We start from the raw sequence: 72,089 nt of genomic DNA on the forward strand, positions 1-72,089 counted from the left end.
CGGCACCTCGCTATGCCGTCCCTAGCCGTCACTACTTCTCCCGGTGTGCCGTCCCCGCCTTGCACCAGCACGTGTCACTCAACATCAGGCGGGCCCTTAGTTCCGCGCTTTGCACAAAGGTCCACTTGACCACCGACGCGTGGACAAGTGCATGCGGACAGGGACGCTACATTTCACTGACGGCACACTGGGTGAATGTAGTTGAGGCTGGGACTGCTTCCCAAACTGGCCCGGTGTACCTCGTCTCCCCGCCTAACATTCCTGGCAGGGACACGAGAAGAACACCCCCCTCCTCCTCCTCCTCTACCGCCTCCTCCTCCGCCACCGTCTCCTCCTCCGCCACCGCCTCCTCCTCCGCTGTTAGATTGACCCCAGCTACGAGTTGGAAACGTTGCAGCACTGGCGTTGGTAGACGTCAGCAGGCTGTGCTGAAGCTGATCAGCTTGGGGGACAGACAGCACACTGCCTCCGAGGTGAGGGATGCCCTCCTCGATGAGACGGCAATATGGTTTGAGCCGCTGCACCTGGGCCCAGGCATGGTCGTTTGTGATAACGGCCGGAACCTGGTAGCAGCTCTGGAGCTTGCCGGACTCCAACATGTTCCATGCCTGGCCCACGTCTTCAACCTAGTGGTGCAACGTTTCCTAAAGAGCTACCCCAATGTTCCAGAGCTACTGGTGAAAGTGCGGCGCATGTGCGCCCACTTTCGCAAGTCGACAGTAGCCGCTGCTAGCTTAAAATCTCTCCAGCAACGCCTGCATGTGCCACAACACCGGCTTTTGTGCGACGTCCCCACACGCTGGAACTCAACGTTTCAGATGTTGAATAGAGTGGTTGAGCAGCAGAGACCTTTGATGGAATACCAGCTACAAAACCCTAGGGTGCCACAAAGTCAGCTGCCTCAGTTTCACATCCATGAGTGGCCATGGATGAGAGACCTTTGTGACATCCTACGGGTCTTTGAGGAGTCCACAAGGAGGGTGAGCTCTGAGGATGCGATGGTGAGCCTTACAATCCCGCTCTTGTGTGTTCTGAGAGAATCCCTGATTGACATCAGGGATAACTCAGATCACACAGAGGAGTTAGGGATAGCATCCGATCCGTCACAGCTGGAGAGTAGGTCCACACATCTGTCCGCTTCACTGCGTTTAATGGAGGAGGAGGAGGAGGAGGAGGAGGAGGAAGAAGAGTTGTCCGATGATGTGATGGTGATACAGGAGGCTTCCGGGCAACTTCGAATCGTCCCATTGTTGCAGCGCGGATGGGTAGACATGGAGGATGAGGAGGAAATGGAGATTGAACTTTCCGGTGGGGCCAGAGGAGTCATGCCAACTAACACTGTGGCAGACATGGCTGAGTTCATGTTGGGGTGCTTTACAACCGACAAGCGTATTGTCAAAATAATGGAGGACAACCAGTACTGGATCTTTGCTATCCTTGACCCCCGGTATAAAAACAACATCTCGTCTTTTATTCCGGTAGAGGGGAGGGCCAATCGCATCAATGCTTGCCACAGGCAATTGGTGCAGAATATGATGGAGATGTTTCCAGCATGTGACGTTGGCGGCAGGGAGGGCAGTTCCTCCAGTAGGCAACCAAGTTCTCACCGGTCCACACAAACGAGGGGCACACTGTCTAAGGTCTGGGACACCTTGATGGCACCCCCTCGCCAAAGTGCCGCCACGGAGGGTCCTAGTGTCACCAGGCGTGAGAAGTATAGGCGCATGTTGCGGGAATACCTTTCCGACCACAGCCCTGTCCTCTCCGACCCCTCTGCGCCCTACACGTATTGGGTGTCGAAGTTGGACCTGTGGCTTGAACTTGCCCTATATGCCTTGGAGGTGCTGTCCTGTCCTGCCGCCAGCGTCCTATCTGAGAGGGTGTTCAGTGCAGCCGGTGGCATCATCACTGACAAGCGCACCCGTCTGTCAGCTGAGAGTGCCGACCGGCTCACTTTGATAAAAATGAACCACCACTGGATAGAGCCTTCATTTTTGTGCCCACCTGTGTAAAGCACCCCAACATGAAACTCCATGTCTGTACTCAACCTCTCCAATTCCTCCGCATCCTCATACTCATCCACCATAAGCGTTGCACAATTCTGCTAATACTAGGCTCCCTCCAACATGATTTCCCCCAACTCTGCTGGTTAGAGGCTCCCTCCACCCTGATTTCCACCAACTCTGCTGGTTAGAGGCTCCCTCCACCCTGCTTTCCCACAACTCTGCTGGTTAGAGGCTCCTTCCACCATGAATTTGCCCAAACTGGGCTGTTTAGAGGCTCCCTCCACCATGAATTGGTCCAAACTGGGCTGGTTAGAGGCTCCCTCCACCATTAATTGGTCCAAACTGGGTTTTTTAGAGGCTCCCTCCACCATGAATTGGTCCAAACTGGGCTGGTTAGAGGCTCCCTCCACCATGAATTGGTCCAAACTGGGGTGGTTAGAGGCTCCCTCCACCATTAATTAGTCCAAACTGGGCTGGTTAGAGGCTCCCTCCACCATTAATTGGTCCAAACTGGGCTGGTTAGAGGCTCCCTCCACCATTAATTGGTCCAAACTGGGCTGTTTAGAGGCTCCCTCCACCATGAATTTGCCCAAACTGGGCTGGTTAGAGGCTCCCTCCACCATGAATTGGTCCAAACTGGGGTTTTTAGAGGCTCCCTCCACCATGAATTGGTCCAAACTTGGCTGTTTAGAGGCTCCCTCCACCATGAATTGGTCCAAACTGGGGTGGTTAGAGGCTCCCTCCACCATTAATTGGTCCAAACTGGGCTGGTTAGAGGCTCCCTCCACCATTAATTGGTCCAAACTGGGCTGGTTAGAGGCTCCCTCCACCATGAATTGGTCCAAACTGGGTTTTTTAGAGGCTCCCTCCACCATGAATTTGCCCAAACTGGGCTGTTTAGAGGCTCCCTCCACCATGAATTGGTCCAAACTGGGCTGGTTAGAGGCTCCCTCCACCATGAATTTCCCAAAACTTGGCTGTTTAGAGGCTCCCTCCACCATTAATTGGTCCAAACTGGGCTGGTTAGAGGCTCCCTCCACCATGAATTTGCCCAAACTGGGCTGTTTAGAGGCTCCCTCCACCATGAATTTGCCCAAACTGGGCTGGTTAGAGGCTCCCTCCACCATGAATTTGCCCAAACTGGGCTGTTTAGAGGCTCCCTCCACCATGAATTGGTCCAAACTGGGCTGGTTAGAGGCTCCCTCCACCATGAATTTCCCAAAACTTGGCTGTTTAGAGGCTCCCTCCACCATTAATTGGTCCAAACTGGGCTGGTTAGAGGCTCCCTCCACCATGAATTGGTCCAAACTGGGGTTTTTAGAGGCTCCCTCCACCATGAATTGGTCCAAACTTGGCTGTTTAGAGGCTCCCTCCACCATGAATTGGTCCAAACTGGGGTGGTTAGAGGCTCCCTCCACCATTAATTGGTCCAAACTGGGCTGGTTAGAGGCTCCCTCCACCATTAATTGGTCCAAACTGGGCTGGTTAGAGGCTCCCTCCACCATGAATTTGCCCAAACTGGGCTGTTTAGAGGCTCCCTCCACCATGAATTTGCCCAAACTGGGCTGGTTAGAGGCTCCCTCCACCATGAATTGGTCCAAACGGGTTTTTAGAGGCTCCCTTCACCATGAATTGGTCCAAACTTGGCTGTTTAGAGGCTCCCTCCACCATGAATTGGTCCAAACTGGGGTGGTTAGAGGCTCCCTCCACCATTAATTGGTCCAAACTGGGCTGGTTAGAGGCTCCCTCCACCATTAATTGGTCCAAACTGGGCTGGTTAGAGGCTCCCTCCACCATGAATTGGTCCAAACTGGGGTTTTTAGAGGCTCCCTCCACCATGAATTGGTCCAAACTTGGCTGTTTAGAGGCTCCCTCCACCATTAATTGGTCCAAACTGGGCTGGTTAGAGGCTCCCTCCACCATGAATTGGTCCAAACTGGGTTTTTTAGAGGCTCCCTCCACCATGAATTTGCCCAAACTGGGCTGTTTAGAGGCTCCCTCCACCATGAATTGGTCCAAACTGGGCTGTTTAGAGGCTCCCTCCACCATTAATTGGTCCAAACTGGGCTGGTTAGAGGCTCCCTCCACCATGAATTGGTCCAAACTGGGGTGGTTAGAGGCTCCCTCCACCATTAATTGGTCCAAACTGGGCTGGTTAGAGGCTCCCTCCACCATTAATTGGTCCAAACTGGGCTGGTTAGAGGCTCCCTCCACCATTAATTGGTCCAAACTGGGCTGGTTAGAGGCTCCCTCCACCATTAATTGGTCCAAACTGGGCTGGTTAGAGGCTCCCTCCACCATTAATTGGTCCAAACTGGGCTGGTTAGAGGCTCCCTCCACCATGAATTTGCCCAAACTGGGCTGTTTAGAGGCTCCCTCCACCATGAATTTGCCCAAACTGGGCTGGTTAGAGGCTCCCTCCACCATGAATTGGTCCAAACTGGGGTTTTTAGAGGCTCCCTCCACCATGAATTGGTCCAAACTTGGCTGTTTAGAGGCTCCCTCCACCATTAATTGGTCCAAACTGGGCTGGTTAGAGGCTCCCTCCACCATGAATTGGTCCAAACTGGGTTTTTTAGAGGCTCCCTCCACCATGAATTTGCCCAAACTGGGCTGTTTAGAGGCTCCCTCCACCATGAATTTGCCCAAACTGGGCTGGTTAGAGGCTCCCTCCACCATGAATTGGTCCAAACTGGGGTTTTTAGAGGCTCCCTCCACCATGAATTGGTCCAAACTTGGCTGTTTAGAGGCTCCCTCCACCATGAATTGGTCCAAACTGGGGTGGTTAGAGGCTCCCTCCACCATTAATTGGTCCAAACTGGGCTGGTTAGAGGCTCCCTCCACCATTAATTGGTCCAAACTGGGCTGGTTAGAGGCTCCCTCCACCATGAATTGGTCCAAACTGGGTTTTTTAGAGGCTCCCTCCACCATGAATTTGCCCAAACTGGGCTGTTTAGAGGCTCCCTCCACCATGAATTGGACCAAACTGGGCTGGTTAGAGGCTCCCTCCACCATGAATTTCCCAAAACTTGGCTGTTTAGAGGCTCCCTCCACCATTAATTGGTCCAAACTGGGCTGGTTAGAGGCTCCCTCCACCATGAATTGGTCCAAACTGGGGTTTTTAGAGGCTCCCTCCACCATGAATTGGTCCAAACTTGGCTGTTTAGAGGCTCCCTCCACCATGAATTGGTCCAAACTGGGGTGGTTAGAGGCTCCCTCCACCATTAATTGGTCCAAACTGGGCTGGTTAGAGGCTCCCTCCACCATTAATTGGTCCAAACTGGGCTGGTTAGAGGCTCCCTCCACCATGAATTTGCCCAAACTGGGCTGTTTAGAGGCTCCCTCCACCATGAATTTGCCCAAACTGGGCTGGTTAGAGGCTCCCTCCACCATGAATTGGTCCAAACGGGTTTTTAGAGGCTCCCTTCACCATGAATTGGTCCAAACTTGGCTGTTTAGAGGCTCCCTCCACCATGAATTGGTCCAAACTGGGTTTTTTAGAGGCTCCCTCCACCATGAATTTGCCCAAACTGGGCTGTTTAGAGGCTCCCTCCACCATGAATTTGCCCAAACTGGGCTGGTTAGAGGCTCCCTCCACCATGAATTGGTCCAAACTGGGGTTTTTAGAGGCTCCCTCCACCATGAATTGGTCCAAACTTGGCTGTTTAGAGGCTCCCTCCACCATGAATTGGTCCAAACTGGGGTGGTTAGAGGCTCCCTCCACCATTAATTGGTCCAAACTGGGCTGGTTAGAGGCTCCCTCCACCATTAATTGGTCCAAACTGGGCTGGTTAGAGGCTCCCTCCACCATGAATTGGTCCAAACTGGGTTTTTTAGAGGCTCCCTCCACCATGAATTTGCCCAAACTGGGCTGTTTAGAGGCTCCCTCCACCATGAATTGGTCCAAACTGGGCTGGTTAGAGGCTCCCTCCACCATGAATTTCCCAAAACTTGGCTGTTTAGAGGCTCCCTCCACCATTAATTGGTCCAAACTGGGCTGGTTAGAGGCTCCCTCCACCATGAATTGGTCCAAACTGGGGTTTTTAGAGGCTCCCTCCACCATGAATTGGTCCAAACTTGGCTGTTTAGAGGCTCCCTCCACCATGAATTGGTCCAAACTGGGGTGGTTAGAGGCTCCCTCCACCATTAATTGGTCCAAACTGGGCTGGTTAGAGGCTCCCTCCACCATTAATTGGTCCAAACTGGGCTGGTTAGAGGCTCCCTCCACCATGAATTTGCCCAAACTGGGCTGTTTAGAGGCTCCCTCCACCATGAATTTGCCCAAACTGGGCTGGTTAGAGGCTCCCTCCACCATGAATTGGTCCAAACGGGTTTTTAGAGGCTCCCTTCACCATGAATTGGTCCAAACTTGGCTGTTTAGAGGCTCCCTCCACCATGAATTGGTCCAAACTGGGGTGGTTAGAGGCTCCCTCCACCATTAATTGGTCCAAACTGGGCTGGTTAGAGGCTCCCTCCACCATTAATTGGTCCAAACTGGGCTGGTTAGAGGCTCCCTCCACCATGAATTGGTCCAAACTGGGCTGGTTAGAGGCTCCCTCCACCATTAATTGGTCCAAACTGGGCTGGTTAGAGGCTCCCTCCACCATGAATTTGCCCAAACTGGGCTGTTTAGAGGCTCCCTCCACCATGAATTTGCCCAAACTGGGCTGTTTAGAGGCTCCCTCCACCATGAATTGGTCCAAACTGGGTTTTTCAGAGGCTCCCTCCACCATGAATTGGTCCAAACTGGGCTGGTTAGAGGCTCCCTCCACCATGAATTGGTCCAAACTGGGGTGGTTAGAGGCTCCCTCCACCATTAATTGGTCCAAACTGGGCTGGTTAGAGGCTCCCTCCACCATGAATTGGTCCAAACTGGGCTGGTTAGAGGCTCCCTCCACCATTAATTGGTCCAAACTGGGCTGGTTAGAGGCTCCCTCCACCATTAATTGGTCCAAACTGGGCTGGTTAGAGGCTCCCTCCACCATGAATTGGTCCAAACTGGGTTTTTTAGAGGCTCCCTCCACCATGAATTTGCCCAAACTGGGCTGTTTAGAGGCTCCCTCCACCATGAATTGGTCCAAACTGGGCTGGTTAGAGGCTCCCTCCACCATGAATTTCCCAAAACTTGGCTGTTTAGAGGCTCCCTCCACCATTAATTGGTCCAAACTGGGCTGGTTAGAGGCTCCCTCCACCATGAATTTGCCCAAACTGGGCTGTTTAGAGGCTCCCTCCACCATGAATTTGCCCAAACTGGGCTGGTTAGAGGCTCCCTCCACCATGAATTTGCCCAAACTGGGCTGTTTAGAGGCTCCCTCCACCATGAATTGGTCCAAACTGGGCTGGTTAGAGGCTCCCTCCACCATGAATTTCCCAAAACTTGGCTGTTTAGAGGCTCCCTCCACCATTAATTGGTCCAAACTGGGCTGGTTAGAGGCTCCCTCCACCATGAATTGGTCCAAACTGGGGTTTTTAGAGGCTCCCTCCACCATGAATTGGTCCAAACTTGGCTGTTTAGAGGCTCCCTCCACCATGAATTGGTCCAAACTGGGGTGGTTAGAGGCTCCCTCCACCATTAATTGGTCCAAACTGGGCTGGTTAGAGGCTCCCTCCACCATTAATTGGTCCAAACTGGGCTGGTTAGAGGCTCCCTCCACCATGAATTTGCCCAAACTGGGCTGTTTAGAGGCTCCCTCCACCATGAATTTGCCCAAACTGGGCTGGTTAGAGGCTCCCTCCACCATGAATTGGTCCAAACGGGTTTTTAGAGGCTCCCTTCACCATGAATTGGTCCAAACTTGGCTGTTTAGAGGCTCCCTCCACCATGAATTGGTCCAAACTGGGGTGGTTAGAGGCTCCCTCCACCATTAATTGGTCCAAACTGGGCTGGTTAGAGGCTCCCTCCACCATTAATTGGTCCAAACTGGGCTGGTTAGAGGCTCCCTCCACCATGAATTGGTCCAAACTGGGGTTTTTAGAGGCTCCCTCCACCATGAATTGGTCCAAACTTGGCTGTTTAGAGGCTCCCTCCACCATTAATTGGTCCAAACTGGGCTGGTTAGAGGCTCCCTCCACCATGAATTGGTCCAAACTGGGTTTTTTAGAGGCTCCCTCCACCATGAATTTGCCCAAACTGGGCTGTTTAGAGGCTCCCTCCACCATGAATTGGTCCAAACTGGGTTTTTTAGAGGCTCCCTCCACCATGAATTGGTCCAAACTGGGCTGGTTAGAGGCTCCCTCCACCATGAATTGGTCCAAACTGGGGTGGTTAGAGGCTCCCTCCACCATTAATTGGTCCAAACTGGGCTGGTTAGAGGCTCCCTCCACCATTAATTGGTCCAAACTGGGCTGGTTAGAGGCTCCCTCCACCATTAATTGGTCCAAACTGGGCTGGTTAGAGGCTCCCTCCACCATTAATTGGTCCAAACTGGGCTGGTTAGAGGCTCCCTCCACCATGAATTTGCCCAAACTGGGCTGTTTAGAGGCTCCCTCCACCATGAATTTGCCCAAACTGGGCTGGTTAGAGGCTCCCTCCACCATGAATTGGTCCAAACTGGGGTTTTTAGAGGCTCCCTCCACCATGAATTGGTCCAAACTTGGCTGTTTAGAGGCTCCCTCCACCATGAATTGGTCCAAACTGGGGTGGTTAGAGGCTCCCTCCACCATTAATTGGTCCAAACTGGGCTGGTTAGAGGCTCCCTCCACCATTAATTGGTCCAAACTGGGCTGGTTAGAGGCTCCCTCCACCATGAATTGGTCCAAACTGGGTTTTTTAGAGGCTCCCTCCACCATGAATTTGCCCAAACTGGGCTGTTTAGAGGCTCCCTCCACCATGAATTGGACCAAACTGGGCTGGTTAGAGGCTCCCTCCACCATGAATTTCCCAAAACTTGGCTGTTTAGAGGCTCCCTCCACCATTAATTGGTCCAAACTGGGCTGGTTAGAGGCTCCCTCCACCATGAATTGGTCCAAACTGGGGTTTTTAGAGGCTCCCTCCACCATGAATTGGTCCAAACTTGGCTGTTTAGAGGCTCCCTCCACCATGAATTGGTCCAAACTGGGGTGGTTAGAGGCTCCCTCCACCATTAATTGGTCCAAACTGGGCTGGTTAGAGGCTCCCTCCACCATTAATTGGTCCAAACTGGGCTGGTTAGAGGCTCCCTCCACCATGAATTTGCCCAAACTGGGCTGTTTAGAGGCTCCCTCCACCATGAATTTGCCCAAACTGGGCTGGTTAGAGGCTCCCTCCACCATGAATTGGTCCAAACGGGTTTTTAGAGGCTCCCTTCACCATGAATTGGTCCAAACTTGGCTGTTTAGAGGCTCCCTCCACCATGAATTGGTCCAAACTGGGTTTTTTAGAGGCTCCCTCCACCATGAATTTGCCCAAACTGGGCTGGTTAGAGGCTCCCTCCACCATGAATTGGTCCAAACTGGGGTTTTTAGAGGCTCCCTCCACCATGAATTGGTCCAAACTTGGCTGTTTAGAGGCTCCCTCCACCATGAATTGGTCCAAACTGGGGTGGTTAGAGGCTCCCTCCACCATGAATTGGTCCAAACTGGGCTGGTTAGAGGCTCCCTCCACCATTAATTGGTCCAAACTGGGCTGGTTAGAGGCTCCCTCCACCATGAATTGGTCCAAACTGGGTTTTTTAGAGGCTCCCTCCACCATGAATTTGCCCAAACTGGGCTGTTTAGAGGCTCCCTCCACCATGAATTGGTCCAAACTGGGCTGGTTAGAGGCTCCCTCCACCATGAATTTCCCAAAACTTGGCTGTTTAGAGGCTCCCTCCACCATTAATTGGTCCAAACTGGGCTGGTTAGAGGCTCCCTCCACCATGAATTGGTCCAAACTGGGGTTTTTAGAGGCTCCCTCCACCATGAATTGGTCCAAACTTGGCTGTTTAGAGGCTCCCTCCACCATGAATTGGTCCAAACTGGGGTGGTTAGAGGCTCCCTCCACCATTAATTGGTCCAAACAGGGCTGGTTAGAGGCTCCCTCCACCATTAATTGGTCCAAACTGGGCTGGTTAGAGGCTCCCTCCACCATGAATTTGCCCAAACTGGGCTGTTTAGAGGCTCCCTCCACCATGAATTTGCCCAAACTGGGCTGGTTAGAGGCTCCCTCCACCATGAATTGGTCCAAACGGGTTTTTAGAGGCTCCCTCCACCATGAATTGGTCCAAACTGGGGTGGTTAGAGGCTCCCTCCACCATTAATTGGTCCAAACTGGGCTGGTTAGAGGCTCCCTCCACCATTAATTGGTCCAAACTGGGCTGGTTAGAGGCTCCCTCCACCATTAATTGGTCCAAACTGGGCTGGTTAGAGGCTCCCTCCACCATGAATTTGCCCAAACTGGGCTGTTTAGAGGCTCCCTCCACCATGAATTTGCCCAAACTGGGCTGGTTAGAGGCTCCCTCCACCATGAATTGGTCCAAACTGGGGTTTTTAGAGGCTCCCTCCACCATGAATTGGTCCAAACTTGGCTGTTTAGAGGCTCCCTCCACCATTAATTGGTCCAAACTGGGCTGGTTAGAGGCTCCCTCCACCATGAATTGGTCCAAACTGGGTTTTTTAGAGGCTCCCTCCACCATGAATTTGCCCAAACTGGGCTGTTTAGAGGCTCCCTCCACCATGAATTGGTCCAAACTGGGGTGGTTAGAGGCTCCCTCCACCATTAATTGGTCCAAACTGGGCTGGTTAGAGGCTCCCTCCACCATTAATTGGTCCAAACTGGGCTGGTTAGAGGCTCCCTCCACCATGAATTTGCCCAAACTGGGCTGGTTAGAGGCTCCCTCCACCATGAATTGGTCCAAACTGGGTTTTTTAGAGGCTCCCTCCACCATGAATTTGCCCAAACTGGGCTGGTTAGAGGCTCCCTCCACCATGAATTGGTCCAAACTGGGGTTTTTAGAGGCTCCCTCCACCATGAATTTGCCCAAACTCTGCTGGTTAGAGGCTCAATCCACCCTGATTTTCAAAACAAATGTTGGTGCCAACCTCAACTTACTACAAGGGCCAAATTCACTGCTGGTGACAAGCTCTCCTCACTGCAAGTGCCAAATACACATGTTTCAAGGTGTTTTCCTACTGTCAGAGAGGTGGTATTGAGTGTGTAAAGTGTGTAGTTGTTAGGCTGTGATGTTGGGGTAATAGAGGGTCTTTGGTGTGTTAGATGCCCCCAGACATGCTTCCCCTGCTGTCCCAGTGTCATTCCAGAGGTGTTGGCATCATTTCCTGGGGTGTCATAGTGGACTTGGTGACCCTCCAGACACGGATTTGGGTTTCCCCCTTAACGAGTATCTGTTCCCCATAGACTATAATGGGGTTCGAAACCCGTTCGAACACACGAACATTGAGCGGCTGTTCGAATCGAATTTCGAACCTCGAACATTTTAGTGTTCGCTCATCTCTAGTCTCTATTGATGAATTCATTACCTTGTAGATCGATTCCTAAAGCCACTCTTGCAAGGAAGGCAACGTGGAGCTGGCCAGTGGTGGGGCATAACCATCCTGGCAGCCGTGAGGAAGTGGTGCAGGAGATCACAATTAACTTGAGATAGCTTACACAGAATGAGGGATAGGAGGGACACCTGAGGGAAGGAGGGGAGGGAGACAGGGAGCGACCACTGACCTACTAATAAAGGGCGAACGGAGTCTCCAAAGGACTAAATCCCTCTACAATCCCACCAGATATGAAGGAGCCCTCTGTGGAACCACAGCGCCAGTAAAGGTCCGAGACAGATGGGTAAAATTTACGTAAGAGGACTGGGCAGCAATACCAATGGGTCAGGATCTTGAAATTTATTTATTTATTTTTTTTGTAGATTGTGAGCCCCATATAGAGCTCACAATGTACATTTTTCCCTATCAGTATGTCTTTTTTGGAATATGGGATGGAAATCCATGCAAACACGGGGAGAACATACAAACTCTTTGCAGATGATTTTTTTGCCCTTGGCGGGGATCTCGAAATTTTTCTCCTGAGCACTGCAGGGAAGAGGTAGCTTATGGAACAGGAGAAAGCAGTGGGCCCAATCAGCAGCAGAGAGACTAATCCCAAGGTCAGCCTCCCAGGACCTAGTGTATTGCGGGGAACCCGGAGTGGCAGCCAACAGGAGGGTATCGTGCAAGAAAGAGAGAGTATGAGGTGGGGCCTTAGGCAGCAATAAAGTGCTCTCCAGGGCAGATAAACAAGTCTGCAGGGAGAACTTATACCAGAATGTGGCCAGTTGGTGGTACTCAAGCCAGGAGAGAGGGACGCTAGGGTTGATGGCCCCCAACTGGGCAAAGGAGGGGAGGGAGGCGGAGGCCCCAGATAAAGAGCCAACCTAATGTTGTCAGAGGGTACCCACATCAGGAAGCACTGCGCAGACGAGCCTGGAGGGAACATGGAATTCCTGAAATGGGGAGTCAAAGGACCGAAATGCAACTATTAGTTTAGTTTTGCTAGTATATTGTAGGGTTAACCTTATATAGAAAAAAAGGAAATGAAAACTTGCACTTTAAATATGTTGTTGATAAATTGTAAAGAGGATACGAGGAATATCTGTCGTATTTCAAATTAAAAGGATTTTCTGGTTTAAGACAGGAAGAGCATGTCTTAAAATTCATAAGGTAAGTACTGATCTGGTTTGTTTTTTGTTTAAGACATTTTTCTATGGTCTTTTTTAATTTTTTAAATAAAACCTTTAAGGAGATGTCAGTATGGACATAATAAATGTATTATTAATTATTATTATTATTATTATCATTATTATTACTTAGTATCAACAATGAGCATTTTTGTTTTATACTATTTATTATTTATACACAAAAAGTAAAAAATGTGTTCTAAATGTGACAATTTATATAACAATAATATATATTTTTAGCAGTAGTAGAATTTCAAGTGAATTCCAATGGCATAGTTATTTGTCATGACCTTCTGTGACACAGTTTTGTCTGTATGAATTTTAAAAATCAAATTGTATTTTTCACCTTATGTTAACACATTATTTTTTCAATTCTATCCATAAGACATGATGGCCACAGCTCTATAGTATGTAAAGCAATAGAAAATGTATTCCTACTTTCATAACCATTTGCAAATGTAACCGCAGTTCTTTTAAAACTTCATAGTCAATGACATGGCTGTATGTACTACTGGTAGGAAATGATCTTCCACTCACCAGGTAAATGTGAGATTCCTGTAGAATTATGCTGAAGTCTATTAAAACTTTACCTGAGAAGTGAAAATAAATGTGAAGCATTGAAGTTAGAATCACAGTGACCGTAAACAAGAAAAATAAATTAAAGGTAATAAGACCAGTTTATCTTAAAGGTATGTATCTCTGGACTGAAGCATTTCTGCTTTACAAAAAACATTATATTAATTCCATGGTGCTTTACATTTACCATGGTACACTAAATATACTAACAGATATAATACTAACAATGACCGACTGGCACAGTGGGATAGAAGGCCCTGCCCACAAAGGCTTACAATCTATGAGGGAAGAGAGCTAGAGACAGAAGGTGAGGGAGAGACTGTTCAGATGGTGATTTGGTGACTGTAGCGTTATTAGAGGTTGTAGACCTTCCTGAACAAATCAGTCTTCAGGGCAGTATGTATCAGTTTTCCCCTTTGTTTGCTGTAGACATAACCTGCAGTTCTCTTTAGCTGTTGAGTGAAGATTAGCTGCTATACAAGGCACATAGTAAATACATTAGAATGTACTCCATACAGTAATTGTCTATATTCCACTTAAAAACATCCCCAGGAACATGCAGGTCTTATATAGTGAAGTACTGACTGGTGCTTTGATTTGAGAGAAAGCTTCTACAGTGGCAGAAAGGGTTTAATGCGATTGTTCAATCCCATACCGTTTGCATATTGTCAGCAGTAGACCCCCTATTTACACAGAGAGATGTGCTGCTGACAACAATTACATTTGCCTTTATCTGAAATGAATGCTTGTTGGCCAGCGGATCACTATTTTTTTTAGATGGCGCATCAGCCCTTATACAGTAAAAGACCCTTAAGACTGATTCAATTCCTGCTATTCAAGAAAGAGATCCTGGTACTTAACTTACACTGTGGGCAGTTATCTCATAGAGAATGTTGTTTGCTATTAAATCTAGTCCATAATTATAAAAAGTATTGTACAGCTGACACCCAGTGTTAGTAGCCACCAATGGTGATAGTACAATTTGTAGATGTTAACCTTGTGGATGCCATGGCTGATGTGATAATACACATAAATACTAAAATAATATATGGGTTTAACTTTAAGTTTAAATGTCATTTTTCATTTTTTTTTTTTCATTAAATGTATTTTTGTGGGACTACCCTTTTAACAGTGATCCTCATAAGGTGAACCTTTTTTTGGGCTACACAAATCTTAAACAAAACAATTCTTATATATACAAGTGGGTTCTTGTTACTCACCCAATATACAATCTAGCCTTTGCTAATCCTAAAAAAATTTAAAAAATTATTTCACGTTTTTTTCCCCCACGCTCTGTGTATCTACAGTCCTATGAAAAAGTTTGGGCACCCCTATTAATCTTAATCATTTTTTGTTCTAAATATTTTGGTGTTTGCAACAGCCATTTCAGTTTGATATATCTAATAACTGATGGACACAGTAATATTTCAGGATTGAAATGAGGTTTATTGTACTAACAGAAAATGTGCAATATGCATTAAACCAAAATTTGACCGGTGCAAAAGTATGGGCACCCTTATCATTTTATTGATTTGAATTCCCCTAACTACTTTTTACTGACTTACTGAAGCACAAAATTGGTTTTGTAACCTCAGTGAGCTTTGAACTCCATAGCCAGATGTATCCAATCATAAGAAAAGGTATTTAAGGTGGCCAATTGCAAGTTGATCTCCTATTTGAATCTCCTCTGAAGAGTGGCATCATGGGCTACTCAAAACAACTCTCAAATGATCTGAAAACAAAGATTGTTCAACATAGTTGTTCAGGGGAAGGATACAAAAAGTTGTCTCAGAGATTTAACCTGTCAGTTTCCACTGTGAGGAACATAGTAAGGAAATGGAAGACCACAGGGACAGTTCTTGTTAAGCCCAGAAGTGGCAGGCCAAGAAAAATATCAGAAAGGCAGAGAAGAAGAATGGTGAGAACAGTCAAGGACAATCCACAGACCACCTCCAAAGAGCTGCAGCATCATCTTGCTGCAGATGGTGTCACTGTGCATCGGTCAACTATACAGCGCACTTTGCACAAATAGAAGCTGTATGGGAGAGTGATGAGAAAGAAGCCGTTTCTGCACGTACGCCACAAATAGAGTTGCCTGAGGTATGAAAAAGCACATTTGGACAAGGCAGCTTCATTTTGGAAACAAAAATTGAGTTGTTTGGTTATAAAAAAAGGCGTTATGCATGGCGTCCAAAAAGAAACAGCATTCCAAGAAAAACACATGCTACCCACTGTAAAATTTGGTGGAGGTTCCATCATGCTTTGGGGCTGTGTGGCCAATGTCGGCATCGGGAATCTTGTTAAAGTTGAGGGTCGCATGGATTCCACTCAGTATCAGCAGATTCTTGAGAATAATGTTCAAGAATCAGTGACGAAGTTGAAGTTACGCCGGGGATGGATATTTCAGCAAGACAATGATCCAAAACACCGCTCCAAATCCTCAGGCATTCATGCAGAGGAACAATTACAATGTTCTGGAATGGCCATCCCAGTCCCCAGACCTGAATATCATTGAACATCTGTGGGATGATTTGAAGCGGGCTGTCCATGCTCGGCGACCATCTAACTTAACTGAACTTGAATTGTTTGTCCAAAATACCTTTATCCAGGATCCAGGAACTGATTAAAAGCTACTGGAAGCGACTAGAGGCTGTTATCTTTGCAAAAGGAGGATGTACTAAATATTAATGTCACTTTTCTGTTGAGGTGCCCATACTTTTGCACCGGTCAAATTTTGGTTTAATGCATATTGCGCATTTTCTGTTAGTACAATAAACCTCATTTCAATCCTGAAATATTACTGTGTCCATCAGTTATTAGATATATCAAACTGAAATGGCTGTTGCAAATACCAAAATATTTAGAACTAAAAATGATTAAGATTAATAGGGGTGCCCAAACTTTTTCATAGGACTGTATCTGTTTCTCTCTTTTGGTGTATTCAAAATACAGTCTAGCCTGTGCTAATCTGAATAAAAAAAAATCCTACACTAATATTAAAAAAATATATATTGTTTTTCTTAATATAAGCTGACTGACACAATTCTAGTTCTAGGCTAATACTCACAGATTAGGAGTTTACCCTTGTTGTGATTTTATTGCTTTGCAATTTTTCTTCAATTTTTTTTGTTAAAAAATACACTCTCAGAATTTTTGCCAAATAATTAAGAAGCATTCAGTAAAATAGTGGGAAAAAAAATCAGGGCAGGGAACAGGAAAAAGAAGTGAGAGGAGGAAATACGTGTTCAAGTACTACTGCTACTAACAATAAGAATATGGATGGCAACAGCAATACTACTGGTCTAGACAGTCCCACCAATAGCCCCAGTACTGATGTAATTCCCAAGAATAAAGACTTTTTTTTTTAAAGCAGTGGACCACAAATATTGAGTGAGGGTTCTGAACATTCTGTCACGTTCGTGTCAGAATCCAGACACAGATTCCGGGCTGCAGATTGCACCGATAAGGAAACAGGGGAAGGAGACTATCCCTGGCACTACGGTGGCTAGCTAGGCCCTGCCTACGGGTGGTGGTCAGCTGTCCCCAAGCTAGTCTTGGCCCCGACAACTCCTGCCTCTCTAGCACGAAGACCTAACAGACAGATAGGACAAGAGCTGCAAGAGAGCTAGGGACTGGGGATACTATGGTGGTGACCCCTACAGAAATAAAGGTGCAGCTGCAGACAAACAAACCGGACGGGATGTGCTGGACAACGGACACGCAGCACAACACAATACAAAACCATAAAAAATGAGGAGAGGGACAGTGGAGAGGTGAGGAAGGGGTAAACACAAGACTGGGGTAAAATAAACTGGAACCCACCTCAAACAACCAGATAGTGCCAAACAAACAGACGTGAAGGGCAGGGTAGAGTAGAAGTGTGGAGGAAAAAAACAAACTCACACACAAACAACACTCAAACTCCTTTCTAGTCAGTAAGCACAAGCAAACCACTCCTCCTCCTTCTAAGGCCAAGAATTCTAGGTTGGGACCACAAAAACCGGCAACTGGTGGAGACAGCCCTCTTCCTAATAAAGGCCCCAGACTCCTTCCATAGGATGATGGCAATACATAACACCTGAGGTTTACTCTTATAACCTCAAGTGTGTTCAGAAGGCCAGAACACTATGTACACACTGATGGCTCAATGGTAGGGAACCCACCAGCAGATCATCGAATCCCTGACAGAAACACACACACGCAATCAGGTCATGACACATTCCTCCTCAAGTTGTAATTTACCATGCTGTCTTTCTGTACTGGTCTTCTCCTTTACTGGCACAGATCTCATTCTCTAGTACTCATGTGGCTTCTGCTGAAAGATATTCTCCATAGCCCAAGAATTCTCAATTTTCCTCCTCTTTTTGATAGTTTATTTATTTATTATTTATTTATTATGCTTACTTATATAGCGCCATCATATTCCGCAACGCTTTACAGATATATTGTCAGTCACTGTCCCATATAGGGCTCACAATAGTTGGATGAAAACTGCCAATGTTTTTTTTTATGTGGAAGTGGAAGACATGAGTAATGGTTGGAGTAGTAGTGGCAGGGGGTGTGCTACTGTTGGTAGTGCTGGTACGGGCACTAGAGGGAAAAATATTAAGAATTATGAGGGCATACAGAAATCCCATTGCCACTATAATTCACAGAATAGTGAGGAAGGCAATAGGGAATCTGATGATGATTCTATTACAGATAAGACCTGGCAACCGATTCTGAGTGACAGAATGACACAGGGTGATGGCAACTGTAATAGTTCAATCAATATACCCCAAAATCCAAAAGACCTGCCTTGGGTAAATCTAAGGCAAGTTCATGTGGTAATAGCACTGGCAGACAAGTTTTTGGTTTTGCGGCAGAAGCTACTTGCAGCCATCTCCTGTACGGGCACACATGTAGGAATTAGGTTTATCTGTACTTACATGAAATGGTGTCACTAGCATATTTGGCATACTTAAATTAGCAGTGGCACCAAGTAAACAAAAGTGTATGGTTAAAGTCGGAATTTCCCAATCATTTTTCCATAGATATACATGTCACTTTCAACTTGACATAACGTTGGCTGTGTTTGCATAAGACAGAAAGAAATTGGATAGATAGATTCCTAGGAGCCCTAATAGTGTTCTACTATATGTCTGAAACCAAATTAAAGGGATATTCCCAACTCCCCTGTTCACCACCATGCAGGCTGTGTGCTCTGTTCACTTCCTGGTTTTCTCAGTAAATTGGTGGGTGGGGTTTCACTTGCTATCTCACAGACAAAGCCAGCTCTGCTATCTCTCTTCATAGCAGTACGTGTTTGCAGTCAGTAATGAGGGATGGTTGTAAATTAGCACATTATCACTGGAAGATGCACAATATGAAGCTGATGTAGCAGAGCTGGATTTGTTAGGTGATGAGAATCTCAAACTTACATGCTACAGGACCAAGAGTCAGTTTGCAATATACTCACTTTTAGGTATGTGTTTAATGGACTCCCTTTCTCAATTCAATTAGCCGACTAATAACTGGAAGAGCCAGAGATGATAAGCTCAGAAATACAAGCTGCACCGAGCACTCAGCTCCCCCTCCCTTCCCTGAGAGCAGGGAGCTACGTCGCTTGTCCTGGGCGGAGAAATAAGACCATCCCAAGGTCCAGTGATTATGGAAACACAGAGTAAACAATGAAGTGAGTAAATTAAGATAACAGCCAAACATAGGAGTTTTGCTTAAAGGGATTCTACCATTAAAACACATTTTTTTCTTGTTGACAAGAAAAAAATGTGATATTCTTCTCCTACCTTTAGATGTCTTCTCCGCGCCGTCCTTCGGTAGAAAGCCCCATATGCAAATGAGTTATCTCGCAGCACTGGGGGCGGGCCCCAGCGCTCAAACAGCACTGGGGGCGTCCCCAATGCTGCGAGAGAACTCTCCAGCGCCGTCTCCATCTTCTTCAGGAACGACCTCTTCACGTGTCAAACTTGTAGGCATCGGGCATAGCCAGCTGCGCATGCCCACAGGCCACAAGAAAATGGCCACTTACTTATTATGTAAGCGGCCATTTTTCTTGTGGCCGCGGGCATGCGCAGTCGGCTCTGGAAAAACCGCAGCAGTAACGCATTGTGTTTTTTTTCCAGCAGCACTTTTCACAGAAAGTCCACAAAGGTTTCCTCTGTGGACTTTCTGCTTTCATTATACCTAAAGGAAAACCACCAGCATTTCTGTAGGTATAATTGACATGCTGCAATTTCCAAAACCACAATGGTTTTGGAAATCATAGCATGTCCACTATGCATATTTTTCTGCAGTGTCTGTATGGAATTCGTTAGAATCCCATCCACTTTGCAGGAACTGTAAAGCGCTGCATTTTACCTGCAACATTTACACCGTGGCAACACCATGGCATTTACGCCAGGTGTGGCCCAGCATTATGGAGTTTTCCACCGCATTTTATTGATGATCTATCCTGAGAATAAATCATCAATAAGAGACCAGTGAATCCCCACTGATCAGCTGTATGAAGGGGCCATGGCACCTGTTTATGTCACACACTGTATGTTAATAGTGACCATGTGATGTAATTAATCTTGTCACATAGACGTGTATAGGATGAGGCTGTTACATTACATGGCTGCTATGAAGTGAATGACATTGTGTAAATAGGGAAGCAGTCACAGCGCTTACACAGGTAACACGGTTAATTCAAACAGCTGATCCTGGGGGTCCCAGGTATTGGAACTCCACTATTTTTTTTGCATTTGGGGGGTATTATTCATTATCGGGGGTTATAATAAATATTTTATAGTTGGGGTAACAGGAAGATAGGTGTGCAGGTGAGGACAATGTGGGTCAGGTGCCTGGAAAAGTAAGGAGCCAAAGATGTCTGTGTTGCAAACTTTACAGGGATTGAATGAACACCACATGGAATGTAAAGCACCAACTATAGCATATCTGGGCTTGTCTGCCCCAAGTAGCTGAAGCCAAGTGAGCAAAGGTTCCAGGTTACGGAGAGAATTTGGTTGCAGAATTCCGAGTAATGTAGCTTAAGGATGATGTCCTTAGGCACATTTGGGTTATTGGGCACCCCAGCACACTATGAAAACGATTAATACGCAGGTCAACCTGCAGGAGTAAGGTGTTGAACAGAGTTGATCACACAGCGTAGTAATGAACTTGAGCACACCTCTGACATAAGTATTGGCTCTCCTGGATCTGTTTTCTAGGTCGCAATTTGCAGAAGCAAATGGCTCAAAAAGGTGTCAAGTAGCACGGAGAAGCCAGAAGGTTGTGCAGATAAGGAGAGTGCCAGATGTTCTTCTGTCTCAGATATCACCAAAGGGATATCCGCCAAGACAGTAATCTGAGATTCCACAGGAACTATAGAGTGGCAACGTCACAAGTGTTAGGACCGCTACAAGAGCTGGATGGGCCCTATTGTTGTGGTGATGGAACCCGTGGACCCCTCTGAAGGGAACTGAGGGAAGACAGGAGGAGGTTAGGTAGCAGTGAGCAGCAAAGAAACCCAATAATACCCCCAAAGCATAGAAATCTGTGTAGGAGGCACATAAGAAACGTGTCCGGCCAGCTTCAGGCCATGCCTCTTCCCCCATTCCCTCTGGATAGAGGTTTTAGATGCACGGTTTGGAATGCAAATGATTATTCTTCAAGGGTGAAAATAAGCCTAGCAACAGGCCTCATATACATATTTATCTGTGAGGCCACACAGAATATTAAACATATTATTTGTCTCTGATATTTGTATTACAGCATATTTCACAGAGAACTCAAGCACTGAATTCCCTTTCCGTTAGACACAGGAACTGTAATGTTTGCTAATCCTGTTTTCTTCCATACAAGAGCCTTTAAAAATGTTTAATTACGAAAGTCTCACATCATGACAAAATGTTTACATGGTAAATGAGACTTATGAAGTGTGACAAGATGATTATGAGTAGCTGCTCTAAAGCTGATGTTCTGGGACTATTGTCTTAGGGCCATTGTTATTTCCAACAAATACAAAATATAAACTTTCACCTTCATAGTATGAAGCCACTGTATATAAAGTGACACAAACTTAGAAATACAATACAGCTAATAATGGAATGCTATATAATAAATTATAAGTCTAAGGTCTCATGCAAATATTAGACACACTAGTCTCTGCTCGCGACTTCATCTGCATGTTGTTGGCATTGATGATCCACCTATGTTCAGCAAATTGCTACCGTCGATGGTTTGCCTGCTCTGGCGTTTCGGCAACACTTAAGCTGTCCTGCTCTGAACTTGTTCCTCGTGCCTGTGATTGTTCCAGTATCTCAGCAGCTCGCTGGGACAGCATATAATGAGCATGTTGTTGGCGTTGCTGATCCGCTTGCTCCGGCATTTCAGCAGTTGTCAAGCTGGCCTGCCACTGAACTCATTCCTTACTCTGTGCCCGTGATTGTTTAGGCATCTCAGCAGTTCACTGGGACGTCATATAATGAGCGTGTTGTTGGCGTCGATAAATAATCTGCATGCTCCGCATGTATTTTACCATAGTAGCAATGCTTCTATAAAATGTGGAACTTGATGGAATATGCAAACATTTTTTCTGTTGGATTTGTACACATGAAATCAGAGGTATTCAAGGGTATAGTAGAGGTCTCATATATTTCTATTTCAAATGTCAAACAAGACAAGGCCACAATATGGACATATACATGAGCCCTAATGCTATCATATATAATATATTATAACACTATAGAATGTACTACTTCACAAAAACTGTACTTTACTTGAGTATACACTACACAAATTATAAATCATGTTTAATAGATACTTGACTTTTTTCTTTCTGTTAAAAGTTATGTATCTGTGTTTTCCTCTTGTGAATTTATTATACCAGCCAAATTGTACTCATAGGAAGCAAGTATTATAGTTTTTAGTAAATAGACACGTGAGACTATAATTCTCATTGCAAATTAAAATTAATTTGTGTTTAACTTGACTTTCTGCAGTATGATAACTTGCTGTGTTGCAATATCTTATCACAGAAGATAAAATATCCCATTGAAACTCATTGACAGAGCTGAATTAACACTTTGTGACACAGCGCCAACATGTTAACTGTTAAGTAAAACTTTGCTATATTTAGATCATGTTTAAAAAAAATTATACTCGGCATGCTGATTGATAATATTTAGCCCACATATCCACAGAGACATTTCTTGTAGAACTCAGCATGCAAAACATCCCCCTTGTCTATCCCAAATTACAGTACATATTAGTCATATGTATACTATTAATCTTTGGCTGATATGAGTCACATTTTATCAGTTTACTTTGTATTATTCCTTCTCTTTAGTCTATTACTGATAATAACCTGCAGCTCTTTCTGTGCATTGCTGATCCAATTAGCAAAAATTTAAGAATGGATCTTAAAAAAGGGGACTAAGGGGACAACTTACAGTCTTTATGCCTGTTTTCTGCCATACAAAAGTTGCCAATTTTTGTACAAGCTATGTTTTTTTTATCATTTTGTTAATTTTTAAAAAGTGACAAGAATATGATCTTTATTTAGCAGCAGAAGTGACATTCCCACAGCCCAACAGGTTTCTTACAAGATTGCTCTAAACAGTAGTGCAAAATGATACCGGCTCATAGCCAGCATAGATTTCATTGTATTGGGCATCCAAACATGCATCCCATATTTTGAGGGGCAAAGGCCTCCACCTCACTTCAGAGTAAGAAAAGTAGGTCTTACCTAACTCCCCCTTATCCTCATTTGTCTTCTCTTTCCTGTAGACTCCGCTCCAAATTTTAATCAGATATAAAGGAAAAAGTGGATTAAATTGCAAACTATTTAAGGTCTAGAAATTCCTACACCTGCTGACAGGGCTGCCACATGTCAGCAAAATAAATGTATATTTGCAAGCTCTGCTGTTTATCAACAGAACATTTCTGTAAATTATATGAGATATGCTGATAGCTTTGGATGTAGCAATTGCTACTATGCTTTAAAGGGGTTTTAAAGGGGTTGTCCAGGAAATTCTGAAAGTAGCCCATGGTCATGAAATAAAAGCATCAAAGCTTTGTTGGTCCTTGTATGATATATGTTACAGGTGCACATAGCCATGCTTTACTATACTCTAAATAGAAGAGGTCTGAAAATGTGATATACAGTGTCTTGCGAAGGTATTCTGCCCCCTTGAACTTTTCAACCTTTTGCCAAATTTCAGGCTTCAACATAAAGCTATCAAATTTTAATTTTTTGGGGAAGAACAATCATGAAGTGGAACAAAATTTATTGGATTTTTTTAAACAAAGAAAAAACTGAAAAGTGGGGCGTGCAACATTATTCGGCCCCTTTTCTTTCAGTGCAACAAACTCGTTCCAGAAGTTCAGTGCGGATCTCTGAATGATCCAATGTTGTCCTAAATGACTGATGATAAATAGAATCCACTGGTGTGTAACCAAGCCTCCGTATAAATGCACCTGCTCTGTGATAGTCTCACGGTTCTGTTTAAAGTGCAGAGAACATCATGAAGACCAAGGAACACACCAGGCAGGTCCAAGATACTGTTGTGGAGAAGTTTAAAGCCAGACTTGGATACAAAAAGATTTCCCAAGCTTTAAACATCCCAAGGAGCACTGTGCAAGCAATCATATTGAAATGGAAGGAGTATCAGACTACTGCAAATCTATCAAGACCCAGCTGTCCCTCTAAACTTTCATACTTTCATCTCAAACAAGGAGTAGACTGATCAGAGATGCAGTCAAGAGGCCCATGATCATTCTGGATCAACTGTAGAGATCTATAGCTGAGGTGGGAGAGTCTGTCCATAGGACAACAATCAGTCGTACACTGCACAAATCTGGCCTTTATGGAAGAGTGGCAAGAAGAAAGCCATTTCTTAAAGATATCCATAAGAAGTCTTGTTTAAAATTTGCCACAAGCCACCTGGGAGACACCAAACATGTGGCAGAAGGTGCTCTGGTCAGATGAAAGCAAAATCGAACTTTTTGGCCACAATGCAAAACGATATGTTTGGAGTAAAAGCAACACAGCTCATCACCCTGAACACACCATCCCCACTGTCAAACATTGTGGTGGCAGCATCATGGTTTGGGCCTGCTTTTCTTCAGCAGGGACAGGGAAGATGGTTAAAATTGATGGGAAGATGGACAGAGCCAAATACAGGACCATTCTGGAAGAAAACCTGTTGGAGTCTGCAAAAGACCTGAGACTGAGATTTATCTTCCAACAAGACAATGATCCAAAACATAAAGTCAAATCTACAATGGAATGGTTCACAAATAAACGTATCCAGGTGTTAGAATGGTCAAGTCAAAGTCAAGACCTGAATCCAATGGAGAATCTGGGGAAAGAGCTGAAAACTGCTGTTCACAAACGCTCTCCATCCAACCTCACTGAGCTCCTGCTGTTTTGCAAGGAAAAATGGGCAAGAATTTCAGTCTCTCGATGTGCAAAACTGATAGAGACGTACCCGGAGTGAATAATTTTGCACACCCCACTTTTCAGTTTTTTATTTGATAAAAAAAGGTTTAAAATATCCAATAAATTTCGTTCCACTACACAATTGTGTCCCACTTGTTGTTGATTCTTCCCCCAAAAATTAAAATTTGATATCTTTATGTTTAAAGCCTGAATGTAGCAAAAGGTTAACAATTTCAAGGAGGCCGAATACTTTTGCAAGGCACTGTATGTAGTGGAGATAGATAGAGGGATAGATAGATAGATAGATAGATAGATAGATAGATAGATAGATAAATAGATATGATAAGTATTTTAATCAATTCTTTTTGACATTGTATAGATGGGCAAATGAGTTACTGAATGAAATTATTTCACGTATAAATCTATGCATATACTGTAATATGTACCCATCTAGATATAAATACAATGACAAGAACCTTAAGGTATATGTATTTAAGAAATTATAAAGAATTGTTATGATGAACATTTTTGTCCGAAATGACAGCTTAAAGCAAGTGTGCAGAATAAGGTACATTGTATTCCATCTGACCATCTGCTGTCTCTGTATGCTTCAGTTTGGCACATGTTCTGTATTTATTTTAACCCAATATGCATCAACACTAGATTAACTGGGTTAAACTGTTAATGCCTTCTGTCTATGGAAGGCTGCTTTTAGTAAGTGGCTCCCTGTTGCTTATTTGACTGTAGGCCCAAATCAGATGTCTCAGTGGGCTTGTTACATTAAGCAGACCCAAGTGGTAGGAGATTTAAAGCATCAATATGAAGTGCTTTATCACTTCATACTGTGTTCTTGGCTGCTTTCATTGGCCTCACTTCACAGGGTTTTTGGCCTGCAAGCAGAGACCTCTCTGCAGGCCTATTACAAATTCTACTTGTTGATGGTTGCCTTGTTTCAGAATTTAATGGTAGAATAATATTTACACAGTAAACTCCTCTGGAGGTGTTATAAACACCATAAAAAGGATTTTCAAAGCTTAATGAGTGTTAGTGAACTCAAGACAGGATAATGTGGCAACTGTGTGTTATAATCTGATTTGGCATCTTCAGCTCAGCAGGAGTTACAGGGTGTAACATCTTTCCTCTTCTTTACTGTGTAATATTATTAGTCTGGCACATTGCTAAATGCAGCATTTCAATAACTCCAAATGACTGTGGATTGCACAAAGGCAGGTTGGAGTCCAAGCAGACACTGGGAAAATAATGCAGCCCAGAAATACGTAACTATGTGTGATGAGAAAAAATTCTGTACACACAACCCTAAGAAGAGAAAAAATAATAATAAAAAAACAAAGCATTTTTTAAAATCTTTTTAGCAATATAATACATTCAATCAGTAAAAATAGAACATAAGAAGTACTGTATCTGTGGCAAATTATTGAATAAAATTGTTAATTTGTATGACATTTAATATGCATTTCACAATTATTTTACCTATTACATCAAAAAGTATATTGTATATATATTTTTTTAAAGTAAATTTTTAAGATTATTAATTATTTTAAAAGTTATTATTTTTTAATACACAATATTTTGCAGGGGTTGAGCCATTAACAACATAGCCCCAAGATAATCAATAATATGATTGCTTTAACCAAATGTAAGAACAGGAGTCCCCAAATCTACTATGTAGATAAAGCACTAGTGTACATGTGTGACCACCACTTATTTGTAGAGGACAGATAGAAGAAGCCGAGCACGGCACTCTCATAGAGTTGATGAATAAGTTGGTCCAATATAAGTAATGGAAAATAAGATATGTTTATGGTCAGTTGAACTTGAGTTATAGAAATGCTGATGTAAGTGTTTTCTAACTGCATTGGTATGGCTAGGTTAGACAAATCTATTACTTACTTTCAAAATGGCAAGTATGACAAGTGTACAATTTGTATTGAGAGATTGTTAAACCTCTATGGGACAGTATACACATACAAAGCGTACTAAATGCTATAGTGGGCTACGATTTACTATGGGGCCCAAATATGACCCTTTTGTCTCTAGGCTTAGGGGAATTTGTGCCTAAAGATGGTACTATAGTGTTCCATGTCCTGACTGAAGCAGGTCGTACTTGGCTAGGAAATGGAAAAGTGTGGAAGTTCCTTTTGTTGCTGAGATCATTCAAGTAATGCACTATGACTGTAACATCAGATTACCAGTAGCTGGACGCCATTCACTCTTTCTGTTGAAAATAGGAAAAGTGTCTCTCATACGCAGCTTATTCAGTCTCCTATCACAGTTGTAATGCAACATCACCTATAACATAATTTTAGGGATAAAAATATGATTTGCATTTTTCTGATAACTTTATTTTATTGAATTTCCTTAGTATGACCTGTTATTTCTAATACTTTTGTTTATGGCTTTTTCTCTGGCTACTTCCATTGTCCATTTTTCTCATAGTTATGTCTATGTATCAACCTTTTTCAATTCCGTTACCCTCCCCCTCCCTCTGCTTCCTATATCCCTTCACCCAAAACATTCCACTTTTAATTTTGGTAATATGTTGCTGCATAGGTGGTTATATCCAATGTTATATTTCCCATGGGCTATATTTTCCATTTGTTATTTGACTGTGAACTCTGTGGCAATGTAATTTTCACTTATATTGTAAATTCATAAAATATATGTTTAAAAAATGGTATGGTATTTAAGAAACCCATACTGGATATGTGTTCAGGCACATGATCCAGATTTTCAGTTGGGTATACGATACAGCTTTTACATAAGGACATTTTGAATGTTGAATGATCTTCCTGTATCAGTGAAAGAGAAAATTATCATTCAGCCTATGTGAGCAGGACAGGTTCACTTTATAGGGACCCTAAACCTAAAATTTCTGAAAAAAGGCCACACTTATCCGATAAAAGTTGAAACATGGTTCTGTGCAGGATGCAGGCAGGCCCATGCAATATATGATAAAACATCACAGGCAAATGCCAATACAGCAAGCTCTCACACATCTACACTCCATGAGGGGGATGGATACAAGCATTTCAAATGCACATGTATAAATCTTGTACAAAGTGCTAATCCCATAATAATGTAAGGTGCACAATGCTTCGGATCAACCTATTGATCACACCCATACTACTAGATTAGGCAAGTTATTCATCACCTCCATATGTACAGCCCACTAGTACCAGCATCCTGCAAAACCTGTCTACATTTGGGAACCTACCATCCACCCCCCTTATGATTGTCTATTCTATTAAAAGTGATCCATTGCCTTGACATCGGGAACCTATTGAAGGCACCCAGGCTTGTCTAGCACACACTTTTAATACAGGCTACTCTATGCAGCCTGTAATAGAACTGCCACAATTTTGTATTAGTGATCAGACCCCTCAGATTCAAGTAAAAAAAAAAAAAAAAAAAAAAGATTCAACTCACCCCCTTTATCTAGGACACATATAAAAATAAATAAAGTGAAACAGAAATACATTAGATATCCCAATTTCAAAAAATGTCCAGTCTATAAATTTCTAAAATAGTTTCTTATATGATGAATGCCGTAGCAAGAAAAAAAAATCACAACCACCCTTCTTTGCTGTTTTGGCTCCCATAAAACTTTAGATTAATAACAGATAAAAGCAATAGATATTCCCCAATAGACATTGGTATAAATAAACATTACATCTGGTCCGGCGAAAAAAGACACCTTATGTATCTCCGTACATGGAAAAATGCAAAAGTTACGAGTGTCAGAATATGGCAACTCCAAGAATGTTTTTTGCAAAGGTTTATTAAAAAAAAATAATAATTAAAAGATAAAAAAATATATAAATTTTGTATTTGCATAATCATACCGACCCAAAATTTTATATAATTTTAATTATACAGTGAATGTAGTAAAAACCAAAGACTTAAGAAAGTGGCTCAAACACAATTTTTCTCATTCTGAACTTTTCTCCAGCTTCCCAGTACATTGTAGGGAATATTAAATTGAAGTACTATTTGTCCCGCAAAAATGAAGCCCTCATAAGCCCCATAAATAAAAAATATGGATATGGATTTTGGAAGGTGGGCGTCTGAAAAAAAAAATCGAAAAACCTCTTCAGCTTGAAGAGGTTAACCACACGTGCAAACAAACAAAATAGACACATGGAAGGCCAAGCAATTCTACAAAGTTTTCACACACTAAAAAGTGAAATATCCTTGTTATATCAATGGGAGGATCAAATAGCTCTCACAGTCACTTATATATTGTAGAAAGATAAAATTGGGAATGTTTAGATTTTTTATGCCTGATCCTTCTTTTCCTTGGCATCTGCTACTTACAAACAGATGAGATACTACAGACATGTTATAAAGTTTAATACTAAGTGGATAAATAGTGCTATGATCTAAGTAAACCCTGTGCTAGAAACAATCTGCCAAATTACAGAAGTTGTCCATAGCCTTTAATATTTACTCTACATCACTCTATTACATGTCCACTACAGAAACCTGAGAAACGTTATTATTATCTAAACTTACTTCAGTAACCTAGATGTGTGGTTTGTGGTGTCATGCATCTTAATATTCTGGTGAGTGAGAGCTATGCTTTCATGGAATAGAGTAAATGTTCTAGAAAAAAATGTCTTTTCTGCCTTGATTTAAAAATCTTCAGGCACCTTTGATGCAGAAAAATAGTAGAAACAATGTTAGTGAATAAAAAAAACGCCAAGTTTTAGGTTGCAATCTTTATTTCTTCATTCATATGCATAATATGCAATTTGCAACCTGCACCTTGTGTCAGACTTTTCTTGTGTTGGTAAGACCATCGCAGTAAAAATGTATGAAAAGAGTTCTCTAGGATGCTCACTGTTACCTTCATTATGTGTCATGTATGTCTGTGAGCATTAGTAACACATTCTTGGTCAACTTTTCCCATCTACAACACATGCCTCTAACTGATGATGAGGAATCTCCGAAATCCATTTTCTCACTGATGCTGCTTGTGTGGGTTCTCTCTATACTGATGCTACTTATGTGTCTGTCAGTGTGTGGGTATATGATATCTTCTACTTTTTCCCCTTACAGATTCTGTCACTGGTTCTCCTCTCCATTACAGTCTGTGTGATCTCTCCCCCAATGGACCAGCTGACTTATCAAGATTCAACTTACACTGTCTTAATGATAATTAATGGCTTGCAGTTGTTCAATGCATAGTGATATTTACAGTGAAAGTATGTGACAGACAAATAAAGCCCTTAGTTTGGCATTCAGTAAGATTCATATCCCTATTGTGTAAACACAGAAAACCTGGGATTTCATCATGCTATAAAATTTTCTGCAAGTGGAGCTCCAGGTAACAGGGTTAGTTTTATATTTCATCTATCTATCTATCTATCTATCTATCTATCTATCTATCTATCTATCTATCTATCTATCTATCTATCTATCTATCTAGGCTTGAGAAAGGCTCCTGTAATAAGAGCTGAAATGTTTCACATGTGAAGTGAATTAATTTTTTTTTTCACTTTTTCCACCATATCCCTAGGAGTGCTGTATTTTCTTTTATATTTATCAACATAAGTGCCTTGATACCTGGCTTCTTCTTTGCTTGCACCCTCAAAAGCAGATTTTTTGGCCTATCTATCTATCTATCTATCTATCAATCTATGGCGCCACATGGGTGGCAGCCTGCTACAGAGGTTCCAAGCTGAGAGCAACCTTATCTTTCCTTATTTCACCCTTTTTGTCTGTATCTTCAAGAATCCTCCATTCATGTATACTAGCACTATGAATAGCTAACTATTTGGAATGGAAAAACCCGTGGACTATTTTTCTTTGTGTTTATTGCTTATCCTTGGAAGATGCCTGTAGTCGGTTGAATGAAGTGTGCATGTGATGACTTTGTTATCCATCCCCCCACAAGCTAAGGAAAGCATGGACGATGAGAAGCAGACAAAGCATGGAGGAGAAACTTGCTAGAAATGGTGTACACTTTCTTTTAAAGAAATGTTTTGGCGTTTATTAATTATGCTTGGAAGATGCCTGCAGTCGACTGACTGAAATTTCTTTTTCATGGGGACACATGAAGACTTTGTTACAGCCTTTGTTATCATCCCCCCACCACGAGTTAAGGTAGCATGGCAAGAGAGCAGATAGTATGGATGAATAATCAGCTCCCTGTCTACCTGGATGGCTTCAGACTTCTTCAGGTGGATAGAACACATGACAGAGGTAAGAAGAAAGGAGGAGGACTTGTGATGAAAGATGATGCACTTTTTGGGGGGCATTTTCAGGTGGTTAAGGAACAATAGTGCTGATGCAATATCAGATGAACTATCACCTGTGAGCATGAGATCCTACTACCAAATAAAGGAACTACCACATGTTATCATGATAGCTGAATATGTTCCCCGCCTCTGCAAAAAGCTGATTCTGTTTGTTATGTCTACATGCTCTGTTCTCGTGTTCTCCAGCAGCAGTCAGACTTTATTATCAACATCCCTTTGCACAGAGAACTAAATGATCCTGGAGTTTTTTTCTTTCTTTTTAGTTGCTATGACTCCTAGTATCTCTCTATCTGCTATGAGCTTGTATGTGTTTCTCTCTTGCTATATACTACTGTACTATCGATGATGCTGTATCACACTGAATTTCCCCATGTGGGACTATTAAAGGATTATCTTATCTTATCCTATCTATCATTTACATTGAAACATCACACAGGATAATAAAGTCTTCTCTGTTTTTGAATTTTGACTGCTGTCTGTTTTTTCAGTTCACACTAAATCCTGGGTAATTACAAACAGTCCGCTCTACTTTCCATACAATGATGCACTTTTCTTTTTTATGTATCTATCCATTAAACAGTAGAAAATGGCAATCTGGACTATGAAGGATAATATATTAGGGAAGAGGTTTGTGCTTAAAACAAGAGCCCTTGTGTGTGGTAGCTCTTGAATAAGATGCTACATTTATGTTATATCAATAAAACAAGACAAATAAAATAAAGTCTGTTTATATGGAAAGAACAAGTAGTGGAAAACATTGCCTACATATACTTTTTTGTTGTGAGTTGCACCTTGTTTTGGGTGCAAACCAATTTAACAAATTTTCTATGGATTTGTACCAAAAATAACTGGACCTTGTTACAAAGTGTACAGCAGAGTTTAGACACATTGGTGCAGTGGGTATGGTTTTAACCCCTTCCCGCCGATGGCATTTTTTGATTTTCGTTTTTGACTCCCCTCCTTCTAAACCCCATAATTTTTTTATTTCTCCGCTCCCAGAGTCATATGAGGTCTTAATTTTTGCGGGACAATTTTTTCTTTATGATGCCACCATTAATTATTCTATATAATGTACTGGGAAGCAGGAAAAAAATTCAGAATGGGGTGGATTTGAAGAAAAAATGCATTTCTGCGACTTTCTTACGGGCTTTGGTTTTACGGCGTTCACTGTGCAGCCAAAATGACATGTCCCCTGTATTCTGTGTTTAGGTACGGTTCCAGGGATACCAAATTTATATGGTTTTATTTACATTTTGACCCCTAAAAAAAATTCCAAAACGGTGTTAAAAATTTTTTTTTCTAAAAGTCGCCATATTCCGACGGCCGTAACTTTTTTATACATAGGTGTACGGGGATGCATAGGGCGTCTTTTTTTGCGGGGCCGGGTGTACTTTTTAGTTCTACCATTTTCGGGAAATGTTATTGCTTTGATCACTTTTTATTCAAATTTTTATCAGAATTAAAACAGTGAAAAAACGGCGGTTTGGCACTTTTGACTATTTTTCCTGCTACGGCGTTTACCGAACAGGAAAAATATTTTTATAGATTTGTAGAGCGGGCGATTTCGGACGCGGGGATACCTAACATGTATATGTTTCACAGTTTTTAACTACTTTTATATTTGTTCTAGGGAAAGGGGGGTGATTTGAACTTTTAATACTTTTTATATTTTTTTATATTTTTTTTTACTTTTTTTTTTTATTTTTTTTTTGCATTTATTAGACCCCCTAGGGGTGTTGAATCCCAGGGGGTCTGATCACTAATGCAATGCATTACAATGCTAATGCATTGCAATGCATTGCAAGAAATCATCATCTCTTTTGCAGGCTGTATACACCAGCCTGCAAAAGAGAGAATTTGCAGACTGGCTGGGAGCCCTTAACAAGGCTCCCGGCTGTCATGGCAACGGGGGGTCGGCCCTGGAGCATGCTCCAGGAGCCGGCGATCCCTGCCAAAATGGCGGCGCCCATGCGCCGCCGGGAAGATGGCGCCTTTGACAGCAGCGCCGGAGGGGTTAATGCCTCCGATCGGTCCGGGGACCGATCGGAGGCATTAGAGCCGGTTGTCTACTGCTTAAAGCAGTAGACACCCGGCGGCTATGACGGCCGCCCGGCTCCCGGGCGGTCGCCATAGTTACAGACCCGACACGCGCCGTACTATTACGGCGCATGTCGGGAAGGGGTTAATGGCTTAAAATAAGGAAAAGTTTAGCTCTATACAAGATGTACCAAAACTATTACACAACATTTCAGGCATTGTGATAAATGTGGCACATCTTGTCACTGACTAGTCCTTGTTTCCACTATTAGAGAATGTTACTAAACATGTGCCGTTGTTTCCCTCTTTAACTATTATTTATTCCCCTAATACACCAACTATCAAAAAGAAAAATAAGGAAATAGACATTTACATGGATAAGTAGTAGACTTTTACTAGGATTTTGCTGAAGCATATTTTATAAGATGCTTCTTAGCTTATTGCAATAAGTTGATGGTACCAGCCAATGCCCCCTTCCTTGTTCAGGTGGCCCCAGATTACCTTATGCATCAAGCAGCCATATGCTCTGTTACTGTGAGAGCACAGTTATAGAAGGAACAAAGATCCTGGGGAAAAGCAAAACTCTTCCCAACCATAAAACTAAAATAATAAAAGAAAGGAAAATATGTCAATGTGCCACATTCAGCTTTTGGCCTCCAGTACAGGGCACCGTTTTTTCATTTCTCCACAAAGAAATGAAGATCAAAGGGTTTATGCAAAGGAATTTTTTTTTTAAATCGGAGCTATTTTTGGCAGCAAATTTAATATTGTGAGAATTGGGTTATAATGTCATTAAAGCCATTAAAGCTTTCTCTTTGTGTGTTACTTTGCCATATGCCACCTGTTTTGATCTCAGACGAAAAATAAAATCCCCACAAAGATGAAGAACCAGTAGTGTTAAACAGTAAGCTACATAATTGTAAATGAACTGTCTAGCAATACTGTGAAAGCAGTGCGTGGTAATCTCATTTAGTGTGTTCTGAGCAGTCGGAGTGGAACAATTTCTCAAGGCAAGCTGCATATTCACAGCAAAGACAGAGGAAAAGAAGCAGCAGGGGTGACTTCAGTCAAAACAAAGTGATGGGTTAGTTTGCTTCTTGAGTACATCAAGCTGTGATCAGAAGGGACGATGCTGGGCAGCTGATTGCCACTGGCAGTGTTACACTGATACTGTTAAGAAAGTGTGAATCATTTCTATAGACAAAGCATATGTTAGCTACCTAGATAGAATTCAACTTATCCTTGTTCATTTTCTGCTGCTTTATTTTGCTATATTTTCTTACTTTCTATACTGATTTTTCAAGAGTGAAAAATTATTAAAGGAAATAAAATAACAATAATAATGTGCACTGATAAAATCAAGGTTTATTGTTAACCCAGTTACAAAGTTCAGGTCATTGGAAACACAATTTAGGTAAAAAAAAATATGACAATAGACTATAATGGGGGCCGCTGGGTTTCCACCCAAAAAATGCTTGCAGGACATTTCTCTCCACATTTTTCAAGCGGATTGGGGGATTTGGTGCAATACTGTAATTTGTGGAGGAAAAAAAAAAAATCAAAAATGGGACTTGAGAACAAGCAATAATTTGACAACAAGAAAAACCTCTATCTCCTATATTAAAAGAAGTTCTGGGTTTTTTTTTCACTTTTTCTCAAGACTCTTTTTTATGCTCTAGTTTTGCTCTTTTTTCCTACCAGAAGACCCACTGTGTCTACTGTGTATGTTTGTGTACTGTGCATAAATTTACGTGTAATGTATGTATGTGTACTGTATGTATGTGTGTACAATATTACAGTATATACTGTATGTATATGTAATGTGTGATCTTACAATCCAACCATTGAGTTTCCATACATAGATACATATGAAACATTACGTTACTTAGGGAAATAATATTACAAAATCATATTGTTTTGAAAAGCTTGTTATTTGATGACACACACATATCAGGAAGTGTTCAAAATGTGCAAAACTCTGGTCTTCCAAAACAGAGAAGGTTTATGAAATACAGGAATAACAACACATGTATAATAAACATTGTGAGTTCATACAGAAACTTTATTGCACACAGTGATATTGAAGCATAGACATAATATTAAACAAATAGAAAAAAGTGTGTAGTTCTGCTCACCTCATTCATAGTTGTTCACCACTTCAAATCTTCATGAGTGTAATGGTTATTCACAAAATGTAGAAAAAGGGTTCTCCAGCAACTCTCCGATTAGTAATACAATTTAACTTTTAATTAAACGTTATAAAATGACTAAAAAATAATGTGCAGTGAAAGAAAAAGAAATGAAGAAATTAACCTCCCTAAAAAAACTCTGACGCGTTTCGGAACGCTACTGTTCCATCCTCAGTGTGTAGTTACTGAGCTGAGCTGGACTGTTAAATATCATCTCCTGCATAATTACCATTTTCTGTTAGGCATATAAATAATATGCAGATCGTTCGAGAAATAGAGCCAGCGTAGCCCCGTTAGGAAAGATAGAACTCTTCTTTATTTAATCCATGAAAAATGTAATACACGCATGTGAAAATATAGAAACTGCGCCAGACTGACGCGTTTCGGATAATGGTATCCTTTCTCAAAGTCTGGTCTGAGAAAAGAGACAATGTTATGAAACAATGTTATGTGTTTTTATGTGTTTGTTTTGTATTCATGATGTATTGTTCCTTATGTAGAGCCGCTATAAGATCGGACACCTGTAATCACTTGTCAATTATGACGTTGAGATTGTGGCCCTACATAGGAGATTGTGTGAGTCTCTTTTCTCAGACCAGACTTTGAGAAAGGATACCATTATCCGAAACGCGTCAGTCTGGCGCAGTTTCTATATTTTCACATGCGTGTATTACATTTTTCATGGATTAAATAAAGAAGAGTTCTATCTTTCCTAACGGGGCTACGCTGGTTCTATTTCTCGAACGATCTGCATACTTACAGCTCCAAGCCGAAGGAGTCAGTTCCGTGCGATACCCGGCATCTCAAGGAAAGTTAAGTGGAATGGTCATCATTTGATCTGATTTTGGTTATTGCTGCTGGTGGCTGAATATTTCTTCTCTGTTCCCTACCCCAAAGTGATTACTATAAATAATATACACAACATGGTCCCCAAACAGGTGCAAGGCTTTTAAGGTTCCTGTGGGGGCATGTTGGTTTAGAGGTTGGGGTGTCTGTTACAGAGGAGAGGGCAGAGAATGTCAGCAGATTGTGATCAGAGCGTGTGATGGAGAGTTAGAGAGGCTGCATATGAAGCAGAGGCAGGTGAATATGAGGTCTAAGGTGTATCCCTTTATGTGGGTGGCAGATGAGGACCATTGAGAGAGACCAAAAAAGGTGGTGAGGAACAGGAGATTGGAAGCCGGAGGGTGGTCTGTGTTAATGGGGATGTTGAAATCGCCCATGATGATGGTGGGGGTGTCTGTGGATAGGAAGTGTGTGAGGCCGGGTGGTGAAATGGTCGATGATGGCAGCGGTAGGTCCCGGCGGTCAATATATGATGGCCAGCTGAAGGTTGGAGGGTGAGTAGATAGGAACAGATGCACAAGACACTCAGGGGTGCCACTTTGCAAACCCTTTCAAGTAAATGGGTTTAAAAACTGACTGCCGGGTTTCTGTTTCCTGTCCAGTTTCTTGGGCATAAGATGGAAGCCTGTAAAGCCGAGATCGGTTGCAGGTGTGAACCCGCCCTTATGAAGTAAATGCATTTTTTCACTAATATCACATCTTTACACTATAGTGAAGTATTACATGTTTTGTACTGCTCGTTAGCTGTGCCAGTATGAAGCTGCTCTCTTAAGTAACTATCCTATAAAATAACATTGATATCTCTCTATATTATAAAAATGAATTCTTGTCTGTCTGTCTGTCTGTCTGTCTGTCTGTCTGTTCTCTATACGTGACCAAACGACTGGACCGATCTTCACCAAATTTGGTACACAGATAATTCAAGTGTCCGGGAAGGTTTAACACGAGGTTCCAACTCACTCGGACGTACCATTCCAGAGATACAGCTTTCCCAACACGCTGACCCCCCCATTAGCCAATACAAACCTGCAAGCCTTTCACTCATATTCCAACTGCAATACACACTGTCACTCCACATGTACAATCCAACACTGATATCCAAGCTGAGATACAAACATCAGAGGATTAGATACATAGGTCAGCACCCAGTATCACATGCCAGAAGATTAGACACACAGTTCAACATGCCAGAGGACTAGATACGCGCATCTGCACAAAGTACCACACGCCGAAAGATTAGATACGTGCATCTGCACACAGTTCCACAGGCCACAGGATTAGATACGCACATCTGCACAAAGTACTACACGCTGGAAGATTAGATACACAGGTCAGCACACAGTATCGCACGCCAGATGATTAGATACAAGCATCTGCACACAGTTCCACATTCCAAAGGATTAGATAAGCGTGTCTGCACACAGTTCCACATGCCAGAGGATTAGATATGTGTGTCTGCACAAAGTACCACATGCCAGGGGGCCACAAGGTGGCTCAGTGGTTAGCACTGCAGCCTTGCAGCACCGGAGTCCTGGTGTTCAAATCCCGCTAAGGGCAAAAAACCATCTGCAAGTAATTTATATGTTCTCCCCGTGTTTGCATGGATTTCCATCCCATATTCCAAAAAGACATACTGTAGGGAAAAATGTACATTGTGAGCTCTATGTAGGGCTCGCGATCTACATTAAAAAATAATTTAAAAAATAACAATAATAATAAAAAAAAAGTACCACACGCCAGAGGATTAGATACACAGGTCAGCACACAATATCACGCACCAGAGGATTAGATATGCACGGCTGCACACAGTTCCAAACACCGCAGGATTAGATACATAGGTCAGCACACAGTATCACACGCCAGATTAGATACACGCATCTGCACACAGTTCCACATGCCAGAGGATTAGATACGCACGTCTGCACACAGTTTCACATGCCAAAGGATTAGATACGTGCATCTGTGCAAAGTACCACACGCCAGAGGATTAGATACACAGGTCAGCACACATTATCACATGCCAGAGGATTAGATACACACGTCTTCACACAGTACCACACGTTGGAGGATTAGATACGCACGTCTGCACACAGCACCACATGCCGGAGGATTAAATACACACATCTTAACACAATACCACAGGATTAGGTACGCGCCACTGCACACAATACCACACGCCGGATACGCGTCAATGCACACAGTTACACACGCCACAGTATTAGATATGCACATATACACACAATTCCACATGTCAGAGGATTAGATACATGTGTCTTCACACAGTTCCACACACCGGTGGATTAGATACGTGCGTCTATAAACAGTTCCACATGCTGCAGGATTACATACGTGCATCTGCGCACAGTTCCACACGTTGGAGGATTAGATACGCACATCTTTACACAATACCACACAATGGAGGATTAGATACATGCCACTACACACAATACCACATGGCGGAGGTTTAGATACACACTACTGCACACAGTACCAGAGGATTAGATATGCATATCAGCACACAGTTCCACATGCAAAAGAATTAGATATACACGTCTGCACACAGTGCCACACACTCGAGGATTAGATACACAAGTCAGCACACAGTACCACATGCCAGAGGATTTGATACACACGTCTGCACACAGTTCCACACGCCGGAGGGTTAGATACGAGTGTCTATACACAGTTACACATGCTGTAGCATTAGATACGCACATCTGCGCATAGTTCCACATGCTGGAGGATTAGATACACACGTCTTTACACAATACCGGAGGATTAGATACGCACGTCTGCACACAGTACCACACGCTGGAGGATTAGATACACAACTCAGCACACAAATCCATACGCCAGAGGATTAGATATGCACCAATGCACACAATACCACACAGGGGAGGATTAGATATGCACCACTGCACACAGCACCACCCGCCAGAGGATTAGATATGCACCACTGCACACAGTACCACATGCTAGAGGATTAGATATGCACCACTCCACACAGTACCACATGCCAGTGGAATAGATACATGTGTCAGCACACAGTACCACACACCAGAGGATTAGATACATGGCTTTGCACAGAGTACCACATATTAGTTTTACTCCAGGTTTCCATAGCAACCCAGCCATTTTTCTTCACTACTTTATGTCAGCCTTAAAGGGGCAGGGCACTGTGGATGACACTGTTACACAATGTCACATACACACAGCTTTAGTCCAGGTCTCCATAACAACTGATCGCAGGCGTATAACGCGAGTAATTTTGCACGTGGAATTTTACGGCTGCAAAATTGCTCACGCAAAATTATGCACATTATATGCCTGTAATGACCCATTGAAATGAATGGGATCTGTTTTGAGCGCTCACATTCTGACACGTGTATACGTGTCACGTGTACGTGTACCCTTAGGGTACATTCACACAGAGTTTTTTGGTCAGTGTTTTGAGGCCGTATCTGCCTCAAATCCTTGACCAAAAATATGGCTCCCATTGAAATCAATGGGAGCCGCTCAGGAGTTTTTTCTGGGAGCCGTTTCTTCCGGCTCCCGGTAAAAAGAAGCGAGGTGCTCATTTTTCAGGCCGAGTCACTTTGCGTTTGGCCTGAAGACACACCCTCCTACGGACTAGGCCCATTCATTGGGCCTAATCCGGAGCAGAGTGGGCGGCTGTATGCCGATGCAGTGCACGGGCTTTCAGTCGCGTCTATCCAGTTTTTGGATCGGAACCAGAGGCGGCCTCTGCCTCAGGTTCCGATCCAGAAAACCACGTGTGAACTTACCCTTATAGTAACATTGCCAAGCCACAAGACAGCGTACAGAGCTGCCTGCTTCTGATTCAATGCACTGTATTGAATGGAAATCAGTTCATCAATGCAGGTTCCAACTGTCAGTCTCAACCAATCAGCTGATTATGGTACATCCAAAAATTCCTGGAGAACCTCTATAAAAGTTCATGAAAGAAAGATGAGCTGCAATTTTATATCAAGTAAAATAAATCCAGACAGAAATATGTGAAACACATACTTAAAGGACATTCTTTTATCAATAGTTTTTCTTGAATCTCTCATTATATCTTGAGTACAAATACGGTATATGGATACAATCGGATATAGACCTAGCCAGGTTTCTACTGAACCAGCCATACTATAAATCATCATGAGATTTTCAGTGTAGAAGCGATAACTTTACTTCGGTATAAGAGCATATACATTTGTGTCTATGCTTACTTATCATTTGAAATAGTCAAATCTATTTCAGTGATAAGACACTAACAAAAACCTAAAATATGTTAATAAAATACTGTATGTTATTCAATTAACATGGTAATTTATGCTTGCTCTTAAGTGCAATACAGTATTAATTAATGTACATTTACATTTTTTACTGTTTAGTTCTGACATAACATCGAATAAAAATATGGACAAATTCATAACTTCTGAATTAAGTGAGCAATATCACACTTTTACCCCTATAAAAGTGCATAAAATTAAAACTTCAGTCAGTAGATGTAAAATCAAAATAAAATACATCATTTGCATATATTTGCATATTAATAGATTGCATATTAACTACTACATAGAGTGGGTGGGCTAATGAATTCCACACTTCCTTAGTTTAACTCAATTTACTTCATCCATATTCCAATTACTTTTGGGATTGATATTCTGTTTCTATTGAAATTAGTCAAGCCAGACTTAATTCGCACTGCCCTTTCATTAATCCAATTAATTAGCAACAGTGATGTGTGCTGCTTTTGTAATGTAGCTTTGTTCATCTCTCCCATAGATAATAACAACACAATGCAACCAAATTTTTTTAAGAAAGTTATATCATTATTTTATTTTTCATGCATTTAATTTACCATTACTTTTTCTTAATGGAAACCAATTTCTGTGGATAGTGAAAATGACTGTTCTATGAAAAGTTATTTAGTTAGGGGCTTTGTTACAAGCTAATCTCTAAAATGGCTTTCTTTCATGTCTCCTAAAGAGCATAGTAATTAAAAAAAAAGATTGTTCTACATTTCTAACCATTCAGACAAGGTAACATATACGTAATAAAAAGGGTTTTCAGCTTGTATGTAAAGTTTACCAACTTACCTGTTTCCATGACCAGTATATATTTAATTCAGGGAGCTGTTTGTTTATATACAGTCCGTATCCATATGCAAATCACACACAGAACTCTACATAGAGGAGAAGGGGATTTTAATTCATGGATTGCATTATTTTGTGCAGTGGTAGACTACTATCTGGAAACCAGTGACGTAACTAAAGTCTTGGGGACCACGGTGTAATCTTTTGTCCGCGTCCCCTACCTCATCCCTAGAGTGAATTCTGGATAGTGATGGTTACGGCTACTAAGGAGTTTATGGGTCAGATGAAAGCTGCAATCTCAATACTGATGCCAGTGCTTATGGGCCCCTTAAGGCTCCTAAGCCCTGGACTGCCCCCTCTGCACCCCCTCAAGTTACGCCCTTGCTAGAAACACAACATTGTTAGAAGGATTCCCACACTCACAGTGTAGCAGATGCCTGTTCCACCATACTTTTCCTCTTTCCCCTTCTTCATAGACTAATATGTAAAAAGTAGCTCAGTTTGATAGGTTGAGAAGGATACATATTATTTAAATGAGATATATTATAAAGTTTGCTATATCCAGATGCACTATTCAATTACAAAAAAAAGTTGTCTCATCCCCCTCCCCACCCTGCCAACCCTCCACCTATTCCACATCCTATTGGTTGTAGATTAGCCTTATCTGTCTATGTCTTATGTTATAAAATACAAAATCTCTACATTGTACTTTGTATATCTGATTGCAAGCTGTGGGTTTTTTTTACCTTGTACTATGTACTTCTCAATAAAAATAGTTTTCAAATAAAGCAAAAAAGTTGTCTCATATTTGGAGGAAAGATTTAATGTTTCTTTTCCTCAAACACTGCTTCTATAGTCCAATTTCAATGGGCAACCAATCTTGATTAAGTACTTGGTCATCCAACTGCTGACTGAGGTTAAACAAACTAGTCAGCTCAGTGTCTCTATGCCATCTTTGGGAGATGTATGAAATCTTTTTTGTTTGAATATTATCAATATAGCATAAAAGTAGAGGGAAAGAATTTGTTCACAACACATTTTTGTTATATTTTTGTGGATAGAATCTAAAATAATAAGATTTGGAATTATAAACTATATATACACTGTCTACCAAAAAGTATTTGGACATCTGTCGTAGAATACAAAAACAATATTTATTCATATCCAATAGTTGGTAGAACCCAGAATATGCTTCCTTACGGATGGGATTGATCAACCCAATACTCCCAGATGCCTGTTGAAACTCCTGGTATATGTGAGCCATCGGTTGGGTGCGGTTTCTCTGGTCAGCGCTCGTCGGTCTCTATCTCCCAGTTTTGGAGGTCTGCCGACTCGGGGCACATTCCGACAATCACTGTTCACCTTCCACTTGGTAATCACATAAGCCACTGTCGATTTTGGGTAATTCAGTTCGCTTGCTATGTCCCTTAAGGATCAGCCATTTCTGTGGTACCCCACAATTACCCCTTTCTCGAAATAGGACAACTTTGCACTTTGTGGCATCTTGAATGCTACTAGAGATGAGCGAATAGTATTCAAAACTATACGGCTGAACAGTAAGGGGTTAAGCTCCGGCCTCGCGCCGGCTGCTTCCATTCAGTCCTATAGAGCGAGGTATTTGAAACTATAGTTTCGAATACTATTCGATCATCTCTACATGCTACTAATGCCAATGCTGTTTCCTATTTAACGGCAGAAGGTGTGACGTACATCACGACCGCAGATATCTTCATTTGCATTTGTGTCCAAATACTTATTGGTAGACAGTGTACTAGCATTAATTCCATTCAGTTTGCTATCTTTACAGAACACCAACATTCCTGCATAACAGCACATAGACTACAAGTAAAACACAATAGGACAATAGTGGAAGGTCTAACATGTGGGACCCTCACAGATCAGCTGTATTAGGGTAGCTTTGTTTCAGGAAATATTTACATTTAGATGCCCACTACAGTACAAAGTGTATGGGTGACTTTAGCTACTGCAGCACTGTTCCAATGAAGCCTTTGGGGCCATGCTGCAGTTTTTATGACGAGTAAGCTGTGACGCTCCCGGCATTTAAACATTGCAGAGAGATGAGCTATCCTGGTCCAGCTGATCTGCAGGGTCCTTAGTGTCGGATACTGACAGATCTAAAAAGGATAAGGATATGCCATCAATATTAGAAACTGTATAACCCATTTACCTTGTAATACAGATATCTGCACAAGTCCAGGTTATGGATGAAACATCTGAATAATATGCAATAATTTCCTGCCTTAAGCACTCATTGATAAGGAACATTTGTGTTAGAAATTTTTTATCAGAAAAAAAAACATAGTTCACATTACCAAACAGCTGGGCAAGTCATTCAGAAGAGTTTCCTACTTTGGGCTGCCTCAGTTGATTGGTTTTCCAGATGATGAGCCTATTATAGGGAGTCTCACTGCTGGCACCCCAATAAGCAACTGTTCAGTGTGGAGGAACCTTCAGTCAAGTGTGCAGTTCTACTAGACACAAGCACAGAAAAGATTAAGGATTGCACAGTTCTCATTGAAAGCAAAAGGTCACTACATAATGGAAAACCTTGTTGCATCCTCCACAGCAAATAATAAAGTTTGTAGCTTCTGTTTGACTTTGTTTATAGAGGATTGATCTGAATCTAGGTATTGTCATTTTAACATCACTGCCTGCCAAAATTGGGTAAATCAAACCACCATTGGAGAGACCAACACTAACAAAATGCATGTTCTGCAATTACGAATCATGCTTCACCATCTATTAGTTTGACATTCATTGTGACTTTTCTTCATAAGTATTAATAATTACAGTCCTATGAAAAAGTTTGGGCACCCCTATTAATCTTAATCATTTTTTGTTCTAAATATTTTGGTGTTTGCAACAGCCATTTCAGTTTGATATATCTAATAACTGATGGACACAGTAATATTTCAGGATTGAAATGAGGTTTATTGTACTAACAGAAAATGTGCAATATGCATTAAACCAAAATTTGACCGGTGCAAAAGTATGGGCACCCTTATCATTTTATTGATTTGAATTCCCCTAACTACTTTTTACTGACTTACTGAAGCACAAAATTGGTTTTGTAACCTCAGTGAGCTTTGAACTTCATAGCCAGATGTATCCAATCATAAGAAAAGGTATTTAAGGTGGCCAATTGCAAGTTGATCTCCTATTTGAATCTCCTCTGAAGAGTGGCATCATGGGCTACTCAAAACAACTCTCAAATGATCTGAAAACAAAGATTGTTCAACATAGTTGTTCAGGGGAAGGATACAAAAAGTTGTCTCAGAGATTTAACCTGTCAGTTTCCACTGTGAGGAACATAGTAAGGAAATGGAAGACCACAGGGACAGTTCTTGTTAAGCCCAGAAGTGGCAGGCCAAGAAAAATATCAGAAAGGCAGAGAAGAAGAATGGTGAGAACAGTCAAGGACAATCCACAGACCACCTCCAAAGAGCTGCAGCATCATCTTGCTGCAGATGGTGTCACTGTGCATCGGTCAACTATACAGCGCACTTTGCACAAATAGAAGCTGTATGGGAGAGTGATGAGAAAGAAGCCGTTTCTGCACGTACGCCACAAATAGAGTTGCCTGAGGTATGAAAAAGCACATTTGGACAAGGCAGCTTCATTTTGGAAACAAAAATTGAGTTGTTTGGTTATAAAAAAAGGCGTTATGCATGGCGTCCAAAAAGAAACAGCATTCCAAGAAAAACACATGCTACCCACTGTAAAATTTGGTGGAGGTTCCATCATGCTTTGGGGCTGTGTGGCCAATGCCGGCATCGGGAATCTTGTTAAAGTTGAGAGTCGCATGGATTCCACTCAGTATCAGCAGATTCTTGAGAATAATGTTCAAGAATCAGTGACGAAGTTGAAGTTATGCCGGGGATGGATATTTCAGCAAGACAATGATCCAAAACACAGCTCCAAATCCTCAGGCATTCATGCAGAGGAACAATTATAATGTTCTGGAATGGCCATCCCAGTCCCCAGACCTGAATATCATTGAACATCTGTGGGATGATTTGAAGCGGGCTGTCCATGCTCGGCCACCATCAAACTTAACTGAACTTGAATTGTTTGTCCAAAACACCTTTATCCAGGATCCAGGAACTGACTAAAAGCTACAGGAAGCGACTAGAGGCTGTTATCTTTGCAAAAGGAGGATCTACTAAATATTAATGTCACTTTTCTGTTGAGGTGCCCATACTTTTGCACCGGTCAAATTTTGGTTTAATGCATATTGCACATTTTCTGTTAGTACAATAAACCTCATTTCAATCCTGAAATATTACTGTGTCCATCAGTTATTAGATATATCAAACTGAAATGGCTGCTGCAAACACCAAAATATTTAGAACAAAAAATGATTAAGATTAATAGGGGTGCCCAAACTTTTTCATAGGACTGTAATAACATCATGATTATAAACATTAACAATTTTTGACATTAAAACTTTATAAATAGTAGTTGCGTGTTGTAATAAAGTATTTTTTTTCCTGATGGTGCCCATGACACTTAGTAATGTGTTGAAACATGCCAACATGTGATCTATGGTCTATCTGGGCTATCACCCCACTAGTGTGATATTGAAGGTTTTTTTTGTTTTTTATACTATTACCAGATACTAAATTGTCGGAGAATAACTATCACCAAGGCAACTCTGTAGTCTTCTGATTATATCAGTATCTTCACTGCGGCTTCCAGATGTAAAAATATTTTGTTTTTATTTGTTAAATCACTTTGTTTATTTGCATTACATTAAGAAGCACCATCAAAACATGTCATATACTGTCAGATTTTGACACGCTGTCTACTTTCCATTTACTTAAATGGTGAGCATGAAATCCAAGGAAAGTGCACTAAACAGAAAGAAGCAAAAGCTAAAATGATGTGGCATATCTGTAGCATAAGAAATAAATGCAAATGAGCTGCAGTATGAATTGTTTTAGACATCCACCATGTAATTGATTACATTATCCTCTTCAGAAACAAATGGGTGTAATATCAGGCTGGCAAACCAAGAAATGGCCATTTTCCAGTGACTGTACTCGACCCAAACACAAAGATAGTCGGATGAAACACCTGGGCACAGGTGCAAGATACGTATGCTCGATAATACAATTAACATTAGAGTTCTTAATCTTTGATGTGAAAGACTGTTCGTATATAGCAGGAGGATTATTGAAGCGTATTTTTGATGGAAGGCTTTGGCAGCTCAGCTCCCACTGACTTCAATGGGGTGTCCACCTCATATCTCTTTATATATTTATGTACTATCTTGAGGATATCCCATAGAAAATAAGCATTAAAGGGATTCTATAATTGGGAAAACTCATTTGTAACTAAGCACATATTTGCATAGCCTTTAGAAAGGCTATTCCACATATACATTTTGTTTGTTAACCCTCCCAGCCATTTCTGAATGAGCTCAATTTTATTGATATGCTAATTAGCCAGCAATGAGCACTAGAAGTGTCTGTGATTCTCTCTGAGCACTGCTTGTGTGATCTGTGTACACAGGGGGAGGCTGCTGCTGTTGGCTCATCAGCCTCCCTGCTCTCACCTTCCCCTGTGTACACACAGCAGACAGTGCTCACTGAACTTCTGGTGCTCGTTGCTGGCTAATTAGCATATCAATAAGAGTGGGCTAATTCAAAAACGGCTGAGTGGATTGCTAAACAAAAGGTATGTGTGGAATAGCCTTTCTAAAGGCTATGCAAATATATGCTTGCTTTTGCAATGATAGAATCCCTTTAATAACCCCTTTAATATTGTCTTTGTTACCAGTTATCAGGCTGCACTGAGGATTGGAAGTACCATGATTTTATTGACATCTGCCATCTGTACAATGTGGTTGCATAGGTAATCAGTATTCACCTATGGCTCTCCTTATAGGGTCCTCTATATCCATATACTGATCTGCTGTTGTAGTTGTATATATGGCCACATCCATACCATGATTGTGAAATCTTCTAGTGGCATTCTGATAACCAATCTATTCCTCCATCTCCTCATCCTTTATACCCAGTTACCAGTGCAGTATAACTTGACTGAGTGCCATGAACAATACAGCAGAAGTTGTGAGATTAGGAAGAACATCCCACTTGTGTTCCAATAGCATGTAAAATTTACAGTACTTTATTTGCAAGAACAGAAGGATATTTATTATAATTCCTAGCAGTTTTCTGATGAATTTTACAGGACATCTATACCATTTCCTGACTAGTGCAGATTTCCCATCTGCAACACATATAAATAATAACAAGACAAAAAATAAACCACAGAACAATTCCATAAAATATATTCCATTTAAAGTCCATAAAATCCCAAACCCATTCCTAAGAGACTGGCCAGTAGAAAAAAAAACACAGACACACATATTTAATACTAAGAAAAAAAAAACACCTCTTTATCCATACATCACCCTGAAAAGACCTCCTGAATTAGATTTTTTTTTCATAATCCCTAATTTGTATTACCGAATTCCACCACTCCACCTTTGTAAGGGAGATCTCTGAACACCATTTATAATAATTAATAATTTGGCTATAAATAATAATCTAATCATTGCTTATTTTTCGGCAAGATCCCCCTCCAAGCTCAAGATAGAGTTTGCCAGATCTACATTTATTTTCAGACAATGTCATGACACACTTGCAGGCTCGGACTGGCCCACCGGTGTACCGGGGAATCTACCGGTGGGCCCCCGAGCCCTGACTTAAAGTTTTGATTCTTACCAGTGCAGATGCATTGGTCGGGGCCCGATCGGGATGGCCAGGGGCCCCAACCGGGCACCTGGCCAATGCATCTGCCTCCACACACAGGGGCCCCCATTAGCTGATGCTGAAGAAGTACACATCGGAGGACAACGTGTCTTTCTTCAGCATCAGCTAACGGTCGCTCCTTTCACTTACCTGCAGCTGCTGTCCTGTGAGATCTCCCCTGCTGCACACACGCACGCACTTCCTCTCTCCCCCTCCCCCCTCCTCCTCACACTGAGTCCTCTTACATCGCAGCGTGTGGGGAGGACAGGAGCCGACTGCTGCTGGAATAGGTGAGTAAACTCTTTTTGTAAAATCTGTATGTTTAATATGTATATATGTACATTTGTGTAAAGTATGTGTCTTGTATACTGTGTGAGTACTGTATGTTTGTATACAGGTATGTGTGAGTATATACTGTATGCTATAATAATGTGTATGTATATATGTGTGTGTGTGTATATATAGTATTCATACAAGTATATATATGACTTATATGGTATATGAATGTATATAAATGTATATGTGCTATAGTATTGTATGTGTATATTGTATATTGTATTGTATATGTGTGTGTATATATGGTATATGTATAAGGCCTGGTTCACATCTGCGTTCGGTGATCTGTTTGGGGAGTCTGCATGGGAACCCCCTTCCCCCCGAACGGATTACCAAACGCATTAGCAAGCGGTGTGCAGTGAAAATATGCAGACCCCATAGACTATAATAGGGTCCGTGTGCTTTCCACGCGGTGTCCGCATGAGTCATGTGGACAGGAAAGTAGATTGTAAAGTACTTTTCTGTCCGCATGTTGTATGCGGACACCGCACGGAAAGCACATGGACCCCATTATAGTCTATGCGGTCCGCGTACTTTCACTGCACACCGCTTGCTAATGCGTTCGGTAGTCTGTTTGGGAGGGTCCCCATGCGGACTCCCCGAATGCATTACTGAACGCAGTGAGTGCAATCCCATCCACACATTGCAGAAAAACACACACGGCGGACACACTGCAATTTCCAAAAACCTGCAGTTTCCCTATAGGTATAAGGCTAAGTTCACACGGGGTTTTTTGGTCCGGAACCTGAGGCGGAGGCCGCCTCAGGTTCCGGACCAAAAATCGGGTAGCCGCAACTGAATGCCGGTGCACTGCATCGGCCTCCAGTCACGCACTCTGCTCCAGATTAGGCCCAATAAATGGGCCTAGATGGGAGGAGGGAGTGTCTTCAGGCTGAATCGCGAGGCGAAACGACCTGAAGAATGAGCACCTCGCTTCTTTTTCTGGGAGTTGGAACAAACCGGCTCCCGGAAAAAAAAGAACTGACCGGCTCCTATTGATTTCAATGGGAGCCGTCTTTTTGGTCAGGATTTTGAGGCAGATACGGCCTCAAAATCCTGACCAAAAATCCCAGTGTGAACTTACCCTAAAGGAAACAAAGTCCTCAGAGGAAACCTCTGCGGAGTTTCTGCAATAAGCTGCAGGAAAAACTGATGTGTTGCCGCCGGGTTTTTCCGGCAGCGCTTTTTGCTTTGTCTTGCTACATGGGGCTTTAGGCTGACGCTAGGTTCACACTAGCGTTCGGCAGTCCGTTCTCAGCTTTCCGTCTTCTGCATGTAGAAGACGGAAAGCTGTCAGACCGGGTGCGGCGGTGAGTGTTTTATGCTCTCCTCCGCAAAACCGTTTTTTTTTTTAAATCGGACACTGAGTACTGCGTGTTCGACTCTGTGTCCGATTTTAAAAAAATCGGTTTAATGGCGGAGAGCATAAAACGCTCACCGCCAGACATCTTTCTCACCCATTCAAATGAAAGAGTCCTGCAGGTTTCTGTCTCCTGCCTCTGTTTTGTGCAGGAAACGGAAACCTGCAGAACGGAGACCAGGTGCAGATGTGAACGAGTCCTAAGGCTGAATTCACACGGAGTTGTTTGGTCAGGAATCCACCTCAAAATCATCCTCCAAAAAAGCCTCCCAATAGAACTCTAACCCAATAGAACCAAATTCCTGACCAGAAAACTCTGTGTGAACTCAGCCTTATAGTGTGATGCTCAGTCTATTGAGATAATAAGGATGAGGCCCAACAGTGAGACGCGGCTAAAAAAATAGCTGTGGAAAAAAATAGCGGCAAATCTCAATGTATTTTTTCCACAGTGTTTTTTTCCCCGCACTTTCTCCCAATTGCACAGCTGAAAGTAACCGGCCATGTTTTTAGAAGTGCTCACATTTTAGAGTTTGTGGCTGTTCCACATCTTTTTCCTGCAGTGTGTGGATGAGGTAAATCTGATTATATTTCATTCACTTTGCTGGTTTTTTCTGTAGTAGCCAAAGACATTGTGTTTCTGCAATGTGAGGTTTGAGGTGTTTATGGCCTATTCTGAGTATAGGCCATAAAAAAAGTTTAACCCTGGAAACACCTTTAATATGTCCCACATGTTTTAACATCCCCCTTCCGCACAATATGTTAGCCCCATCACTGCTCCCACACAGTATAATGGCCCCATCACTATATCCCATACATTATGGGGGACCAGTGAAGAGGCCACTCTATGGGGGGACCAGTGAAGTGGCCATAAAATATTTGGCCCAGACAACCCCTTAAAACAGGTTGTCTATAAACTGGAGTGATCACTGTGGTGGCCGCCAGGGAGGTGTAAAAATATATATATATATATATTTTTAAAAGCCTTCTCCCCTGTCCCCAGCCCCCCGTTGTCCCCGCCTGTGTTTGGTCTCATGGCCTCATTTCTGGAGTTCCTGTACCTAATTGGTCTCAGCGATCACATGAGGTGCAGGACTCCCAGAAAGTAGTGCCAGTACGAGACTGAATGGACACTACCAGCAGACAACGGAGCGCCAAGGACAGATGAGTATGCTTTTTTTATTTATTTGTTTTTTTATTTTACACCTCCCGCCCACCACATGAGTTGCTCCAATTCCTGGACAACCACTTTAAAGGATTTATCCATCTTTCTAATATTGATGGTCTGTCCTTAGGATAAGCTTTCAATATTCCATCTGCGATGATACAACAGCCAGGACCTCTGCAGATCAGCTTTTCCAGGACACTTCAGCTACAGGTAATGGTAACATTTCTAGGAGCCGCACTGTTCACTTGCCATACAGGCTGTAGCAGTAGGTATATGTAGTGCGCATGGTATAGTGCGTGAGTAGCATGGCTCCCAACATGTTATTACCTTTAACTGCCCTGTCTCGGTACCGCTGATCTGCAGGGTCCTGGCGGTGGGCCCCTAGAAACAATTCCACTGGTGGGCCCTAGACATCCCAGTCCGACCCTGCACACTTGCATCCAATATTTATGTACACTCACCGGCCACTTTATTAGGTACACCATGCTAGTAACGGGTTGGACCCCGTTTTGCCTTCAGAACTGCCTCAGTTCTTCGTGGCATAGATTCAACAAGGTGCTGGAAGCATTCCTCAGAGATTTTGGTCCATATTGACATGATGGCATCACACAGTTGCCGCAGATTTGTCGGCTGCACATCCATGATGCGAATCTCCTGTTCCACCACATCCCAAAGATGCTCTATTGGATTGAGATCTGGTGACTGTGGAGGCCATTGGAGTACAGTGAACTCATTGTCATGTTCAAGAAATCAGTCTGAGATGATTCCAGCTTTATGACATGGCGCATTATCCTGCTGAAAGTAGCCATCAGATGTTGGGTACATTGTGGTCATAAAGGGATGGACATGGTCAGCAACAATACTCAGGTAGGCTTTGGTGTTGCAACGATGCTCAATTGGTACCAAGGGGACCAAAGAGTGCAAAGAAAATATTCCCCACACCATGACACCACCACCACCAGCCTGAACCGTTGATACAAGGCAGGATGGATCCATGCTTTCATGTTGTTGACGCCAAATTCTGACCCTACCATCCGAATGTCGCAGCAGAAATCGAGACTCATCAGACCAGGCAACGTTTTTCCAATCTTCAATTGTCCAATTTCGATGAGCTTGTGCAAATTGTAGCCTCAGTTTCCTGTTCTTAGCTGAAAGGAGTGGCACCCGGTGTGGTCTTCTGCTGCTGTAGCCCATCTGCCTCAAAGTTCGACGTACTGTGCGTTCAGAGATGCTCTTCTGGCTACCTTGGTTGTAACGGGTGGCTATTTGAGTCACTGTTGCCTTTCTATCAGCTCAAACCAGTCTGGCCATTCTCCTCTGGCATCAACAATGCATTTCCGCCCACAGAACTGCCGCTCACTGGATGTTTTTTCTTTTTCGGACCAGTCTCTGTAAACCCTAGAGATGGTTGTGCGTGAAAATCCTAGTAGATCAGCAGTTTCTGAAATACTCAGACCAGCCCTTCTGGCACCAACAACCATGCCACGTTCAAAGGCACTCAAATCACCTTTCTTCCCCATACTGATGCTCGGTTTGAACTGCAGGAGATTGTCTTGACCATGTCTACATGCCTAAATGCACTGAGTTGCCGCCATGTGATTGGCTGATTAGAAATTAAGTGTTAACGAGCAGTTGGACAGGTGTACCTAATAAAGTGGCCGGTGAGTGTATTTTACAGCAGTCCAACAGTTAATAAACCAGACCTGCATTAGGATCAGAACATCTCCAGCAGTTAGACTCAATTTTAACCCTGTTTATATGGTCGCTTGAAATATCCTCCCAGTGGTACCCAAATAATCCATCTAAATCCCTTACCCACTGATCTTAACTTGGGCAGATCATATTGCTTAAATACGCTTTACATAAAATCCAATCTAATTGAGTCAATGATTTTTCTAATCAAACCCAAAGTGTTCTTTCTATCATTTAACAGTTAAATGTTATACACAAAGGCTTCCCTTTATAAGGCCCATTGAGAAGTTGATCACTTTCCAATAACTCAATAATATTAACTAAACCACCTCCACTCTCAGTCACAGTTCTCCTCAACATACCATTCTCTTAACCAAGATGCCACCAACTAAGATCCCCTCCAAAAAAATAACCCAGGGCACAGCTGGACTTCCTTATACTAGTGGTTGCCAAAGATGCTATTGCTTTTATCTGATTTTCTTTCTGCACCACATCAAATCTTTAATATTTTGCCATAGATTAGCCATTCTATTACAAGTCAATATTAGGCAAGCTACAAATACATAAAGAATTTGCAGTAATACAACCATTTTGTAAGGACAAGGCAATCCACTCTGCTCAATGGCATCTTAATCCATATATTATTTTGCTTACTTATAAATAAATAAATAAATAAATAAATAATATAAATAAACCCATATATCAATTTTAGTCCTCAATTTAGTAGCCAATGGGTTTGTACAGCTGTCTGTCAATTATTCTATCTGACAATAATTGAGGGAGAGTTCTATATACTACATCGCCATGTTTTGCATAACCCTTTTATTGCCTTACTGTTTACTAGCAGCTACTTCAGGAGTCTCATTACACATAGTGGTATGTTGTCCAGTTTACTATTGTGTCTCATTACTCTGTTAGAGCTTGCTTCTCCTTCCGTCATGAGTTGTGCAAACTGCATATTCGCTTTTATTTTAGGCATCTGAACTTGGTCTTCCCTTTCCCTCGTATCTACCTAGGACAATGTATAGGAGTCATATTCCAGCTGGTTTGTGCTGCCTCCATAGGCTTCTTTCTGGATGCAGTTAGAAGTGTTGCTTGGGTTCCTGATCCTACCAGAGCTGGAGCTGCAACTATCATTATCTGGCTGCTGGATGTGTCTGGCATAACATCACTGGTCTGGACAGCAGTTGTTGGATCTGCACTGGGGCAGTCCATAACCTCTAACATTATTAATATCATTAGGCCTTCCATCAAAGGGTTCATATTTGGGGATCTCCCCATATCATTTCCCTCTCTGGCACCCCTCATACCTGGTCAGTTTTTAGTACAATAAATACACTGGATATACTAAATGCACGTCCTAACAGAAGTTAATATTTCTGCAGAATAGAAGTGGCTAATCTCTGCTGCAATGCAGACAGTTATCCTATCTCTCAATAGTTCCTGCTGGCATTCAACTGGGCAATACAAGAGGTCACCCAGTTATGTTTGTCCAGTGCCCTGCCTCACACTTATTATTTTTACTTGTTTATTTTAATAAGATCCTCAATAAAGTTTTATTATTAGTATACTCCTTAATGCCTTCTTTTTACCTTTGTAAACTCTTTTTTCCCTGTCCTAGTAAAAATCAATTTGCTCCAAATATTGAGCTATTATTTTGCTTCCAATATCCAATGAATACTCATAAAGGTAAGAATAATATTCAACGAAGTCAGCCTTTATTTCCTGTGGGCTGTACAAGAGACCTTCCTGACCATTCTGAATGCAAGTAATCTTATTACTAGTTTTTTGGCCTTAAACAACATGTCATTTCCTAGATTTGTAGAAATATGACTGCCCTGCAAAATAAACTTTTGCTGAGTTTTATTCCAAAGATATTTCCCTTGTGCCTCAAGCAATTGATCCTCATTACTATCAGATATGATATCAGAGAGGTCTCTTTAGTTTTTACTAAAATTTCCCCTAAGGACTTTATCGTATTCTAAAAAAATGTATCCAAACCCACAATCTACCTGATAAACAGACACCTTAAGTTATGTCTTCAAGGCATCCTAAACAGAATGAATATGTATAGATCATATCCCAAAAGAGGCGAATCTTCTCATGGATCCTTTCATGACTGTCCATCAGAGACAACCAGTGAAGATAAAGCCTTCAGGGACCTGACCTTCCTGAGTTACTTTTGACAAAAACCAAATCAACCATAACCAAAGAGTGGTCATAATTCCATTCCATTAGACTTAAAAACCATCTTACCAATATAATCTAACATATAATAGTTAGCCAACACTAAATCAATCCTACACATTTAGACATTGACCCATAAGAACAGCTGAAGCAGATAAAAGCCTTTTTACTAGCATATGTATACTAAACATCATGAAATCCACTCTACTGAGTCCTGACAAAGTCTGTATACAGGCATAGGTTTATGGAAAAATTAAATATAAAATAAAATATTTTCATTGGTCTCCGCTACATCATTCCTATCCATCTCTTCTTCCATCACACAGTTATACCACCAATAATACAGGACAATTGTCCCTCTGTGTCGTGAATGTGAGCAATGGAGAAATAACAAACATTGTGTAAGGGGAACGCATATGGAAAAATGCTAGAATGTCCAGTATACTCTTCAATTTGATGTGTGGAAATATATCGACCCCTCTATCTCTTCAAACATATTGCATCCTTGCATCCCATTTCCGGAGCATAGGATCAGTGGTCTTCTATGAGACCTTATCTTAGGTATGCAACAAACGGCCAGAGATATTGAGAAATCACCATTGTGCGACACCTTTCATTACAAACACCAGCCTGTCCTTTTCAGGATGGCACTACTCTCTCTTACACACAGAGAAGAAAGTGCATGAAAAACTTCCCTCAGTTAACATAAACATGGATCTGCCAAATGAGATTCTGTCTTCAGACTGGTTCAGTACAGCACCTACCAGAATCAGTAAGGTTTAAGAATAAACCAGGTGAGTGTCTCTCAGCCGCCAACCACATAAAACTGCATCTTCTCAACACCTACTGAGCAATGCACATATGTCACTGCCTGATATCAATCCAAGGGCCCAGACAGAGGGAGGTGGAGCAAGAGTGGGGCACATGTAGCACGCTTTCACATCATGTTATCATGTCCTCCCATGGTCATTAATATTAAAGGGGTTGTTCCATCTCAAGGATCCTATCTATACTAGTAACTTATGTAAATTGAAGACTTTTCCTAAATATATTGCTTTAGAAATTCTGCTTTCTTTGCCTGCTATTCCTCTCATTGTTTACGCAGGTTTGCTATAACCAGAGACCTATACGACAAGTGACGTTACTCACTCACTGCTCTTGCTGGCAGAACAATTGTTCAGCTAATTGCACTTTGCTGATAAAGTGGAGTTTGTTATCTCTCTAAGTAAATACACAGATAACACTGAGCCTGTTTTGTACAAGCATCTGCATGTTATCTGATCTGTACAAGCGTTGTGTGTCCCGTTCAGCCAGAGGGAGGAGGGGGGAGACAGATACAGGAAGTGAGCAGAAAACACTGCAGGCAAACTGCTGAGACACTGAGAAGGGAAAATCCCTTTAAATTCTGGAAAATCGTTTAAATTGACTCAAATTTTATTCTATAAGCCTATATTCGCATGTCACATATTTGTAGCAAAAATGTTTACAACTAAAAATCATTCCATGTCAGTGAGGTTATTTCTGCAGGATGAGCTTGGATTTCTCCAGGCCCCATTTATATGTAAAGAACAGTCAGAAACATTGACTCTTGTGAACATACCCTAAGGCTGCATTGTAGTGATCAGTTGTGGTGTTAGAGCTTTGGACGTCACTGTATACATGCTTTATACTTCCTGAATAGTGATCCTGATTATAATATCCCTGGTGTTATAATATCCCCTTGTTCATTTCTAGTGTGAGCGAGTAGTATTCGATCAAATACCTCGCCGGCATAGGAATGTGTGTAATCGGCCGAACACCAAGGGGTTAAACGCATCGAATATTTGAAGCATTGAATATTCGAAGCATTTAACCCCTTGGTGTTTGGCCGATTACACGCATTCCTATGCCGGCAAGGTATTCGATCGAATACTTATACATGAATATTATATTATAATATCATATTATATTATGAATACAACAATATTCATTTCTAGTCAGTGACCTAAAAAGTGAAAATATTGTCATTTTTAGCCGGATACATGGTTGTCACTTTCTTTCTTATCACTTTCTTTCTCCTATACTTGGCAACTCCTATAAAGTAGATGACTTTATAGGCGGACAAATAACCAGAGGATGGATGACTTTGCAGGGTAACAAGCATTAGTAATCTGTGATCTGCTCTGCAGTTTGATGGGAGTAAAATTGAAAGATTTTTTTATTGCAATATTCTATTACCCCTAAAGTAAATGGAGAATGCTAAGTACCTTATTAATGTTGCAATATCAATATTTGATAAACAAATAATGGCGAGTATAAAGTAAAATGGGTTACATGGCGCATCACATTATTTTTTATTAATAAACAATTAACCCTTAAAAATCTGCATTTTGGAAACAGAATTCTAAACTCATCCTTTACTGTGCCTCAGACGGTAATTTATCTTTTTTTATGCGCTCACTTTGAGTGTTATAATAAATACCTTATTCTTCAACAACCAATTAGACAATTACACGCAAAGTATTACATAGCTTTTTCCCATAAGCAAGCTCTTTAGAAAATTGAATCTCGGAAATTGCACAGCCTTTACTTCATCTATCAAATTGCAGCGTTCACTTTCTTTTATATTATCTTGTGCATGTGACTCTAAATTTGTCATTTTGTACCGGCCAAACTTGAAAAGACGCCTGTTCTGATATTGTTTCACCTATCAGAGCTATGGCGCAACTACATATATAATGGGAAATGCTGTGTATCCAGCTACATAAAAATACAGACTTGTACTTCATTTACACTTGACAAACAAGATTTATTTTCCACTTCAGCATGCATTTCTTGTACTTTGTGTAACAGGCTATGTTTTAATTATAAAAGGATGTGACTGGAGGGCAATGCTTTAGAAAGGAACATTTAGTTACCTAACAGTCTTTCTTTGAATTGTGCAAGCTTTATATTTAGCCTTTTTATTCCTTAGTTATACCACCAAAACACACATAAAATGTCAGCATAATACTGTATGGTCCACAATTTTTCTGTTTTGAGAATAAATTCGTTTTAGAATCAATGTTACCATTTACAAAAATTACACATTGCATATGGATGTGGATTTTACCAAAATAACATCATTGTAACTTGTCCAAGGGAGCCAACCAGCACTGAAATCATTGCTAAACTACTTATTAGAGATGAGCGAACACTAAAATGTTCGAGGTTCGAAATTCGATTCGAACAGCCGCTCACTGTTCGAGTGTTCGAATGGGTTTCGAACCCCATTATAGTCTATGGGGAACATAAACTCGTTAAGGGGGAAACCCAAATTCGTGTCTGGAGGGTCACCAAGTCCACTATGACACCCCAGGAAATGATACCAACACCCTGGAATGACACTGGGACAGCAGGGGAAGCATGTCTGGGGGCATAAAAGTCACTTTATTTCATGGAAATCCCTGTCAGTTTGCGATTTTCGCAAGCTAACTTTTCCCCATAGAAATGCATTGGCCAGTGCTGATTGGCCAGAGTACGGAACTCGACCAATCAGCGCTGGCTCTGCTGGAGGAGGCGGAGTCTAAGATCGCTCCACACCAGTCTCCATTCAGGTCCGACCTTAGACTCCGCCTCCTCCGGCAGAGCCAGCGCTGATTGGCCGAAGGCTGGCCAATGCATTCCTATGCGAATGCAGACTTAGCAGTGCTGAGTCAGTTTTGCTCAACTACACATCTGATGCACACTCGGCACTGCTACATCAGATGTAGCAATCTGATGTAGCAGGGCCGAGGGTGCACTAGAACCCCTGTGCAAACTCAGTTCACGCTAATAGAATGCATTGGCCAGCGCTGATTGGCCAATGCATTCTATTAGCCCGATGAAGTAGAGCTGAATGTGTGTGCTAAGCACACACATTCAGCACTGCTTCATCACGCCAATACAATGCATTAGCCAGTGCTGATTGGCCAGAGTACGGAATTCGGCCAATCAGCGCTGGCCAATGCATTCTATTAGCCCGATGAAGTAGAGCTGAATGTGTGTGCTAAGCACACACATTCAGCACTGCTTCATCACGCCAATACAATGCATTAGCCAGTGCTGATTGGCCAGAGTACGGAATTCGGCCAATCAGCGCTGGCTCTGCTGGAGGAGGCGGAGTCTAAGATCGCTCCACACCAGTCTCCATTCAGGTCCGACCTTAGACTCCGCCTCCTCCGGCAGAGCCAGCGCTGATTGGCCGAAGGCTGGCCAATGCATTCCTATGCGAATGCAGACTTAGCAGTGCTGAGTCAGTTTTGCTCAACTACACATCTGATGCACACTCGGCACTGCTACATCAGATGTAGCAATCTGATGTAGCAGAGCCGAGGGTGCACTAGAACCCCTGTGCAAACTCAGTTCACGCTAATAGAATGCATTGGCCAGCGCTGATTGGCCAATGCATTCTATTAGCCCGATGAAGTAGAGCTGAATGTGTGTGCTAAGCACACACATTCAGCACTGCTTCATCACGCCAATACAATGCATTAGCCAGTGCTGATTGGCCAGAGTACGGAATTCGGCCAATCAGCGCTGGCCAATGCATTCTATTAGCCCGATGAAGTAGAGCTGAATGTGTGTGCTAAGCACACACATTCAGCACTGCTTCATCACGCCAATACAATGCATTAGCCAGTGCTGATTGGCCAGAGTACGGAATTCGGCCAATCAGCGCTGGCTCTGCTGGAGGAGGCGGAGTCTAAGATCGCTCCACACCAGTCTCCATTCAGGTCCGACCTTAGACTCCGCCTCCTCCGGCAGAGCCAGCGCTGATTGGCCGAAGGCTGGCCAATGCATTCCTATGCGAATGCAGACTTAGCAGTGCTGAGTCAGTTTTGCTCAACTACACATCTGATGCACACTCGGCACTGCTACATCAGATGTAGCAATCTGATGTAGCGGAGCCGAGGGTGCACTAGAACCCCTGTGCAAACTCAGTTCACGCTAATAGAATGCATTGGCCAGCGCTGATTGGCCAATGCATTCTATTAGCCCGATGAAGTAGAGCTGAATGTGTGTGCTTAGCACACACATTCAGCACTGCTTCATCACGCCAATACAATGCATTAGCCAGTGCTGATTGGCCAGAGTACGGAATTCGGCCAATCAGCGCTGGCTCTGCTGGAGGAGGCGGAGTCTAAGGTCGGACCTGAATGGAGACTGGTGTGGAGCGATCTTAGACTCCGCCTCCTCCAGCAGAGCCAGCGCTGATTGGCCGAATTCCGTACTCTGGCCAATCAGCACTGGCTAATGCATTGTATTGGCGTGATGAAGCAGTGCTGAATGTGTGTGCTTAGCACACACATTCAGCTCTACTTCATCGGGCTAATAGAATGCATTGGCCAGCGCTGATTGGCCGAATTCCGTACTCTGGCCAATCAGCACTGGCTAATGCATTGTATTGGCGTGATGAAGCAGTGCTGAATGTGTGTGCTTAGCACACACATTCAGCTCTACTTCATCGGGCTAATAGAATGCATTGGCCAGCGCTGATTGGCCGAATTCCGTACTCTGGCCAATCAGTGCTGGCCAATGCATTCTATTAGCTTGATGAAGCAGAGTGTGCACAAGGGTTCAAGCGCACCCTCGGCTCTGATGTAGCAGAGCCGAGGCTGCACAAGGGTTCAAGCGCACCCTCGGCTCTGATGTAGGAGAGCCGAGGGTGCACTTGAACCCTTGTGCACCCTCAGCTCTGCTACATCAGAGCCGAGGGTGCGCTTGAACCCTTGTGCACACTCTGCTTCATCAAGCTAATAGAATGCATTGGCCAGCGCTGATTGGCCAATGTATTCTATTAGCCTGATGAAGTAGAGCTGAATGTGTGTGCTAAGCACACACATTCAGCTCTACTTCATCGGGCTAATAGAATGCATTGGCCAGCGCTGATTGGCCAGAGTACGGAACTCGACCAATCAGCGCTGGCTCTGCTGGAGGAGGCGGAGTCTAAGATCGCTCCACACCAGTCTCCATTCATGTCCGACCTTAGACTCCGCCTCCTCCAGCAGAGCCAGCGCTGATTGGCCGAATTCCGTACTCTGGCCAATCAGCACTGGCTAATGCATTGTATTGGCGTGATGAAGCAGTGCTGAATGTGTGTGCTTAGCACACACATTCAGCTCTACTTCATCGGGCTAATAGAATGCATTGGCCAATCAGCGCTGGCCAATGCATTCTATTAGCGTGAACTGAGTTTGCACAGGGGTTCTAGTGCACCCTCGGCTCTGCTACATCAGATTGCTACATCTGATGTAGCAGTGCCGAGTGTGCATCAGATGTGTAGTTGAGCAAAACTGACTCAGCACTGCTAAGTCTCTGCATTCGCATAGGAATGCATTGGCCAGCCTTCGGCCAATCAGCGCTGGCTCTGCCGGAGGAGGCGGAGTCTAAGGTCGGACCTGAATGGAGACTGGTGTGGAGCGATCTTAGACTCCGCCTCCTCCAGCAGAGCCAGCGCTGATTGGTCGAGTTCCGTACTCTGGCCAATCAGCGCTGGCCAATGCATTCTATTAGCCCGATGAAGTAGAGCTGAATGTGTGTGCTTAGCACACACATTCAGCTCTACTTCATCAGGCTAATAGAATACATTGGCCAATCAGCGCTGGCCAATGCATTCTATTAGCTTGATGAAGCAGAGTGTGCACAAGGGTTCAAGCGCACCCTCGGCTCTGATGTAGCAGAGCTGAGGGTGCACAAGGGTTCAAGTGCACCCTCGGCTCTCCTACATCAGAGCCGAGGGTGCGCTTGAACCCTTGTGCAGCCTCGGCTCTGCTACATCAGAGCCGAGGGTGCGCTTGAACCCTTGTGCACACTCTGCTTCATCAAGCTAATAGAGTGCATTGGCCAGCGCTGATTGGCCAGAGTACGGAATTCGGCCAATCAGCGCTGGCCAATGCATCCCTATGGGAAAAAGTTTATCTCACAAAAATCATAATTACACACCCGATAGAGCCCCAAAAAGTTATTTTTAATAACATTCCCCCCTAAATAAAGGTTATCCCTAGCTATCCCTGCCTGTACAGCTATCCCTGTCTCATAGTCACAAAGTTCACATTCTCATATGACCCGGATTTGAAATCCACTATTCGTCTAAAATGGAGGTCACCTGATTTCGGCAGCCAATGACTTTTTCCAATTTTTTTCAATGCCCCCAGTGTCGTAGTTCCTGTCCCACCTCCCCTGCGCTGTTATTGGTGCAAAAAAGGCGCCAGGGAAGGTGGGAGGGGAATCGAATTTTGGCGCACTTTACCACGTGGTGTTCGATTCGATTCGAACATGGCGAACACCCTGATATCCGATCGAACATGTGTTCGATAGAACACTGTTCGCTCATCTCTACTACTTATATGATATGTTAGTGACATGATGAACTTTTTTGTGTAATGCTGAGAAAATGCAGGTTTATTTCATATACAAATAAATAAGCAGCAAGTGAACCTTGCATTGTGGTCACAACTCCCAAAGCATTAAAACGGCATTAATGGATGTCATCTGTGCAAATTTTGGATAAGTTTAAGTTGTCACTTGATCTATATCATCATCTTGTTATGTTTCTAATTGGAGAAGTGGATATTCTAAGTTGCAATATCTTAGACACTGGACAAAAGGAGCAGAGACAAAGGATTCTTTCCATACATTCATCATAAAATAGTCACCAGTTGGCTGCTGTAGCAAAGTTGAAAACAGTCAGGTGCGTAGCAAGCACGATAAGACAAGTCAGACTATGAGAAGGAATTTTAGTCAGAAATAATCATTGCCAGGGCTGACACTCCTATTGATTTCATTGCCATGGCTGACACTCCTATTGATTTCATTGCCAGGGCTGGCACTGCTATTGATTTCATAGCCAGGGCTGACACTGCTATTGATTTCATAGCCAGGGCTGACACTACTATTGATTTCATAGCCAGGGCTCACACTATTGATTTCATTGCCAGGGCTGATACTGCTATTGATTTCATTGGCCAGGCTCATATTGCTATTGATTTCATTGGCCAGGCTGACTCTAGCCATAATTGGCTCATTTGAATTAGGAGCCAAAACACTGCCAGAAACCTTAATTTCATCTCTCAAAAGAGTAAAAATCATAAATACTACTTGAGCCTATAAAAAAATAAAAGACATCCTGAATAAACAAGCCCTCATTCAGCTATGTGGCAACTGCATAAACCCTCCTCTCCCGGCCGATCCTGTCGGTCACACTTCCTTCTACCACGTTCTTCACAGCACTTGGACAAGTGTTACTATTTCATTTATATGTCATACAGGTTATTTTAAATGCTACAGATAATTTTTCTTCATTTTGTACTTCAGGGAAATAGTATTGCTGCCAAGGTAGAAGAGGCCTACAGTTATTGTTAGCACCACATGGGTCTGTTTTGCTGAACATATAGTAGAAACTAAACCACTGTTGCATGTTGATAACTCAAACTTATTGGGGGGTTTCCCCTCATTTTAGGGATATACATAGTGGGTACTTTAATAAAATTGACATGCTCCACTTTGCCTTGCAGACTTTTTTTTTTAAGTGTATGGATGGGATTTTCATTTGTGGTGTGTAGATGTCTGTCATGTTTGGTTTTTCAGATTTAGATTTTATGTGAGTCATTGTAGACTGATATGCCCTTAGAACTTGATAATAAAGACCTTAGTGCATAGTTTATAATTAATATATTTCTATAATAAAAAGCAGTAAATTATTTTGATTATTAAATAACTAGGTAATATAATATTTTGGCTTAAAAGTCCAGTTTGTAGACAGTATTAGTAATACTTGTCCTTTTAAGATGTGGTTGAGTCTACTGTAATATGTATGTGTTTCACAGTATTTAAGTACTTTTATATGTGTTCTAGGGAAAGGGGGGTGATTTGAATAGTTAAATACCCAGCATCTGCCATACTATTACGGTATGGTGGATGTCGGAAAGGGGTTAAAGAAAAAGTAACAAAAATGTTCTTGTGAGTTTTAGAAGACCAGGTTTTAGTTTACAAGATATCATTGATCTTGCTAATTGACACTTAGCATTCTGTTTCCACAGAGCTCTGGGTTTCAAAGACCACCCCCATGTATATCAATGAGGACATTACACTATACCACTGATGGTGTATATGATGTCCATACACTGTATAATAGAATTACTGTAATTTACAATTGATCAACTAGATCACAGCGAAGAAAGTTATCAGAAAATAATAATAGATACCTAACATGCTATTACTATCCTATGTACTACATGGTTGTATATTATTCACTCTTAGACAGCCATTAGGCTTTGTATATACAAGTGGGTCTCGGTCTTTTTAGGTTACTTTATAACCTGCTGAATAGGTTTATTAAATGAAATTAGCTTCTGTATGAAGTCAATAGGCTTTGTAGACAATATTGATCTGATTACTGGTGATCACTGGGGATTGCATGGTGTCACAAAAATGATAGGCTAATGTATAGCTTCATTGCTGGTGTACCAAAGTATCTGGATTGCCACAGCTTGCCAATCGGGTATTTAATCTCAGGTTAGTGAGGTAGACCCAGTACGTCCCTGCGGGGCTAAACTGATAGGACTATACTGCTCCGGAAACAGACCTAAGCAGTTAGCCATTAATATTCAGAGCAGAATGCCAGAATGTGTAACCTAAAGGGGAAAGCCTATTACTAGATGGTTTGTAACAATGCAATTATTTCACTATAATAATGCAATTATTTCACTATAAAGTCCTGTTCCTGATTTTATCCAGGTGTTTGCTTAGTATTAGTCACCAGTTATGTACAAACGCAGAGGAATGGCGTAACACTGACTTTTATGGCATTTTATAGTCGGAATTTTTGTTGGATCATATGCAACTTCCATTCTGCCAGTTTTACTAATATGTGCTGAGAGACATTTTAAAAATTACAATATTTCTTTGAAATTATATTTCCTATAGCCAGAACTGAATTATAGCTTCATTTTATGGTAAATATTCTACATCTCTGTCACCTCACATTCTCTGCTGAATCACAACCAACAAAGCAGAAAACTGAATTATTCTCAGCTGTTAGATTGCTTAATTTAATATTTACACTCAGTCCCTTCTTGTCCTTCTCAAGAATGAAACAAGTATTTGTGTTGTGTCACAAAACATTAACTACTGTCAGGATAATTCCATTCTAGATGATAATCTGGAAGTGTGCTAAAGCCATACTATACATAGCCTGCAGTCATTCCACTATTTGCAATGCCGTGGTAGTGGCCATCACGGTTGGAAAGGCCTACTACAGAACTAGAGAATCCTCTGGTGGGTGCAGATTTTAAGGGCTATTTCTTATAGGTTGGTATGAAATTTGAATTCAATAATACCAAATTTATTGATGCAACTGGATGTTTCCATGAGACAGCAGGCTCCCAAAATCAGTTCTTAGTTATGATGTTATGTTAAGTACAGTGTGAGGAGTTTCATAGGCTGCAATGACACTTATATTAGCTTGACATTGTCACTACCCAAAATCCCTACGGAAACTCACCACTCACACTACATAAGCAGAAAGCCATAAATCAGTATATATCAGATAATGTACAGTAATACATACAAGGACTATACTTTTTCATGAAATCTGTTCAATACAATATCAAATTATTCTACCAAACCCTTAACACACTTCAGAATGCAATACAACCTCTGGGTGGCCAGATACAGAAGCTTATAGGATAGGCATAATGTATTATGGATGAATGAATTAATACTCTGTTGTCTTATTTTATTGATGCATCTTGGATGGTCTGGAGTGCCCAAATGGCTGGCACAGATATGAGCTATAATTTACTCCTGTTTTCTGCTGCAAACTATAGGAGATCTTTCCTGTTGAAATACCCACCTTGATAGCCAAACTGCTCTGCCCAATGACTTAAATGTGTTGATATGGGCAAATCAGAGCCATGCTCTAAAGTTTTCTGCTAGTTTTCTGGTGTATATTTTATAGTAAATCCCCATTACATAATCACATTTGTCTCCTCATGTCAGACAATGATATGTCAGACAAGGATATGTTGATCCAAGGCTGAAAGGTAAGGAAGGATACATTTGTAAAACTAAAATAATGGAAATGTCAATCTGATAGCCATAATCAGCTATATCTACTGTGTTAAAGGGGTTTTCCATCTTAAAGAGGACCTTTCACCACTTTTGGGCACATGCAGTGTTATATACTGCTGGAAAGCTGACAGTGCGCTGAATTCAGCGCACTGTCGGCTTTCCCGATCTGTGCCCGGTGTAAAGAGCTTACGGTGCCGGTACCGTAGTGCTCTATGGTCAGAAGGGCGTTTCTGACCATTAGCCAGAGACGTCCTTCTGCCTCGCGGCGCCCCTCCCGCTCCTGATAATGCTGGTCTATGGACGAGCTGTGTGAGCAGAGGGAGGGGGCGTTCCTCCCCGCTCCACAGCACAGCGCGATAGGCGCCGCGAGGCAGAAGGACGTCTCTGGCTAATGGTCAGAAACGCCCTTCTGACCATAGAGCACTACGGTACCGGCACCGTAAGCTCTTTACACCGGGCACAGATCGGGAAAGCCGACAGTGCGCTGAATTCAGCGCACTGTCAGCTTTCTAGCAGTATATAACACTGCATGTGCCCAAAAGTGGTGAAAGGTCCTCTTTAAGGGTGATTTTTTTTTATTTTTTATATGGGGTCTGCACCCTGCACCAATCATCTGATCTGGCATCCTCCTGGAACCAGAAGATACTGCACTGGATGGGGCCGGAAACAACTCTGCTTTTATTTAAGTGATAGGACCATCACTATACAATGGACAGGACAGTTCCTCTGTGCCATTTACTTGAATAGGAGCAGATCTGCTTCCAGTCACATCCAGTGCATTAGCTTCTGTAGCCAGGATGCAATTAATTGGTGCAGGGAACAGATGTAGGAGCTGTATATAAAGTAACTATGGGCCTGGCAAACCTCTTTAAGGCGGGGGGCCCCACTGTTCAAAAATGCTGCGATTTGTTTGCGGCGGAGTCACTGTGGGAAAAATCACAGTATTTTACACCAAGCCTCAGTCTGTGGAACTCCACAATATTTTACAGTAATTGCAAAGTGGATGGCATTCATGTGAATCCCATGCCCAGCTTGCACTCAAAACCGCAACACGGATACACTGCGATTTGCAAAACTGGTGCGGTTTTGGAAATCGCAGCATGTCAATTATATCTACGGAAACGCCGGCGGCTTTCCGTAGATATAATGGTAACAGAAAGTCTGCGGAGGAAAACTCTCTAAACTTTCTGTTTAAAGCACTGTCGGAAGACCCATAATGCGCTCCCATCGATTGCCTCATGGGGCCTTAACCTAAAAGATAACACAATTTTCTTATTAATGATTCATGTGTAGTTATTGACTGCTTATTATACCACAAATAGATTAATATTTTCTAATTTAAGAAATTAATTCTACAATTCCAAAATTATAGACAAAATTAACAAAAGTAAAGGACAATTAGAGGTTTTTGTACACGTTTATCCATTGGATCATAAAGTATTTAGTAAGATACCTTTTACTTATATTAAAGAATCAGATACAGAAAGCTGCTTGGACAGTTGGCTACATGATATATATATACAGAGACATGTAGGAGTCTTGTATAATATCATCAGACTACATACCGTAGCATATCATTATAGCACATTATTGATTGAACATATGTAGTAGATCTGGTAACAAACATGCCATTATCTCAGTGTGGGAGAATATTATAAATCTCTATGTTTTCATAGGTTGGGATGTCTGTCATTTAGAAGTCTGAAATAGATTACAAAATGTGTTGTAAATAAAGTTAAGATATATATTTACTTGATTATGACAGCTTCAGTATATCATATCTGTCTGAAAAATGCTTGGGGCAGTGTTAAAAATCATGATGTATGAAAAATGGTATGGCTTGCTGAGGGGTGATGTAACTTACTGAAATATTGTAATATTATATTCCTTATACCAACTGTGAGCATTTATTTTAGTCAAATGAACATCACAGCAGGTAAGATTCAATTATATAAATATAGTCAATGCCGACTACTGCCAAAATTATTTATTCTGAAATGTATTTTAATTTGTTAAACAAATAATGATGTATTAACTAAATCTATGCATTACTTTTTCTATTAGCTAAGGCTAGTATTTGTTATATTGGTTATCAAATCAATATCTACATCTTTTGATGCTCGAATTTATTTTATTTATATTATTATATATATTATTTTATTTTTTTTTATTTTTAATGTATTTTATTTATTTTAATTATGTCCCACTTGATCTGACATCAAGCATAGAGCAATACTGACAGGGTTGTAACTTGAGGGGGAGCAGAGGGTGCAGTTGCATCGGGGCCCAGGAGCCTTAGGGGGCCCATAAGCACTGGCAGCAGAATTGAGAATGAGCTTCCATCAGTCCCATAAGCAAAGGAAACCCACAGATTACCATACCCACACTAAGGTTGATTAAACTCCTTATCTCCCGTAACCATCACCATAAAGAATTCACTATAGAGATGAGGTAGGGGCCCCCGACAAAAGATTGCACCGGTGCCCACAAGATCTTAGTTATATCACAGGATGCTAATGTACATTGGGCAGTACAATTGCACAGTTCTCTGCAACCATCATGTGGTCTCAATGTCAACTACACAGCCCGAAGTGAACCATAATCTTCCCATGCCTGAGATGACATAAGGTTTGAGACCATTATTTGTGATATACTTTAAAATAACATATTTAGAATAATAACCCCATGTCAGATATGAAAACAGATTTCCAATAAATTCATTGATTTGAATGGAACTGCACAATGTTTATTTCTGAGGTTGACATGTATTGCCAAATTTCCATCTAGATTACAGATAATTGTTTGAGATCCCAGTATATGGACACTTTGTGATTTGCTTATTGTCAATGGACCCTTCTAACTGGTACGGATATCCAAAAATGAAGATCCTATTTAATGATCAGATTAACCCCTTCCCGCCGATGGCATTTTTTGATTTTCGTTTTTCGTTTTTGACTCCCCTCCTTCTAAACCCCATAACTTTTTTATTTCTCCACTCCCAGAGCCATATGAGGTCTTAATTTTTGCGGGACAATTTTTTCTTCATGATGCCACCATTAATTATTCTATGCTCCAGGAGCCGGCGATCCTTGCCAAAATGGCGGCGCCCATGCGCCGCCGGGAAAATGGCGCCTCCGGCGCCTTTGACAGCAGCGCCGGAGGGGTTAATGCCTCCGATCGGTCCGGGGACCGATCGGAGGCATGAGAGCCGGTTGTCTACTGCTTAAAGCAGTAGACACCCGGCGGCTATGACGGCCGCCCGGCCCCCGGGCGGTCGCCATAGTTACAGACCCGACACGCGCCGTACTATTACGGCGCATGTCGGGAAGGGGTTAAATAAAGCAAAAAATTCTAATCACTCCTCCTTTCCCTAGAAAACATATACATATACAAAGTAAAACATAAAAACATTACATACCCCAGCATCTAAAAATGTCCAAACTACACATCGTAGTGAGAAAAAAAAATTATATCCACCAGTAGTGTATGTAGCAGCATTTAGTGGCCCGCAGCCCTGACCTTGCAAAACTCTGTAGGCAGAAATATTAAAAGTTTATGGGGATCAGAATATGGCAAAGAAAATTTTATTTTCAGAAAAGTTTTTCATTTTTTAAAGGTAGTAAAACAAGAAACATATAAATTTGGTATCACCATGATTGCAGCAACTAAGGCAATTTTTATTGCAAAATGAATGCGTAGAAACAAAATTCATAAAATATGTCATAGGAGAGGGGTCTTTTTGCCAATCCAACCCTCCTTGAGGTGTTTTTATTTCTTCTCAGTGCATCATTGTGGCATTAAATTGTGGCAATAAAAAGTAATATTTGTTCTCCAGAAAATAAATCCTCAAATGGCTATATGAAAGGAAAAATTATATTATGGCTTTTAGAGAAGAAAAATAAAAAAATGACAAGTTTGTAATGTCAAAAGGGTTCAAAATACCTGTCTACACATAGTTTCTAAGCAGCTTGACACAATGTAACTAGTTTATGCTGTCAAAGGGGTTGTCCCATCTCATGGATCCTCTCTATACTGGGAGCTTATGCAAGTTGAAGACTTTTCATAAATATTGCTTTGTTTTCCTGCTATGTGACCTCATTCCTCCCATTGTTTACACAGCATTGCTATAACCACGGACCTGAGAGATAGGAAAAGTGACGTCAATGACTTAGTGCAGGCAGGACAATCCGTTCAGATAATTGCAGTTTGCTGATAAAGCCTGTGTCTGTTATCTCTCTATGTAAACACACAGAGTCCATTTTGCACTAGCATGTGCATATTATCTGATCTGCACAATTATTGTGATACTTTAATGTCCTGTTCAGCAAGAGGGAGAAGGGTGGAGAAACTCACTCGATGGAAGTGAGAAGAGACAACAGGCAAACTGCTGAGACATTGAGATGGGAAAACCCCTTTAAGACCTTAACTACTGCCAGATTTGCCTCTACTAAATAATGAAATAAAATGATAATTTTTTTATTAATTTGCAATTGCTTCACTTTCTTTTGGATTCATTTGGATAAATCTCTGCTAATATTTTTACACAACAAAACCTAAAAAACCCTGGAAGAGTCACATACTTCTGCACATACACATATAAATGCAAAGTAGACTAATACTTGATAGATAAAGTTGAAGGCTTTGCTGATAGCTTTATTAGATTTTCCAGTAAGAATAGGGCATTATGCAGCGCTATTCTTTAATATCCATACTACAAAAACCACAATGGAATCATAATGGAATTGGCACAATGTCATTGTTTTAGTTGTATATGGAAGTCACAATGTGTATGTGAACAGAATCTCGCACAAGGCCAAACATACAGTATTTAGAATACAGCTATCTAAAAGGTGAATACAATTTAGCGTAAAAGCAAAACAATCAAAATCCGCTCAAGTGATTTCAAATGCGCAAGAAAAACTACTGGTATAATAATTCATGAAGCATTGGGTTATATATTAATAATCGTTTTCATAATCCTTTGATCTTTTTAAACTACTACACAGGTTGTACAGTTTTCTTTAATACAAAGCATACATATAACGTACAGACTAGCAGTACATTACACACGCATGCATTGAAATGATGTACAGGACAAGAATGTGTAGCCGGCTCAATGTTAAAGAGCATTTGCCTCATTTATATAAAAGGTAGCTAGCAATTTTGCTGATCAACTGTGGCAATTTATTTCTAAGTGTCCATTTACAAGATGTCAGATGAAGACTTTTATTTATAATCGTCATTTTAATTTCAACAAAGAGCTTTTCACTCATGTTCCATGCGCATTTTCTTGCAGACAATACCGATTATAAAAATTGGACTTTTATCCTCTTGCAATGGTGTTGACATATGGAAATGAATCAAATTGTAATAGGCATAATTACAAGAGCTCCATGTAGGGGTATAATTAGTGTCTTTTTGAGAAGCATTTCAATAAAGAAAAAATACCAAAAGAAAAGTCCTATGAACAAGAAAACTATGAATAGGTAGAGGACGGTTGAATGAATTTTTTTTTGCTAGCATATTAATTTAGGCTTTTTAATTTTTTATAGATTTATATATTAATTGATGTAAATACGTATTTGTAAATGGAATAAAAATTCACAAAGTCACAACTTTTCAATGTCATTGCAATAAAACATAAGAATGAATCTTATCTATAAATTCAAATTCACAGCATATAACAACCAGGAGCAAATATACTAAGCTATAGCTAAATATACTAAAATAAGTGACTTTAAAGGCTCCTGCCATGTCCACAGTTTGGTTTAGTCAGTGTCCTGGTACAGGGACCATCACTGATCGCTAAAACAAAGGGGCAGGAATGCTCATCTGTCAGTGATCAGTGTGAATTTCAACATTTGGGCCATCATCGATCAAAACCTCTAATCAGTCACTATGACATGCTAGAAATATATATATATATATATATATATATATATATATATATATATATGTGTGTGTGACTCTTTTGTGAACTACAGTATGTGTCACTCATACAGGCTTCAGAACTTCCAGAAATATAATGAAAATGCATGGATTGTTCCACAAAGGTTCTTCATGGTAAGAGAGATGCAAACTCATATCACAGCTACTAGTACTGATCATTATAAATTAGAAGATGTTACAACATTGTAATAAAGATAACACTTCAGGATCCCTGACTACAAGTTATGGTCCCCTTAGCTTATATACAAGACAATATATTTATACTATCCTCCTATAAAACAAAGCAGCTAGTGACTCTAGCTCTTCCCCAATGCAGGGTATCATGGGAGTGATAGCATAGCAAAGCAGAAAAGAAAGTAGGGTGTAATGTAAAATTTACCATATCTATTTAAAGCAGGCAAAAGGGGCATGAGTAAAATATATATATATATATATATATATATATATATATATATATATAT

Source organism: Leptodactylus fuscus, chromosome 1 (assembly GCF_031893055.1).
Source record: "Leptodactylus fuscus isolate aLepFus1 chromosome 1, aLepFus1.hap2, whole genome shotgun sequence".
Classification (NCBI taxonomy): Eukaryota; Metazoa; Chordata; class Amphibia; order Anura; family Leptodactylidae; genus Leptodactylus; species Leptodactylus fuscus.